A 72,089-nucleotide genomic window follows, 5' to 3' on the forward strand; every position below is an offset into this window, starting at 1 on the left:
CGTGTAATCATAGATTGTCTGTGAGTTTGTCTGATAAAAGTAAAGAAGTTCAGGTTGCTACATTATTACACCTGGCAGGTGATGATACAATTAATTTGCTTAATGCTTTAAATCTAACTAAAGAGCTGCAGTCAGGCTGAAACATATCCAAGCTCAAATGTATGCAGTACAGTAAGCCTGACAGGAACTTACTCTTTATTACATAATTGCTTTTTTACTAGAAATCTAAGTTCCCAAATCTTTTGGCACATATGTGATTTAAAACATGCATCTAGAAACAGTAAGGTTGGTGATTTGCATGGCTCATTGCCAAGAGACAGAATTACATGTGGTATTAGAAAAGACAGAGTGAGAGGTAAATACTGTTTAAATAGATTGGTGATTGGAAAAAAATGAGAATTAGTGAAGAGCAAAAGAGTTAACAACGATCAAATTTAGAGCATTTGCTGAAGATTTAGATGTGAGTAAAACTAAAGACAACTAAAACTCTGTTGGTAATATGTCAAATGGTATTGTGTACTGAAGGCATAATTTAAGAGTTTCAGTAACATAAAACACTGATGATGATGATGATGGTGATGATGATGAGGATGAGGATGATGATGATGATGAGGATGATGATGATGGTGATGATGATGAGGATGAAGATGATGCAGTTAGAAATGAAATGTTTTCAGTTCAACAACAACCCTATTGTTCAGGATGTGACAATCAGCAGAAATGTATGTTTAGCTATTAGCAATTTTTCAAATGTGAGCAGTCTAATCACTTTTCTCAAGTATGAATGTGTAGTAGAAATGGCCAAAATCTGTTTTATAAGCTGCTGGAGTCAATACATTTAGTGGAATTGCAAACAGAAAGGTGATCATTATCCTGAAATGATAAGTGTAATACAAACATCTGTCTATGAGGGTATTTATTATGTTTGCTCAGATTGACTATGATATTTCTAAGCTGAGCATTGAAATGCAGACAAGTCCATGTAAGAACACTTTGACTGTAAAGCTGCATAGAAATGATACATTTATTGTATTTAAATATTATGCGCAAAGGTGTTTTTTACAGTTCTCTTTTTTAGTGATTTTGCACTTGTCTGGTAGAGTGGTCTTTCTGATTCTAGAATATATAGCTTTACTTCAGTTTTTCCACTGGAACTATATTTATTAAGTTTAATAAACTTTTGTCTGAATTTCCTGTATTGTTAGCAGCTACCAGGTACTTCCTTATTCTGAGTCGTGGTCCTGCATTTTGATAACAAAATAAAGGGAGACAACTGATGGGCTTGTGTTCTGTAGTCTGCAGCAGATATGAACATGTGAAGTGACACAGACAACAGCACACTTAATTAGGCAAACAGGCAATAAATCAGCAAATAACAAAATGCATTTCTGTACAAAAAACAGTAAAGACAGAAAAAGAGTACAGGATAAGACTCCTAGTAAACTGTATAATACCTGGCATACTGTGTAGTAACACAGATATAGCACTGCAATAAAGACTTGCCTACTATGGGATAATCACTTCTTGGAGAAAACTAAGGGTATGTAAATCATTCACTGATGACGTACAGTAAAGTAAGTTTGTATGTATAGGTTCATAGGTTCATAGGTCCATAGGTGGGTACTAGGCTATCTGCCTGAAGGCATTTATAAGCGTAGCCAGAATGTGTTGGCTTTCGCCATGCCTTAGATTAGTTCCCTGTGCCTCTGTCCAGCAGAGCCACTGAAGAGATCCCCCGGGGTAAACTTTCTGTTTCCCATCCACTCATCAAGGTTTCTTTTGAAGAGTGTTAGCAAGGAGCTCTGCTTAATGTAGATTGAAATTGTGTTCCAAAGCATGGGAAGTCTCTGTGACAGGAATCTATCCCTCCAGCACGTCCTATTTATTCTTGTGGTGAGGTTTAGATCCCTAGAGCGTGTGGCTCGAGGGGATAAGATTTTCTTTAGGTGGAGCATGTCCATCAATTCTGGGTTGGACATGGCCTTGTATGTCAGGCAGAGATCACCTCTAAGTAGGCTGTATGCAACCAAGTACAGCTGGAGTTTCTTTAGTCGAGCTGCATAGGGCATCTGTTTGAGGCCAGTGATCCTCTTGGTGAGGTACTTCTGTGGTCTTTCCAGCTGTTGCAGGTGTCTTGTAAGGTACATCCCAAATTGGGCATTATACTCTATGATGGGTCTGATGAGTGATGAGTAGAGGGGGCACAATGACCTCTTTTGATCTGGATGCGAACCCTTTTGTGATTAGGTGGGCCACGTAGAAGTATTTTCAAACCACTTTGGCAATGTGATTATCAAACGTGAGATTACTATCTACTTGGGTCCCCAGATCCCTTATTACATCTTCTGTATTTAGGGGACTACCACCTATGTGGTCATTGGTGGGTACTTTGTTTTTTCCAAAGGGAATGACTACGCACTTTTTGGCATTTAGCTTGAGGCCATGATTTTGACACCAGGTATCTGTCTCAGTGAAACCCTTTTGGAGGATGTCTGTGTCAGCCGGAGAGTCAATTATAGCCCCTAGTTTGAAGTTGTCTGTGAACTTGGTCAGCCATAGTCCTCCTGTGCTTGCATGTGCCTCTGAGAAGTATATGCCAAAGAGGAGGGGTCCTAGGACAGAGCACTGGGGAATGCCACTTGTAATCAGTTTAGAGTCGGACCTAGCTCCCCCAACTCTCACCATGTGGGTTCTGTCTGTGAGCCAGTTGGCAACCCATCTTGTGATGTAGGGGTTTATGTTCAGGCTGGTGAGCTTGTCTATAATACCAGAATGGAGAATGGTGTCAAAGGCCTTAGTGAAGTGTAGGTAGGCTGTGTGTACCACCTTTCCCTCATCTATAGCCTTGGTAACTGTCTCAAAGAAGTCCACCAGGTTTAGGAGGCATGATCTGCCCTTAGCAAAGCTGAACTGGGTAGGGTCCAGTGTTTGGAGGTTCCCAATGTCTCTGTTAATGAGTTCCATGATGATGCGCTCCATAGCCTTGCAGACCAAGCTAGTCAGGCTTATAGGGCGATAGTTCACAAGGTCTGCTGTGGCTCCACCTTTGTGGAGCGAAATAACCATTGCTGTGCGCCACTCTATGGGTACATAGCCTGTGGAGAGGCTGAGTTTGAACAGTGTGTTTAGGTGAGGGGTTAGTTTGTCTTTGAGTTCATGTAGGACACAGCCTGGGGCACTGTCTGGTCCCATTGATGCTGTGTTTTTGGCTTTGGAGAGGGCTGATTTAACCTGAGTGTCTGTGATCTCAGGGTCTCTACATTCTTCTGTTATGGTTATTGGCCCTTTTGGAGGTGAGAGGGGGGTGAAATTTGCACTGAACCTATCTGCCAGGATGTTGGCAATATCGGTCGGTTCAGTGTATTTTGTGCCATTCTGCACTAACTTTGAGCAGATCTGAGCATTGCATCTTAGATTCTTGACATAGCTAAATAATGCCTTGGGGTTATCTTTGGAGTCCTTGGCAATTTTTTTTTCAAAGCTCACCTTGGATGATTTTATGAGGGATAGTAGTTTCTTGCTGATACTGATCAGGGTTATCTTCCTTTCTTGGTATTTTACTCTTTTCTGTACTAGTTTCCTCCTTCTGTTGTATAGCTTGTTTATGGCAGGAGTCCACCTGACTGGTTTCCTTTTCTTGGAGGAGTAAGTCTTGGTTTTGCTTGGGATGGCATGATCCAAGCATTCTTGTAGGTGCCCGTAGAATGCATTAGTAAAGGATTTTGCAGCTTGGAAAGCATTATCCTTCAGCATGGGGGCTTTGATACTTTCCAACTTGGTCTTAAGTAACATGAAGTTTGCTTTTGAAAAGTTTTTCATGGTGGTTTCCTTGTCTGGGGGTGGGGGACGAAATGTGGATATCCAAAGTGATTTGTTTATGGTCAGATCTAACCAGTGAGGGGTTGACCTGCGGTGTGGAACACCGGTTGCCCATGTTGGTGATGACCAGGTCCAATATGTTGTCACCTCTGGTGGGAGTGTTGACCAGTTGAACCAAGGCATTTGAGTTTATAAATTCTAGAAAATGTTGGGCAAGGGAGTTAGTACTTGAGTAGTTCTCCCATTTAATGTTTGGGTAATTGATATCACCCAATATTAGGGTGTTTGGTGGGACCTTTATGTTTCCCAGTGTTTCAAGAAAGGCAGAATGGGGGTTCTGGGACCTGGTGGGTGATCTGTAGCAAGCTAGAATTTGAATTGCAGTTTTATCATTGTTAGTTGCACGTGGATGATCTCTGAAGCATCGTGCTGTGCCACTAACCTGGAGGTGTGGTTATCCCTGATGAATATGGATATGCCCCCACCTTTTGTATTTCGGTTTGGGTTCTGTGGCCAAAATGTATGGTATGAGTTGTAGTCTGGTAGTGCTGGGGTGCTCTCTGGAGCCTTAAACCAGGTTACTGTTACTGCACATATATTGACTTTCTCCATACTGAGGAGTGCCTCGAGTGCATGCATTTTGAGGTTTAGACTTCTGCCATTGAGTAGCATTACTGTCAGTTCTTTGTTACTTGTGCTATTTATGGTGGTGGGTTTGTCTTTTGAGCCTTGCCTAAAAAAGGCACTATGGGGTGGCAAGAGCCTTGGCCTGTATTCAAACGTCTAAGGGTGACAGGTGCAGACCATCTCTAGCGAAGCAGCGTGGCTTGTTGAGCATGTCATCCCAGGGGGACAGACACTGGATCCCCTTTGAATGACACCAGAAACTTAGTCAATTGTTGAAATCGAGAATTTTTTCTTTATACCATGGTATCATTCTTGGTGATGGCAGGATGCTACTCAGGGTCAAGGTCATACCGGCCTGGGCTATGTGATCAGAGAGCTCTTCCATGTCTCTTTTCATGTAGTCCAGGGAGGTATGGCTCAGGTCATTCACACAAACATGGACAATGACAGAGTCATATTTGTATTTGTTCTGGTGTGACCTGAGTGCTTGTGTTATGTGGCAGATCCTGGCACCCGACAGGCAGCTAACAGTAACCTTCTCCTTATTCAGCCTAGTACGTGGGATGTCAGTGGGCCTGACTATAGAGTCACCTATTACTAGTACGTTGGGTATGTTATTTTGCCTTAAAGGCTGTGATTGCATGGCACACTAGTTTTGTGAAGTATGTGTTTCATGGTTTGTGTTGGTGGGGTGGAGGTTACTTGGTTGTTTGCTTTGGAGGTCTCTGTTGGTTTTGCAGATTTTTATTTTGAGCCTCAGAGTATGTTTTCATGTATTTATGTGTGTTTTTTGCCAGTGCTGGTTTAATGGGTCTATGACTGGTGGTGTGATGCAAGTATTTCCCATCTCCTCTTGATCTAGTCTTGGGTTGAGAGAGCTTAGCCTCCAGTTTGGCTGTATAATTGCATCTCTCACATGTATTAGTGTTTGGTGGTAGGAGGAGAGGGTTGTCTGTGTACATGAGGCAGTTGTAACATTGCCACAAAATGTCCAGATTCACCAGTTGGACTGGAGAGTACACCTGAAACTGCCCTTTTGACATGCCTAGATAGGTACAGTGAACTGTTTTACTGGATGGCTGGTAAGGTCGAATAGAGAGCCTTGTCCTTCTGTACAGTACAGGAGGGTCTAGTGCTAGGGTTTATAAGTGCTTGCTATAAGTTTTGAGCAAGTGCCGGGCTGAGAAATGAATGGCTTGAGTGCTTAAGTTGAAAGTTTGTCTAGTTCCAAGGGAAAAAATTGAAGAGGAGACTTTGTGGAGCCAGGAATAGTTTTACCCTAGCTAACCGGCGCTGCCCGGTGCTCAAAACTGAGCCAATGCGGTATCTATAGCAGGGAAATGAAAGAGATATAAATTAGCCCAAAATGGCAAATAAACTACTAATTTCTGGGCTGAAACATGCACATGATTTTTCTTGGAATGAAAAAAAATTAATCAAACTGACTGGGCTTCTCAGAAAAGTAAGAACTCCACCTATATATGAAAATAAGTACTACAGGTAGTACTTTGTAAAAATCCAGACTGCATGTGGTACCAAGTTCCATATACAGGTGCAGCTGTGTACAGCTTGGTGCAGTAAGAGTAGTTTGGTATAGTGTGAGACATTCCCCAAACATCTGGTGGATGGCTGTTGGTGTTCTTTTTCATAAAATGGTGTCAATTCCCTGGTGAGCAAGTGGTTGTGCAAGCCTGATCCTTGTCTTGAATGGGGAGAAAGTAGGTTTGATGGTTATAACACCCTACAGGTGGAGCTCCTGCACTGCATATTCTCAGGCATTGCTATGCTCTGTTAAGTCCTCTTATAAAAATGCCTATGGCCTGGTTGAAGTTTTATTCTGCCTTGATACCAAATATGCTATGACTGTATGTAACCAGCCAAAGATGGATCTACCTCAAGGTGACCTAGTCCTAGACCTGGTACTGGCTGGGGAGACTGGCCTGGCTTTAAAAAATGTGCTGCTTTTGCTTTAAAAAAATGTCTCAGCTAGAAACATACAACAACATTTCAGCATCAGCATGCGTGTCTCAGGAGAGATTTCACAGAAGGAAGACAACAGTATATATGGGAGATTTGACTTGCAGGGACAGCATTTAAGCATCAGTACATAACAGGAGAGATTTCCTCCAGTGCAGGAGATTTGGTAGTGCAGAAAGCATGCAGTACTTTGTTTTTTGACAGCAAAGAAACTTCATTTATGTGACAGATTCAGATCAACCAGGGAAGGGAGAGCATGGAAGATATGTAGTAAGTATGTGTGTGTGAGTAAAATGTCCCAGTTTAGGGGCAGTGACTTACTCAGATACAAACCATGAATCTTACCTATAGGAGAAAGGAATCTTAACTTAGCAGACACACACACACACACACACACACACACACACACACACACACACACACACACACACACACACAAAATATGTTGCATGTAGTGATAGTTCTGATTTTTTGTTTGACTTGTGAGTTATTGAACAAAACCTGCTGTGGCATCTTGTCTTTAAATGTTTTGCTTTATTCATTGCACTAAGGAATGACTTAATTCATTAATAGGCCTGGATTGCGCAAGTTAGTCCAGACATGATGCATTTTTAGTTGTCTAAACATGTTGTAGTTTAGTAATATACTTTGCAATACCTTCTTTGCAGCTTCCAGCAACTGCAAAGGGGGTTGATGTTTTTTAGGTCTTATGAATGGTTTTAACTGGAATGATCTTAAATAGATCAGATTTTAAAGGAACTCAACATTTAGTTAAATACTGTTAATCCTGCAGTTAGTGCGGATGACTAAACCTATACATCGTTAATGCATTATTTCCTGTAACAAAGGTGCAGGGATTGAATCTTTCCACCTTCACTTATCTACTGTGTGACACTAAGTCACTTAACCAGACACTGCTTTGAAGCAACTGAGAATTTGGGCCGGGCTTCTAAATGATCTCCAGGACTGCATGTCTTGCAACCATGATCCTGTTGTGGTTCTTTGCTAGCCATTCAATACTATCTAGCTGATATGGTTCAGGAAATATTATGGCAATATCATCAGCATACCAATTTTTAATTTAACGTAGTCAATTTTTTTTCCCAAATCTCTTTATTTCAATTTTCTTTTTTTCCAAATAATAACAACAATACAATAACTCAAAAACACAAATAAACAATACAAATACATATCTAAAGAAAACAGGCAACAATCTCGTTTCGAGAAAATTATATTTATATATATATATATATATATATATATATATATATATATATATATATATATATGTATATATATATATATATATATATATATATATATATACACAATATATACACTAGAAGTCACTACATCGTCAAGTAGAGTATGAGAATTCTTATGTTCATTTGGTCTCATAAGGGATAGTGGAATGGGGATAGTCTATATAGAAAGTAAAGATAGAAATTCAACCATTTATTATATATTTAGGGAAAATATCTAGATACACATATACTAAGAGAAAGGGGAAGATGCAAGAAAACTGGTTATCCTACATTCATTTCTTATTAAAAGGTTAGCTTTTCATGTCAATTTGTGGGCAAATTTTATTTGTCAAGAATTATATCTAGTAAGTAACCCCAATATTTTTGGTAATAGTGTTTGTTTTTTGTTTTTGAATACACTAATTTGTGAGATGAGATATATTTGTTAGCAAGATTGCTAAAATTTTCCCATGTAATTGGTGACATGACATTCCAGTTCTTTGTAATAAAGAATTTAATAAGGGCACACATCGTAATAAAGACATATTTTAATATTTTTGTAAGTTGATTGATATTAATGTGCAGTGTAGCTGTCTCCCATGTAAGGGTTGATTTTTCATATCCCATCTTCTCTAATATTACTCTCAAGGAACACCATAAGTTGTGTATCTTAGTACAGTTCCACATGACATGTAAAATATCAGCTGTTTGATCCGGACAGTGGGGACATAGAGGCAAAAAGTTAGGATTGAATTTATTTAATTTAAATACGGTATAATATAGATTGTTATTTACCATAATTTGTGTATATAACAGCTTCTTGAAAAGAATGAATTTGATTGTATTTTCAATGGCTAGTTTATTATTTTCTTCAGTCAGTGATTGATTTTTCATTTGCCAATAGTTTGAAAATAATAAAGAATTTTTGCGCTCATTACAATTTTATAAGTCCTAGAAATTATTTTCCCTTTAATCGCAAGATTTTCAAGTATTAATTTAACTAAATTTATGTTCTGTAAGTCAGTGTGTATTTGTGAGAATTTAGCATTTCTAAGATGGTAAAGTTGGTTGGATAATACTATATTTCTTAGGAAGTATGAGTTCAAGTCTCATTTGCACCGTGTTAGAGTCTTTCCATTGGTATATATGCCATATTGTGTAGTCTTTTATCAAGGGGTAGTTTGTTAGATTTACTGGTTTATTATTTATTAGTAGATTAGGGTTTAGGTATAATAGTTGTATAAGGGCAAGAGTGTCAGCTAATTGCAATGATTAAATAGTCTCTGTGTTGTAAGAATCATGTTTTTAATTAGTGGGTGTAGATTCTTCGTGTATATGCTAGCCTGGTTTAAATTCAAGAATGGCAGGGATTTGATATTATAGCCAAGGGATTTCAACTGTTCATACCAGATTTTGGTCCACTGGAGGGTCCAAGTATTTATATATGAGTCACAGTTTATTATTTGTAGTAGTCTGTAGACAGTAATTATACTATAGTAAAGCTTCAAATCAGGTGACCCAATCCCCTCTTATCTTTGGTGAGTACAAGTTTTCCATATTTAATTCTGGTAGATTTGGGATACCATAAGAATCTTGATATAGCTTTTTCCATGGCAAGGAAGAAGTTTTGGTGAATATTTGAAAAAGTAGCATTTAATTGAAAGAGTATTCTTGGTAGAAAATTCATCTTGACAACACTAGCTTTTGACAGTAGAGACATATTGATGTTCTTCTATCAATACTGAACAAGAAAAGACCAGCACCCGGAAGGCAAGAGCAAAAAGTTTAATGAGAACCAGACCGGTTTCAGCAAAATGCTTTCATCAGTGGTTGAACAATAATGGCAATTCAAATACTGTAATTTATAAAGAATCCAACGGAGCAGTCTTGACATCACTTCCTGTGGGAAAAAATGTGAATAAAAAATTAAAGAGTATTTGAAATTTAAGTAATCATATATTAAAAAGCAAACATGTACTGAATATGGGTCGTAATTATGACAATGTGTTATCCACTAAGAGAAAAGAAATGTTGTAATTTATCATTTAAACCCGGTGGGAAAAGACTACCTAATTTAACAATCCATCTCTTTTCTTTGTTGTTTAATAAATTATGCCATCCAGTTTTAAAAGATCTGTTTCCTGAAATGTTATCAAAAACCGTGAAGGAAAATGTGGCTGTTTTATGGATCAAACAATGTCTATATAAGACATTAACGGGTCTGGCATTCCTAATGTCCCCTAGATGTTTGGACATATGGATTCTGAATTGTCTGGAGGTTTGTCCTATATAAAAAGCTTGACATGAGCATGTGGCCAGATATATAACCCAATCTGTACCACAATTGACAAAACAATTGATATTGTACAGTTGTCCCGTATTTCTACTAGTGAAGTTTTTGGTCTTAAAAACATATTTACAAAAAGAACAATGACCACAGGGGTAACATCCAACCAGTTTTTCCTCAGATAATGTAGTTTGTTGTAATGCAGTATCCTGGTGTGTGATTTTCTTATAATGGGAGAAATGAGACCCAAGAGTTTTTCCTTTATGATAGGAAAAAAGACATCTATCCCCTAACCAGTCATCCAAACGTGTATTGGTTTTAAGTATGTTCCAGTGTTTGTCAATAACATCCATCAATTGACCCGCATTTCTACCGAAGGTGGTAACCAGCCTGAACTTATCCTGGTTTGAACTACTAACTTTATGTTTGTATGTCAAAAGGTTATCCCTGGATAAATTTTTGGTCCATTGTAAAGCTGAGTTGACATTATGTTTGTCATAACCCCTCTGCAGAAATCTATTGGAGAGGTCAATCTGGCAATGAGCAAGGTCCTGCTGTGATGAGCATATTCTCTTAATTCTCATGAACTGTGATTTGGGAATATTTTTAATAATGTGCTTGGGGTGAAGACTGGAGGCATGTAATAAGCTATTGTATTGGGGATATTTCCTGTGAACCGTGGTACGCAAAGTATTATCCGGTTCCCTTTGTAGATGGACATCCAAGAAATCAATCTCTTGCAGGCTGTGGTTTACAGTAAACTCAACCCCCCACTTGTTGCCATTGAGGTATTCAATAAATTCCATGAGATACTCACTACCCCCTCTCCACACAAGCCAACAGTCATCTAGGTAAAGTCTCCATATATCTACCTCAGGCAAATACAGATTGTGTAGTTCATTGTAAATAATATGTTCTTCAACATACCCCATGAATAGATCAGCATATATTGGTGAACATGATGCTCCCATGGCAGTGCCTTGAATCTGCCAATAGCATTGATTTTGAAAGTAAAAAATATTCTTGTTAAGAACATACTCTGCCATACATATTAGCAAGGCGTTGAAGCCTGGATCATGGATGTTAGTTCTGTTAAGCCAATATTCCAATGTCAAACCTGCCCAATGTGGGATGCACGTGTATAATGATTTGACATCTAAAGTACGCATCAACCAGTGTGATTCCAATTGGCATTCCGAGACAATTTGTAAAAACTCAGTAGTGTTTTGCAATCTAGCCCTGACATAAGGTAGTAAAGGTTTCAGATATTGCGTCAAAAAGACAGAAAGGGGCTCAGTGAGTGAGCCCATGCCTGAAACTATAGGTCTGCCTGGTGGTGTATTGTAAGACTTATGGATCTTGGACAATAAATATAAATATTGTTTGACAGGATCATTGACTGTCGACTGAAATCTGGTTTTATCACTGATGATACCTTCTTCTACTGCTAATTGTAAAAAAGCGTCAATTTCCTTTTTGAAATTAGGAGTGGGGTCAGTAGGCATGTTCAAATAATGCTGAGTGTTAGAAACCTGTCTAATTCCCTCTGCTCAGTAATAACTGGAATCCATGACTACTATTGCCCCACCTTTGTCTGCAGGAAGAATGGTGATATCAGTATTTCCCCTAAGATCCATAAGGGCCTGTTGCTTGATTCTATTCAAATTATGTCTAAGGGTATGCCAAGATCCAAATCGGTGATGTAAGTCCTTGATGACAGCGTGTTGAAATATGGCAACATGTTTATCCATGGGTGGACTGAAATTAGATTTGAGAAATCTGAATTTAGTAGATCTTTGAGTTTGTTCCTGTTGGTCAAAAAATAGTTTAAGATTAATTTTTCTACAAAAGGCCAGTATGTCTGAAACAAAAGTACTCTCATCCATAAAAAAACCCAGGATAAAACCCAGACCTTTATTTAACAAAGTTTCCTGAGTGGATGTTAAAACATGACTAGATATATTGTGCACATTGGAACAATCAGAATTTATTTGACAATGGATTGAAAAAGCTCCTCTGTAGTTCTGACTTCTATGTTTTCATCCCCCCCCATGTCTCTTGTTCTTAAGAGTGCCCTGAACTACAGCCTCTCTTGGAGACAGGGGAATTACTGATGTTGGTGGATTCAGTGTCTGTGGTGGAGGATTCCTCTCCCGAGCTTATACTCAGAGATGTGCCCTTTTTTAAAATAGATCTGGGCCTCTTTTTTCGTGTATGGGTAGGATTTTTAGTACCCTCCGCAAACCTGACACTTCTCCGTTATTCAAACGGTTTCCCCCTCTCATAATCCTCCATGTCCCTGGAAAATTTGTGTAGTTTTTTATCTTTTAAACCATTTTCAAAGATGGTCAGTTCCCTAGATAGTCTGCTTAAGAGCTCCTTAAAGTTGGATGAATCTTCATATTTCTTTAATTCTTCACAAACCCGTTGTACATCACAGATATTGACCTGTATAGTTCTGTCATAATAGGAAGATAATATATTGACGAACGACATTGAAGCATTTTGTTGAGCCAAATTCCAATCTCTTAATAGTATTGCATCTGGTTTACTGACTAATGGTTGAAACCGGTCTGGTTCTCATTAAACTTTTTGCTCTTGCCTTCCGAGTGTTGGTCTTTTCTTGTTCAGTATCAAGGTTGTTTGGTCCGTGCATCTACTGTACTTGCTAGCCTGGTCTTTCTGAATCTTCTGTCAGTATTGTTTTGAATACTAGTCCAAGTACTTAGTAGGTTATTGTTTATAATATCTTTGAAGTCCAAAGTAAATAGTATTCCAAGATATTTTATCTGATAGTTTATTTTGATCTCATTCATGGGAAAGTACAATTCTTTATGGCCTGTAGGATTGAGAGGAAATATGTGTGACTTGTTTAAATTTAAGTTATAATTTGAACTACTGAGAACTCATCAATAGCTTTAAGTATTTTTGGGAAGTCAGTAGTGGGGAGTTGGAAGTATATATTTAAGTCATCGGCAAAGGCCGAGTATATAAGATTTGTATTGTGGATTCTGGGAATATGATGAAAGATTTTTTGTGAAATAAACAGAAGAAAGGGTTCTAAATAAAGATTAAATAGGTATGGCAAAAGGGGACATCCTTGTCTTGTACCATTGGATAAGAGTATAGGGTTAGTTATAAGTTTATTTACCTATATAGTGGTAGAAGCTTTCTGATACAGAACCTGAATCATTTTAATGAATTCTTGAGGAAAACCATATAAAGACAGTATATTAAAGAGAAAGTGTAAGTTTACTCTATCAAAAGCTTTGGTTGCATCTACTGTAAGGGCATATCTGGGGCATTTATCACTATTAAGTAGTCTTACAATGGTATCTAAGAGGAGGGTGTTGCCACTTGTTTGTCTGTTTGTCATAAAGCCCATTTGTTGTTGGGAAATAATAGAGGGGAGTCTATCCTTAAGTCTATTTGCTATAATATGGGCTAATATCTTAAGAGCAGTGTTTATAAGGGCTATTGGTCTATAATTTGCTGGATCTGTTGGGTCAGAATGCGGTTTAGGAATCAACACTGTCTTGGAGTTATTTAAGTATTTGTCTGTTACACCATATTGTATTATATAGTTGAAAACTTTCAATAACACTTTGGAGATAGGTTCTATGAATAACTTATAAAAATCAGATGTGTATCCATTAGGCCCAGGGGATTTACCTAGTTTTAATTTGTTTATTGCAGCTTTTATCTCTTTTAATTTAACGGTGATTTTAAGAGTTTCCTTTGATCTTCTGTAATTTGTGGAAAGTGTATATTATGTATAAAATCCTCAAATCTGTCTGTAGATTGTGATAAGGGTATATTGTATAATTTCTTATAAATATCTTCAAAATCGTCCAATATATCTTGGTCTTTATATTTCACCTGTCCTTCATATTTTATTTCTTTGATCCTAGGAGGTCCAATTTTTATGTTAATTAGTCTAGCTAGGAATTTTGATGGTGTTTGAGCCCATTCTGAATATTGATATATTGACCTTAATTCTAAGAAGGAGATATTTTCTAAGTAGTGTTTGTGTAATTGTTTTTGCCAATCAATTATTTTTTCTTCAAGTTCTTTAGAATATTTTTTTCTGAAGTTCTAGTTCAGCAGTGTTTATTTGATACTCTAGTTCATTCTTAAGAATGTTATATATGTTTTTGAGCTATGCAGATTTTTGAATAATAATACCCCTGATGACTGCCTTGGTAGCTACCCATTGAATGTCATATGGAATTTGAGTGGATATAAGATCATTTTGGAGTTCAGCTAGGACATTCTGAATTTCTTGTGTTGTTTCTTGGTTTTGTATAATTTTAGGATTTAACGTCCAGGTATTGAGATAGGAAATATTTTGTTTATGGGCTTGAAAGTTTATTAAAAGTCTAATTTTGGAATGATCTGAAATAGTTCTAGGTGATACAGCATAATTTAATTTGTTAGAAAGGAAAGCAAGGGAAATTAGAAAAGCATCTATCCTGGACCAAGTTTTATGAGTGGCTGAAAAGAAAGTGAATCTTGATATTGTTTTATCATATTGAAATGTAACATAAAGGTCAACTAGTTCAAATGTACTTTGTAATTCTTAAAGTGCTGTAGTGGTAGATTGTGACTGTCTGTTTTTATTATGTGATCTATCCTGATCTAGATTTAGTAAAGCATTCCAGTCCCCACCTACAATAAATAGATGATTTGGGTATTTGGCTAATATATTAAAGATTTCATAAATGAAGAGCTTGTGGGCTATATATATATATATTAAGAAAGAGTAATGGTTTGTTCAAAGTATGATATTCAGTAGTAAATAATACACATCTTCCCTTTAAGTCAGCTTCATAGGAAGTAACCTCTCCTTAGAAGGATTTATTTACTATAATGGCCACTCCCCTGGGCAAAGAACTATAATTTGTAGCAACTATTGTTTTTACCCATTTTCTTTTCCTTTTCCTAACCCAAAGTTGGTCATCTAAGTGAGTTTCTTGCAAGAAAGTTATATCAGCCTTAGTTTGGTATGTCAGGTGCATGATTACATTTCTTTTCTTTTTATCTACCATCCCTTTAACATTCCAAGAGTCTATGGTCATCATTTTTTATTAATATTGTTGAAGTTTCTCATTAGTTGATACTCAAAAATGCAGTTATAAACTTTGTCTGTTAGTGTATTTATCTTAAGAATAAATGTTGTGACTTCTATACTCCTAAACTCTAAATAGGTGCCTAACCACCCATCCCTCTGTATTAGTAAATGTGCATGAGTTAAGAAACTAAAAGAGACTATTATTTTTTAGAAACAAGGAGTAAATATTTATCAGAGGGATGTCAATAATACCCATACTGTTCCAAATGCGAACAGTCATCAGCTAACAGACTGTGCCCAACCCGCTCCTTTTGTTATTTATGTACTGCATATTCATTTTCAGGCTTCTTAAAATATTATGTTAATTGTACCCTTAGATATTATATAGAGAGAAAGAGAAAAGTAGCTTTTATAAAAGGTTTTGTAGTAACATCAACATATTATAATTCTTAATATTTCAAGAGTTATTAAAGAGTTTACAAAACAGTATTTTCAAAAAACAAGTACAATATATGAACATTTAAAGAAGGCAACACTTTAAAATTCAACAACATTTGCATTATACTTGACAAACAGAGAGAAAAAAAAGAGAAATGTTTTTGTACCTTGCTCATAGACACATTTAAAAGAAACTCAATGGTTATGCCAGTAAAATAATGATTATACATTTTAAACATTTAAAGAAGGCAGCACTTTAAAATTCAACAACATTTGCATTGTTTTTGCTAACAACAACTAATTGTGGTTCTTTAAAATGTATTGGAAACTTCATTTAACACTGCACTGGCAAAAGCCATACAAGCACATCATTGAGAACTCATATATTAATAATTAACCAATGCCATCTACTTAACAAGCAGAGAGAAAAAAAGAAAAATGTTTTTGTACATTGCTCATAGACACATTTAAAAATAACTCAATAGCTATGCCAGTAGAATAATGATTATACATTTTAAACATTTAAGACAGCAACACTTTAAAATTCAACAACATTTGCACTATTTTTGCTAACAACAACTAACTGTGGTTCTTTAAAATGTATTGGAAACTTCATTTAACACTGCACTGGCAAAAACCATACAAGCACATCATTGTGAACTCATATATTAATAATTAACCAGTGCCATCTACTTGACAAACAGAGAGAAAAAAAAGATACATTTTTTTGTACCTTGCTCATAGACATACATAAAAGCAACTCAATGATTATGCCAGTAGAATAACGATTATACATTTTAACTGAAACTACTAATGTCTAGTATTTACACTACTTAAACTATTATATCAAAGGTTATATCCCATTATTTAAATGTAGTTTAACAGTCCTTTTTTGTAAGCTGTAAATGCACTTTAAAGTCATTTCTCTATGCAGTCAGTGTTAGGTAGCTTTCCAGCTTTTAAATATAGAAGGCAGTTATTAAAAGACAGTACCTTAAGTATTACAGTGTAGCAAAAACGTTTTCTTTACAGGCAGGTAAGCAGAGTTATTTAGAACACATTCCACACCCATTTGCTTGATGTTTCCCATAAGAATGGTATATTCTTCCATCCTGTAGTTCTTTGGAGCTGTAGCACTTGTTTAGCCTTCCAAATGTTGTTTTTGGATCAAAAGATATGAAAATAGTTGTCTCAGACAGGATTTACTTTGGAAAGACACAGAAAGGTGGATTTTGCCTGGTCAAGTGTTTCCAGGGATATTTTTTCTTCTTTGTAATAAAATGTTAAAGTTGCAGGATATTTCATTTGGAAACAAATCTTATTTTCAATGAGGTAAGTGCAGTATTTATTGAGTTTCTGTCGATTTTGTTTAATTTCTAAAGGAAGATCTTGAGTAATCGTAATTTTATGTGCTCTCCATGTAACATCTGTTTTAACTTTATAAGCTGACAGTATCTGTTGAACATGTGCTGAATTAAGCAGTCTGATGTAGATTTGTCTTGGAATATCACTTGTTTGTGTACGCTTAATAGCTCTATGGGCTCTTTCAATCACTATCTCATCCAGGAGATATTTATTAGTCAGAAGAGAGCTTAGTATTTCTTTTATTATTGGAATAAGTTGTGGATTATCAAAGCTCTCTGGAATACCTCTTATGATAAAATTATTTCTCCGGCTTCAAGCTTTCAAGTCTAGCATTTTTTGCTGCAATTCTTTAATTATGGTGTCATTGGTTTGTGCTTTTTGTTGCAGTTCATTTATTATTAGCTCATTGTCCATAACTTTAGCTTCATTTTGTTCTAGCCTAAGCACAATTTGGTCCAGAGCAGAGCCAAATGTAGTTAGCTTATGAGAGAAACTCTGCACTTCTGTTTACAAACATTGTAAAGCAGTTTTCAGATCCTCCAGTGTTAAAGGTTGTTCCTGTTTTAATCTTTGACACATTTTACCAGCTTCTTGTTGTTGCTTGTTAATTTTTTTGCCTTTTAGAAGTGGCTTCTTTCTCAGGAGTAGTAATTGCAGACAGTTTGTTTTTTGTGATTACAGTTTCCATCAGATCTGGCTGATTATCCATTAATCTTGTATAGTTAGATTCCTAGTAGTAGTGCAAAATTTTAAATGATAAGTCTTGTTATGGAAGTTGTTTTTCTTCCTACTTTTCTCGTAGTAGGCCTGTTGGTCTTGTAGAATCCACACCATGTGGTTTAGGGCTCTGTTTCCAACAAGTAATTATTTTTCCTTCAGAATGAGAGACTTTTTGAAAAATAAAGATGAAACAAGTAAGTATTTGTATTTCTGCTTTAATCCATTGATGTTTGGTATACTTTTCCCAAGCGATGTGCTGCTTTGAAGTCAGATTATAGTATAGGAATGCAGGAGCTGCACTGTCAGTGTGCGTCCACCATTTTGGAATCCCAGGTCTATATTATATCATCAAATGGACATTTTTAGACCACATGAATGATATAGAATTTAATAACCAGGACATTTTGGTAACTATAGATGTATGTGACCTCTACACAGTGATTCCCCAAAATTTAGGCCTTGAATGAATAGGTGAAATTTTATTTCAATACTCCATTAAACAAGACCTAATTAATTTAATAATTGAGCTTTTAGAATTAATTTTAAATAATAATTATATTAGTTTTGATAATAAATATTACATTCAGAGAAAAGCGATAGCCATGGGGTCACCATGTGGAGGCACATACGCAAATTTATCATGGCACATTGGGAGAAAAGTATATTTTTAATAGTAAATATTATGCATTTATTAAATCTTATCACCGCTTTCAAGAAGATATCAGCCTTATTTGGAATAGTAACTTAGATATTTTAAATTAATTTTTAGCTTATATTAATGAAACTACCTAATTTTTTAAGTTTACATGGAATATAAATAATAATAATATTAATTATTTAGATGTTAAATTAATTAAAGATTATGAAAACAAAACTTATATGTCATTAATCCATAGAAAAGAATCATATTCCAATGGCTTTCTTCATTATAGTAGTGCACACCCAGAACATCAGAAAAAATCTGTTATAAAAGGGCAACTTGTAAGAGCTGCCAGAATGATTACTAATTTTGCAGAATTTCAAATAGAGTGCAATTTTTTAAGAAGCATGTTTATTAATAAAAATTATCCACCAGTTTTAATAGATAAATTGATTACCGAAGTAACACAAAAAAGAATAAATGGTCATTTGTATCCAATATTAAAGGGGTCTAATAAGATTGTTAATACTCTTGATAATGGAGATTTAAATACAACAACTAATTTTAAAGGAGATATTATAGAAAATCCTTTAGTCATTAATAGTTTAGGGTTGAAAAATGAAAACGATAACGAATTTACAAAAGCATTGGTTATCACTTTCACGCAGGAATACCAAATTATGAAGGAAATATTTATTAATAATTGGGGGATCCTAATGGATGACCCCCATTGTAAAAAATATATAAATGAGGTCCCTAAAATTGTATATAGAAAAGGGAAAAGTTTTAAAGACTTACTTAGATCAAATACTCAAAATACTAATAATAAAAAGGTAACGAAGGGAATGCATAAGTGTGGTACCTGTAATTGGTGCTATAAAATTTATTTAGGGCAGAGTTTTCATATAAGAAATAAAAAATACTTTTTAAATAATAAATACAATTGTAAGTCAAAAGCCGTAGTTTATTTAGCCATATGTGATTCATGTGCCTCATTTTATGTAGGCAAAATGGAGAGAGCTTTATCTCAGAGAATCTATTAACATGAATATGCAATTAAGAAAAATAAAATGAACAATGCCTTAGTGAAGCATATTGATGAATATAATAATCATCAGTTTTATTTTATTGTGATAGATCAAGTAGAGATAAAAGACAAGACTCCTTGGAATTTAATACTCGAACAAAGAGAATTACAATGGCAAATTAAACTACAGGCAGATACATGGCCTGGTATAAACGAAAGAAGCACCATAGCACCAATACTAAAATTAAAAGCATTGAATAGGAAAAAAATTAAAGATTATGTAGTGATTTTTGAGCATTAATAAGATAAGTAGTTAATGATAATAATTTCTAATATTAATTTTATTATAATATTTATAATTTTGATGAATAAAATATTATAAATCTTCATAACAAAGGGTATCATACATTTTTAGTTTGTTAGTTAATAGTACTAATAATATTATTAATATATATTTATTAATTAAAACAGGTAGATTTTTAATATAATGAATGAAAATTAATGAAAATGATTGGGATACATTTAATATATAATTTAAACATATGTGTATAGATTTAATATTATTTAATATGTTTTATAGACTTTTAGAATGGTGAAAAATTTCTTAATAAAGACTTTATAAAATTATTTATTTATAATTCTTTAAGTATTATACAATTTTCTTCCAAGTAGGCTGATATCATATGTCATATTCACAGCGATCTTATATTAATAGTTTTATATTCATATTTTAATACTGTTTTTATATTATTTGAATAAAAATTTAAAATAATTTATTTAATGGTAAATATTGATAGTTTTAGTTACTTTAAATGTGCATAATTGCTAATGGCAAAATTATATATAAGAACTCAAAATAATACATATGCGAGACAAGTTATAATATTTTCAAACACCCATTTTTTTATTACTGGGCATGCTCGAGTTGTATTAGTCATGTGAGCTGGATTTTTTGAAAAAAGTGAAGGTTATATAAGGAAGTGATGTAATTCAACAGATTGTCTGATGAAGTTTAAAACTTTTTAAATAAAAGCGCTTATTATTTATTGTTTGTATAGGTGAAGTTATTCGATTGTTTGTTTTAAGTTTTGTTTAAGTTACAGGTTTGTTGCTTTATATAAAATAAAATAATTTATACGTTAAATCCAGCTGTTGGCTTTTCGCTTTTGCTATTTAGTAGTTTGTCGTTTCTCATCTGTAACAACTCATTGTCTTATATTAGCCAGGCTTGTCAAAAGACATTGAACTTGTAATCAGAAACTGCTGGAACTGCTTGTTTCTTACTCAGCCAAAATCTTCAGAAATACCTTGAATCTGAACTAGAGGTATCATGATCAGTACAATAGTTCAGGGGAACACTTATTTTGGGATTGCTCAGTACTTTTAGATTCTAGAAAAAAAATAGATTATAATTGCAGACAAATGTTGAGTGGGCAAATTTTGTTTACTTCAGATTTTATATTCCACAGGGTCCTTGATAAATGCTAGTTTAAGGCGATTATCTACTTTCTGTTAATCATTCTTACACCAGCTAAGAAAATCATTATGAGACATTGGAAATCTCCTCACCACCACCTATTATCAATTATTGACTCATATTAAAACAGTGTTTTCAAGCGGAGCTGGACATTGCAGAATAAAATGGTGGTGAAGCTAAAGTGTATATTTAGTTATTTATTATTTATTTTACATTTGTTTACTGGGATGGTCCGACTGGGACAGTGCCCATTTTCAGCAGCGGCCTGGGGAGAAAAGCTCCATTCTAAGCTTACATACAAATTATCACAATAAGTAATAGAAATTATAAACAAAATTGACAAAAAAAAATTAGTGTTAACAGATTTACAGGATAAAAAAGTAAAAGCAAAAATATATACATAGTATCAAATAGACTTGAATATAGACAACTATATGGCTGAACCTACATATGTGGGGGAGCATAACATTATAGTTAGGAAATTAAGTAGGGAGAATCACTTAGACAAAGTAGTGCATAGTTAGTAATACTTACATGGTAGGAGTTGCAGCTAGGAATGTAACTACTTATAGAGAAGTAGCGCTGTTAGAAGGGATATGTTAACAGAGTTAGTACATGCAGCCATATTGTATAAGTAATGCTTAGTTAATAATTAACCTGTAGTGTTACATGTGCAAAGCCAGGATTCGAATAAGTGTCTTTTGAGAGATATTTTGAAATGATTAAGATTGCTTATGCATCTAATACTATGTTCATAGGTCCATAGGTTTGTACTAGGCTAATGGCCCTGGGGTCTGTACAAGCCTACCCCATAGAATTGCCCTGGCATTGTGCTGCCCAATGTTAGTTCCCAGTGCCCCTGTCGAGTAAAGCCACTGGCGTGATCCCTGGGGTAAACTGTCTATTTCCCATCCACTCATCAGGATTTCTCTGGAAGAGGGTCAGTGAGGTGTTCTGCTTGACATGTATGGGAAGTCTATTCCAGAGCATGGGCAGTCCCTGGGTTATGAACCTGTCCCTCCAGCTTGTTATATTGATTGTGGTAATGAGGTTGAGGTCTCTGGAGCATGTGGTGCAGACAGACTGGGATTTCTTTAGATGTAGCATTTCTAACAGAGCTGGGTCAGATGTGGCTTTGTAAGTCAAGCAGAAATCGCCTTGTAGCAGACAATATGAGACAGAGAAAAGCTGGAGTTTTTTGATTCTGTCCATGTAGAACATGTGTTTAAGGCCTAGGATCTTCTTTGTGAGGCACTTTTGTGGCCTCTCCAGCTGTTGTAGGTGTCTAGTGAGGTACATGCCAAATGGGGCATTGCACTCGATGAGTGGTCTAATGAGGGAAGAGTAGAGAGAGATGATAACCTCTTTCTTCCTGAATGCAAAACCCTTGGTAATGAGATGTGCCACATAGAAGGACTTTCCGACCACAGTGGCAATGTGGTGGTCGAAGGAGAGGTTACTGTCAACCTGTGTCATCAGATCTCTTATAACACCTTCAGTGTTCAGTGGACTATAATTGATATGTTAATCTGTGGGAACTGAGTTTTGCCCAAAGGGGATGACGATGCATTTTTTGGCATTGAGCTTAAAGCCATGGTTTCAACACCAGTCATTTGTCTCAGTGAGGCCTTTATGTATAATGTCTGCATCACTTGGGAAGTTAATAATGGCTCTCAGTTTGCAACCGTCTGTGAACTTGGTCAGCCAGAGTCCCTCTGAGTTGACCTGGACTTCTGAAAAGTAGATGCCAAACAGGAGAGGACCCCAGGACCAATCCTTTTGGGACTCCTCTCATGACTGGTCAGCAGTCTGACTTGGAGTCTTCTACTTTCACACTGTGGGATCTATTTGTGAGCCAATTTGCAACCCATCTAGTGATATATGGGTTGATGCCTAGTTTGGTGAGTCTATTTATAATTCCTGAGTGGGGAATGGTATCAAAGGTCTTGGCCAGATTAAGGTAGGCTGTATGAACTACCTTGCCATTATCCACAGCTCTGGTGACTGACTCAAAGAAGTCCACTAGGTTAAGCAGGCATAATCTAGCCTTCACAAAACCAAACTGCGTTTGGTCCAGAGTTTGGAGATTCCCTCTATCCTTATTAATTAGGTCCATGATGATCCGCTCCATAGCCTTACATATCAGATTCATCAGGCTGATGGGGCGATAGTTCCCAGGGTCTGTAGACACTCCCTCTTTATGGAGAGGGATGACTGTAGCAGTGTGTCATTTGGAAGTGACAAAGCCTGAGGTGAGGCTGTGATTAAACAGGGCACACAGGTGTGGTACCAGTTCACTTTGTAGTTCATGTAGAACACAGCCAGGGATATTGTCAGGTTCCATGGACACTGTATTATTAGCCTTGGACAATGCAGCTTTAACCTGTGCAGCAGTAATAGTGGGTGCCTGGCATTCATCCAGTATTGTGACTGGTCCTTTGGGGGTGGAGGGGTAAAGTTGGCATTGAATCTGTCGGCCAGTATGTTGGCAATATCTTTTGGCTCAGTATAGGAGGTACCATTGTGCAGTAACTCAGAGCTAATCTGGGTATTGCTGTGGATATTCTTGACATAGCTATAGAAGGCCTTATGGTTGTCTTTAGTATCTTCTGCAATTCTGCCATCATAGCTAGCTTTAGAGGACTTGATGAGGGATCTCAACTTTTGTTGAGGCTGATAAGGGAGTTTTTCCAGTCTTGGGACTTCAGTTTTTTCTGCAACAGTTTATTCCTTCTGTTGTATAGTTTGTTGATGGCAGGGGACCACCAGATTGGCTTCCTTTTTTTGGAGGAGAGCATCTTGGTTCTGTTGGGTATGGCTAGTTTCATCCATTTATGTATGTGTTCATACAGTACATTGGTGTATGATTCAGCAGTCATGCAACTATTCTCCAGTTGCATGGGTGCTGTGAAGTTAGCCAACTCTGTTTTTAGGAGCCCATAGTTAGCTTTGGAGGAGTTTTTCATGGTGGTTACTTTTGCAGGGAGGGGTGGGGGTGGGATGTGGATTTCCATGGTGATTAGTTTGTGGCTGGATCTAACCAGGGAGTTATTGACTACTGGTGTAGAACAATGATCCCCCATGTTGGTAATAACCAGGTCAAGGATGTTGCACCCTCTAGTGGGGGTAAGAATTAGCTGGTCCAGGGCACTCATATTAATAAATTCCAGGAAATGTTGGGCAAGTGTATTGGTGTATGAATAGTTTTCCCAGTTAATGGAGGGATAGTTGAAGTCACCCAGTATGAGGGTATTGGGTTGGACCCTAATATTTTCCAGGGTTATTAGGAACGTGGAGTGGGTGGGTATTCCAATTTTTAGCAACAAAGTTAGATTAAAGAGAGTTGCCTGCTGTATTGGATACTTTGGTTACTTGGAGTAAGTCTTAGATGATCGAAGAGTACAAATGCTAGAGTAGGGTTGTAGAAGATTTTTTAGGGAAGGTATGTGTCAGGATTGTGCATTATTTTGTGAGCCACTATTAACTGGTTATAGTTCATAATATGAGGTAGTTCCAACCAAGAAAGATTTTTTAGGCATTGACAGTGATATGTTGAATGTGTGGAATCTGTTGCATATTGCCAGTATTATTATAACATGATTCTAATTTACTTAGATCAATTTATTTATATATACCAGGCACCTCTTACAGAGGTTTTTCTTTTTGGTCTATTACACTTGAACTAACTAGCTTTGCATTTTTGTCTATGGTGGACTAATATGAGGTGGTATAGAGGGGTTCAGGATTTGATGACTTGTAAGCACTGAAGAAATCTGACTAAATGCTCCTACCTGTTCTGCTCCCTCCCTCTGTCTTATTATTTTTCACTATTCTTTAACCCTCTGTGTCTACATCCCATCTGTATCCTTTTTTTCTTCTTTCTTCTTTTTATAATTAATTTCTCTTGTGTTGGAGCTGAATTCTTTAACAAAGTTATCCATATGTCATTTGCAGTTGATTTTATTAAATTACTATAGGACAACTTTGAGGTATACACTTTCATAGCTATTGAAATTGGATATTGGACTTCGTTGTTTAGTCTGCATTTTTTTATGGTGTATAAGCTTGTTGCTTGAAACTGTATATTAATGAAACTGTATATTAATCGTTGTGTTATTTAGTATTTAAATATGCTGTTTCATTATAGCATTTCATTGACTTTTAAAAAAATCTGACACATTTTTAATTTATATCACAAAAACAATACCAAAAATGTCATGCTCCCTCATGAGATATTAAATCTTCCATTAAGTAAAGTTTCTTTAGATCTGTTCCATTTTGGAGACAGTCAGTTTCCTGCTTTTGTTGACTACTTTTCCAGGTATCCTCAGGTGATTAAACTTAAAGACATGTCATCTGAAATTGTAACATTGCTACAGTCATTTTTATGACACCGTGTAGCTCATCTACTTGCCATACATAATGTGCTGCAGTATGCCAGCCAACACTTCAAAAATTATTCACAACAGTGGAAGTTCAAACACATTACCTCATTGTCAGGGCATCCACACTCAAATGGTTTAATAGAAACGCTTGCCTAAACGCAAAAAATATCATGAGAAAATGTGCCTCCAGCTGAAAGCAGGACTGTTATCCTGAACTTCTCCTCTAGTACAGAAAAGCATCTCTTCACCCTATAGGGCATTTGCCTTCTTAGCTATTGATGGCGGTAAGGATAAAAACAAAGTGACCAGCCTGAACAGCTTTACTTCAGTCCAAGGAAATGTCCACATTTCAAGCAACATGCCAAACTATGCAGAAAAAAATTAAGATTTGCCATGACTGATTAGTAAAATTCTTGCCAGAGCCGAATCATGGAGAAATAATCCATATCAAGACTCCAGGGGGTGAAACATTTATTGCAACAAGAAATAGTTACTTGAAGGTCCAATACACAAAAGTCTCATGTTGTCCATACTAGTGATGGCCTCTTACATATTACAAAATACCTGTATAAAACAAGATTTTCTCATCACAAAATACTGAGCTTAGAGAAAGTACCATTTATTGGCAGTGGGAGGAAAGGAATGTCACATAATCTAAGGCACTGTGTTCTAATTGTTACTTCAACTGCAAGTCCATTTGATGACCAACTATGTGCTTATGACCAGTTAATGGATATTTCTGAAGAATTGGCCATGACTACTACATTATTTTGCATTAACTGTAACCTGTCTAGATATGGTAGAATGACTAAAAAAGACAGATGGCATGCTTATAGCATATTATGGCATCTAAGGCTGAGCTTTATAAATATTGTATATTCTTTATGTAGAACTATATGTATAGTTGTGAAATGACATAGATAGTAGCTTCATGCCTACTTTTCAAGATTTACTATTATTAAAAGTCTAGTTTGTCTATAGCTGAAGTCGTTTGTGCACCCTGCAGGGCACATACTTCATCATCACTGTTAAAATGCCATACTTTTAGTTTGTAAAAACATTACTAGAGCATAGATACCCCCCCCCCCCAATATAGATTCATTTTCTACTACATAAAGATAGTCCATTGCTGTTCTAATATTTATTGTGGTATCCAGAGCAATCCCTGTCCATTTTGGTAAGGTTTTCCTGAAAAATATGTATTGAAGTCTATATTATTTTCGTGAGTATAATGTTTACTACTATTATTATTATTATTATTATTATTATTATTATTATTATTATTATTATATGCCTAGCTTCTCTTCAACAGCGATAGTATGTGCACCTTGAATGGTCGCTGCTACTATATCACCTCTTCATGCAGCCTATGATTCCATTTTTGGAGTGCAGACATTCTTTTTTCTTTCCTAGATATATGGCACTTTTATATTGCACAGCAGTAGTCCAGTGTTATTCTAATACTTCATAATATTAGTAGCACTTTGCCATTGAAAAGAACTCATGGTCTCTTTTTATTTTCTTTATTTTCTGTTCATCTGCATCTTAGCCAGTAAAGAAAAAACAGAGTTCCTTACAGATCCTGTTACAAGGGGCATCCAGTGTCTATTTTGGAAAAAGTACAGTTGTGCAAGTAGACTCACAGTAACAACAACTGTTTGATCACTGTGCCCCAGAAGCTACAGCTATATTGGTCATATCCTGCTAAGGATATAATAGCCTGCCAGCTACAAAAACTTCAGGGCACCTTCCATGTGCCCAGTCCATTAATCATCTTGAGATGAGCTGGCTAAAAAGCCAGGTTTGGTTACCAAGCCCATCCAAACGTTCATACTATGAGAAAGAGGGAGGTTAAAACCTTGATAAGAAAAATAGTAGGAAAATAAGAAATAAGGGTCCTCACCCTGGCAACGAAAGCATGCAAAACTAAGTAGGAAAGGAACTACAGAAGTGATCATTTGAACATCTACTGTTATGGTAAGTTTATTTACACAACACAGTTGTACTTTTGTCATCATTAGGATCACTGCTATAGTACCTTAGCTACTTTGGAATATTACCTCAACTTAGATTGCCTGGAAGGAGGAAAGATGAGGGTCCAAGAACCCCTGGTGAAACATCCTATCAAAGTCTGTCTAAGACCTGAAGAAGGATTCTAGTTTCTAATGATTTGTAAAAGTATGCACAGAGGATCTCATTGATATTTCTAGAATACTACTAGAATCCAACCATTTCCAAAAAGCCATAGGTGAAGCCAAAGCCCTAGAAGAATGAGCCTTGACACCACCTGGAATTGCCATGTAGTGGTGGGTATAAACAATGTAATAGTATGAGACCACTTGGAAATAGTTGGTTTTGACACAGGTTGCCCTTTGTCTTAACTTCACAAGAAATTAACAAATGATCAGAGTTCCAGAAAGATTTTGTCTGTCAGGACAGTACAAGAGATGTCTGTGGACATCCATGGTCTGGAGTATTCATTATAACTCATGTTTATGTTCTGCAAAGGAGACAGGGGGATGGATAACTTTACTCAAAGTAAACCTGGATATCACTTTAGGCATAAAGGAAGGATTATTTCTCAAGGAAACCCTATATTTGTGGAAAATGAAATAAGGTTGACCCACCATAAGAGCTTGCAACTCTGATACTCTTCTTGTAGAGGTCAGAGCAATGACTAACACTGTTTTCCATGTAAAGAACCGCAAGGCAGCTTGATGAGCTGGTTCAAAGGTAGTCTTCCAAGAAGGTGGAGGAGCCACCTGTTTTCTAGGAAGCTTGGTATGCAGCAACCATTTCAAAAACATCTCCATATGAGATTGCATTGAAAGACAGGGATCCATGGGCAGACATGCTGAAGTGGAACACAAATCCTGAAGGAGGAGTGAGACAGACCAGAGGACAACAACTCACAAATACTGTAGAACCAGGGAAATACCAGACCTAAATGGGTAATGGTTCTTTGCTTGGCACTAACTAAAAAGCCTTTTCCATTTACTAATAATTTTCTAGTAGTAGGTATTCTTGGCTCCTTTAATATCTGATGCATATCCCCAAAAATAGATTCCTAAAAGGTATTAAAATTCTATCATCCAGGCAGCCAGTTGCAGTTATTTTGGATCAGGATATGTCAGACTCCCGTTGTCTTGTGTGAGTAGACCCAGTCTGTGAAGCAGCCTGAGTAAATGCCCCAGCCATTTCTAAAAAAAAAAATGGAGGACCACAGTTGCTTGGGCCAGAAAGAGTTAACACAATGATCTTTGTAGAGTCCATCTGAATCTTCGAATTGAATTTGAATATTAGTAGAAAGGGTGGAAAAGCATAAAGGAACATTTCTATCCATGGAAAAGAAAATGCATCTGTCTTCTGAGTCTTCTTGCATGGAGTCCTGGGGCAGAGTTTTTCCAATTGATTGGTGTGAGTGGAGGCAAACAATCTGTTTGAGATGTTCCCAACAGCTGTATCTATTTCTGGAAGACCCCAGATTCAGTTCCATCTATGAAGGCCATCCTGGTTTTGATCTGATGGCTTGTAAGATGCCTGTAGAATGAGACTGTGTTGAAAAGCTATATCTCAAGGTCCCCTAGCTAATCTGCATGGAGGATACGATCTGGTTCCCCCTTATTTGCATATGTATCACATCACTGGTGTTTCCTATAAACAGTTGTTGTGATCCTCGGTATCATAGATGATTGAGAGAGTTGAGAACATTTAGTAGTGCCAATATCTATTTTACTTTTATGTGTTTAGGTCAGTTATTTTTTTTTTTTTTGTTCTAAAGACCCTTCACTTTTTTTCCCCAGAAACAGTGTCCCTCCAAGCAAAGTCTGAGACATCAATTGTTACAGACTGTGTTGGAGCTGGAAGGTGGAAAGGGAGACCTGGATTTTGATAATTTTAATTACTCCACCAAAAAATCTTCCTTTTCACCTGCAAAACTAAGATCTGGAATGTCGGGATATTAATTTTGGGACTAGACAGATTTCAGGTACTACAGAAGTTTTTTTTTTTGTTTTTAATGTGGAATTTTGAAAGTAGTATTATGAAAATTATAGAAACCATGAGACCCAGAATCTTGACAAATTCCCTGGCTGAGACAATAGTTTGCGTGGGTAAAGAAACTCATGAATAGATCTAGATACAGATCCAATCTTTTTTTTTTAATGTGAAAGAAAATCTCTTTGAATTAATTTATGTAAAAGACACCACAATAAAACAATCCTATGAGGAGTTAAACAAGACTTTTGTATGTTCTCCTGAAACCCTAGTCTGTGTAGAGATACCTTACCCAGGTGAGAAATTCCTGAGATGTTGAATAAGGAAGTCATTGAACAAAGGATAAACATGAATACCTCACATTCTGTAATAGGCTATCACAGGAGCTAGGCACTTTGTGAATATCCTTGGACCAGTGTATAGATCAACAGGTAATGCAGAGAACTAATTGAGTGATTCAGACTCAGCAAAACCTTAAGAAACATCTGACATCTGGATCAATAGAAATTTGATAAAATGCATCTTTTAAAAATAAGGTCACCAGAAAACTCAAATGGGGAATAAATGGTAACAAGTTGTGAAGGGATAACATTTTGAACTTTGACACTGGCCCAAACTGGTTTAGAAAGGAAAGATCTAGCGCTGGTCTCCATGAATTTTCTTTCATTCTTTCCAGAAACATTCTTGAATGAAACCCCTCTCTTAACTGAGGAGGAGGGGCTGCTTCTATCACACACACCCCAAAACAGAAGATACTGAATGGCAGGAAATAAAAGAGTTTGGTCTAGCAGATGAGGAGCAATTCCTATAAAAAGAGGAGGAGACTCCAATTGCCAGCTGTAACCTTGATATTTTGCTTTAAGATCTCATTTTTTGGAAACTATATATTGCCGAAGAGAGAACAGGAGGATTAGGGGTTTACCAGAGTGAGAATGGGGAGAAGAGGGGAGTCTTGTCCATCGCCTTTCAGACTTATTACACTGTTCTCTGCTTTGGGGAGTTCTTTATCTCTTATTGAAACACCCTTGTTGTTGCTTTTAAATGTTTGCTTACAAGTAGTTTTTTATGTTTGTTTATTTTAACTTTTAACAAATGTAGTAGGAGCAGCATTAGATCTCTTGGCAAATTTGAAAAAGGAAAGCTGGTAAGTCTCAGAAATTACTTGAGACAGATTAACTCTCTTATCATGCTTTTTAAGGAACTCTGCAGCAGATATCCTGTCAACTAATTCTCTGTCCAAGGGAGAATTCAAAATGTCAGTTTTGACATATTCTGGAAGGTTCTGAGTTGGCATCCAAGCAAACCCCTTCATAATAGTTTTAGTGGCAGCAGTCCTGAAAGTGGCATCAGTGAAATCATAAGCACATTTCAGACAGATGGTATCCATTTAAGACACAGAAGCAACCAGGTTACACACACACACACACACACACACACACACACACACACACACACACACACACACACACACACAAATTGTAAAAATAAAGGCTGCACAAGAATTCACCCCCAAAATCTCTCAAATGCTTTCCCATCCTTGTCTAACGGAGGGGAGTTGTATTTACTAGATGTTTGGCAGCAAGTGGGTTCACTAAAGCAATAACTGATGGGTCTGATCTGGGATGAATGTATAAAAACATGTAAGACTGAGAAATATTATACAATCTGCTTTCTTTGAGGCAGCAGGCTGGCTGTCAGGTGAGTTAAAGTCTGTGACCAAACTTCCTGCAATTTTGAAAGAACAAAAGGAATTGGAGTAGGTTCTGAAAAATCCAGTTGTAATAAAGTGTAATACTGCTTCAGGGACAGTGGAATGTCATTATGTTCCCAATGAAGCAACAGAATAATTCTGGAAATTGTTTCAGAAAAAGAGAATGGGGCTGTTAAAAGCCACACTCTTCTCAGAATCTGAATCAGAAACCTGAGGAAACAAGTATAATATGTCACTTCACAATGATTTGCGGTTCAAAAACTTGAACCTCTTCAGAAAATGAAAAAAGGCTATTTTCTTTTACCAGAAATGCTAAACTGGCAGACTCAAGAGCCTTAACTAAACCCTGAGGTAAGACCAATAAATCACTTCTGTTCAAAGTGACAAAGACAGGAGAATAAATATGTCTACGTTTTTGCTACTTTTTGTCAGGAATTTCTAAAGAGGCAGACCCATTTTTGATAGGAAAAAAAACATCTTAGGGATAGGCATAGGCTTCTGGCTAGACAGAGAGGTATTCCTTACACCTTAGGGATGGGCATAGACTTCTGGCTAGACAGAGAGGTATTCCTTACACCTTAGGGATAGGCGTAGCCTTCTGGTTAGACAGAAAGGTATTCCTTACACCTTAGGGATAGGCATAGCCTTCTGGTGAGACAGAGAGGTATTCCTTACACCTTAGGGATAGGCATAGCCTTTTGGCTAGACAGAGAGGTATTCCTTATACCTTAGGGGATATCAGCTTCCTCTGGCTAGACAGAGAGGTATTCCTTACACCTTAGGGATAGGCATAGCCTTCTGGCTAGACAGAGAGGTATTCCTTACACCTTAGGGATAGGCATAGCCTTCTGGCTAGACAGAGAGGTATTCCTTGACCATTTCCTACAACCAGCTAGAGTGTCTCTCCCTTGCTTACCAATTGTACTCCAACAGCCACAGAGAATGTGCCTTACCCTTAGTCCATAGTGGCTGTAGAGACTATGCCCACATGAGCCAAGGAAAAAGATAAATGGTCTCAGGAACAAAAAATGCCATGGCAGAGTTACCCATCTGTGGCTGAGGTACATTAGCAGCCTGCTGTGTTGGCAAAGGCCAATTATTAGTTTTCTTTTTTTTGGTTGGAAGAAGGAAGAACCAAGGAACTGGTAGGTTGTTCCATGGTTAAAGTTGAAAACGATTCTTGAGAAAGCCTGGCAGTAGTAGTTGGTAAAACAGGTAAGTAGTAAAAAAAGTAACTTATTCCACTAAAATACACAGTAAAAGGCAGCTTAAATACCCCAGCCTTCAAAAGTAAAGTAATACAACTTTTACCAAAGAATAAGTAATTTTAAAGTAGTTTAAACAATTGTTTTCTACAAAAGAAAAAGTAACGCTTCTATTTAAAAGTTACTAAAAGTCACATGGCAGTCCATAAAAACACTATTTCCTAGCCTAAAACTAATATTTTTACTGTGAAATATTCAGTTTATTTCTTAAAAAATAAACATGGAAGGTAGTTCCCCCACAGGGAACTCATCTGCTCAGCAATGGAAAGCATTAGCCAATTGATCCTGGAATACATGTAGGAAGCGAGCTCTTCAGCAGCAGGAGCACTCTGAAGTAGGTGATGCACAAACATGTCTTTTTGGTCAACTCAGCTCAAGCTGACCTATGGTTTGGGTGAATGGAAGGTGCCCTGAAGCTTTGGAAGATGACTAGCTGTTGCATCTTTAGTAGGGTATAGCCTATATAGCTAAAGCTACCTCAGCAGTCATCCTAGTGATAAGCATCATTGTTTCTCTGACAGGCTTACCTTAAGGTAATGTATTAGCTTTCTGTACAGACTGCACACCACTTATAGAATGCTGCACCTGCAGAAGACAACCTCTCAGGGGTGGCTCTTGCTATAGGACTGCAGCCCTCCCACCTAAAAAACAATAGAGCAGAGAAACACAGTGTACACATGCGCACACACTCTCAGCAGTCTAGATAGGGGGAAAGGCATCTCAGCCCCAAGTGGAGCAGTTATTTAGCTCATTGGTGGGACTGTTCGGATATCAGCAACAAGGTGCGTGTGTGTGAAATGCCCCAGTCGCTATATACTGGTGGCTAGAGCAGACTCATGGTGGTGTGGTAGCTAGAGCATACTCATGGTGGTGTGGTAGGAAATACCTCAGGCTTGAACCCTGTACCTTGTATGCAGGTGTTAAGGGCCTGAATTCCCTACCCACCACCATTTGCAAAGAATTTGCAGATGTTTGCCTCATATTTGATCTGTTCTGTTCCTCATAATATCTGTGGTTTCTAAATGTTTAAATGCTTGATATTTGATGGTGCAGTGGTAGCATTGTTGCCTCACAGCTGGAGGTTCTTAGATTTGTTTCTTGGCTGGGGTAGGGTCTGCATCTTCTCCCTGTGTTTGTGTGGGGTTTGCTTTTGTGTCCTCCCATGTTATAAAGACATGTCTGCATTATTTCTTCCTGGGCTTCTGCCGAAAATTGTTTCTTTGTTCCAAGTCAGACTGTCCTTGTTAACAAATGTTAAATAAAATTGATAGGCATTTGAATTTCAGACTTCAGGTTTCTGAATGTTTAATGCCTTATATATGTGATGGTGCAGTGGTAGCATTATTGCCTCACAGCTATAGGGTTTCTGGTTTGACTCTTGGCTGGGGTGCCTTATGTGTGGAGTCTGCATCTCCTCCCTGTGTTTGTGTGGATTTGCTCTGGTGTCCTGCTGTTTTACAAAGACATGTGTCTGCAGTATTTCTCCCTGGGCCTCTGGTGAAAATTGTTTATGTTCCGTCAGAAGTAAAATTGACAGGCATTTGAATTTCAGACTTCATATTCTTCAGAAAATACATAGTAACACAACCTTTTATTCTAGCAATTTTCTAAGTTTATAAGATGAATATTTGAAATGTGTCCCTATTTTTGGGACTGTATTCCCCCATTATTGGCTTCGTCCAGGTTTTTTGTGCTAAGGTTGACAGCTATGGCAAGAACTGAATTCACTGAATAAGTTTGAGGGTTGTATTCCCTCATTACTGGGTTTGTCCAGGTGTTTTGTACTAAGAGGTTGACAGCTATGGTGAGAACTGAATTCACTAAATGATAGCCATTTAAGTTTCAGTCTTCCTCTCTTTCACAAAGCAGCTGATTTGGCATAGTGGTATGTTGCTCTGACTGTTTTGCACAGGGACCTTGGCAGTAAAATGTATGGTGGTAACACAGCATTTCTCTTTCACAAAGCAGCTGATATGGCATAGTGGTATGTTGCTCTGACTGTTTTGCACAGGGACCTTGGCAGTAAAATGTATGGTGGTAACACAGCATTTTATTCTAGCAACTTTCCAAGATTATACAAGCAATGTTTAATGTGTTCCTGGTTTTTGGGCTTTTGACCCCCCCCCCCAATAAATGTTGGCTTTTTCCATATTTCTTGTGTTGCGAAGTTGAGATGCAGTTGAGTATTGAGTAGATTTTACAAGGAGCTGAGAGCTGCAGGGGAAGAGAAGTTTAGTGCTGCTTATGCTGAGTCAGTTTGCATTGTTAATAGCACAACAGGTTGTGTACTTACATTTGATGCAGAAGGATGTGGGTTCTACTCCCACAAGGAGTGGATGCTGCCATACTGAGAATGTCCTCCTTGGTGAAGATACTAATTATGAGCCTATCAGTTTGCCATCCATTTCCTCTTGCAATATTACTAGCTTATCATTTTTTAATGTAATATAGGCAATTTATTCCTCAGGGGCAACAGACACTTTATTTTTCGATGAAACCATGAAATATAAAGGTGTTTGTTAGTAGCAACCTCTTCATTGGTTACAGATTTCTTTAATGTGGAATTATTTAGATGACTTTTACTTCTTCAGAGATTGTGCATATTTACTGATAATGGACTGTAGAATTGTGCATATTTACTGATAATGGACTGTAAAATTGTGCATATTTACTGATAATGGTGGACTGTAGAATTGTGCATATTTACTGATAATGGTGGACTGTATAATTGTGCATATTTACTGATAATGGTGGGCTGTAGAATTGTGCATATTTACTTATAATGGTGGACTGTAGAAGTTTGAGTAGACTTTTATAACGGAAATGTTCTGAACTGGGCAGTTTTGTCATTATGGGTGCATGCATTTTGTTTCATTGCTTACTGGAAAAATGTTCAAAACAAATTTAAAACACCCTCTAACAACTGTACTGTATTGTACAAGGAATATAATTTATTACAATCAGGAAGGTGTATCAAAGAGCACATGTATGTTTCATATGCAAGGGGCCTATGATTTGAAAACGGCCCAAAATTAATCTTTATCTGCCACTGGCAAAATGTATTTTCTTTGAATGTGGGTTTCAATGCTGTTTCAATGAATGTGAGTTTCAAGGGCAGATAAGTTTTAATGCTAAGTCTGTTTTCATTGTGAGAATGCATTGCTTTGTTTAACAGATGTCTTAGCGTTTGTGCTGTAAAATGCAAAATAAAACTTTCAAATGAAGTCCAAATCATCATAGATGTAAAGCAGTATGCACATTAGTGTTTATAGTAAATGGAGTGAAATAGCCAAGTAATGGATAATTGGAATGGCTGCAGAGGCTCCATTCAACCATGATTTTGTGAGGGGGAAGGGCGGCAAACTCAGACAGGCCCAGCTGAACTATACCTCCCAACTGTCCAGATTTTCAAAGAATGAATAGATTTTTGCTTCTTAATTTTGGTTTGTTCCTCATAAAATTTGTGGTTTTCTGGCAAATCATTTAGGAATTAAGTCACTAGTAAATAATGATACACTGAGTTTCAGACTTCAGAACCAAAAAAATGCATGCTAAAGTAAGACCTGTTATTCTATCAACTGTCTGTTTATACAAGAGCAATTTTTAGTACCGTTTATATTTTCCCCCAATATATTTGGCCTTGTCTAGATTTATTGCATTAACAGGTTGAGAGGTACATGCAAATAAATTGCTTTATAGAATTAGGCATAGCCAACCTCTCAACTGTCCCCGATTTTGGCTCAAAATGTTGCTCTTCCCCCTAATAATCCCTCCGCAAAATAGCAATTTTGGAAGAAAACATGGAGGGTTTACAATTAAGAAATAACTGTAATAATCAAAGTTATAGATTACTTTTATTTCAGAAATGCATGTAGATTATTTTATTTTGTCAGCTGCTCAAGTTAGCACTACTAATATTAAAGTGTCCCTTCTTTGACAGGTTCCCAGCTGTATTGTGTGGCTATTTTATATTTTTGCATCACATTTTTGGTCCATTTTTCATAAAATTATGATTTTATTTGGCAAATTAGTGACAAATCATTAAAGACTGAAGTTAAAAAATAATGACAGACATTTGAGTTTCAGATTTCATACCCTTCAGACAATTCATACTAATGCAAGACCTATTCTATTATCTTTCTAAGTTTATAAGAGCAATATTTAAAAATTGTCCTTATTTTTGGGCCTTTGTCCCACTTCTATGTATGGCTTTGTCCAGATTTCTTGCTCTGAGGTTGAGAGGTTTGACAAATGTGTCAGTGCCATCACAGTCAGCCAGAGACATTTCAAATTGTAACATACTTGTTGCACCCCACTCCCCCATGTAGTGACTCTGGATGTGTCCAAGCAAGGCAAGGAGTAGTTATGCAGTGTAAATGTGCAGAGTGCCCCCCCCCATCCAAGGTAGACACAAATACTACAGTGGCTTTTCATCTGTCCTTGATTTTGCAGAATGGTCTGGTTTCTGTCATATTTTTGTACTGTTGATTTATGCTTATTACTCAGAAAGTGCCTGTTGCTCTGTGTTTAAGTAGCAATGCTTTAATGACCATAAGGTAAGCTTGTCTGAGATCGTAAGATGCAAGTAAGCTTTAATAAGCATACTGTTAAAGAACTGCCAACATTGAAAGCCTTTCTGTTGTTGCCATGCAGAGAATACTTAACTAGATAATGTATAAGCCTTGGGTACTGAAGGACAGGATTACATTATTTTAAAAAGCACATTACACTTGTTGGAGACTTCCAGTCATCTCTACAGGCTTTACCCGTAAACTAAACAGAATGCCAGTCATGTGTGGTCCATAACCTGTACAATAATCCTTTAAGCAATGTATCTTGAGCTTGTTTCTTGTTTGCTTTTCATTTTTTACTTTGATCATGTTTTCCCCATGAAACAAGTAGATAGTTGTCAGGCAGCAGGTCTTTTTTGGATAAGAAACATTTACAAGTGGGGGCATCACAGAGATTTCTACTTTCAGCATGTTACTTGGTACTTTAATAAAGCTGAATATAAATTATAATTAGAACTGCAGTGCAAGGAGAAGTGGTTTGAGTTGAGTGCTGCTTGTTTTTCTTATACTTGATTTTGACTGGCATTCCAGTAATGTATTTAAAAAGTAAATTATTTTTTCATGCCTCACAACCTTTTGTTTCCATCTAGATATTAAGTAAGCTGTCATGCAGCCAATGCATTGAAATATTTTTATTCTTCTACACTTATTTTTGTCTTGATTGGACTCTCATAATGATGGTTTGGCACCCAGGGCAGCATATTTAATTAAAGTTAGTTTTTGTGGTTTTGAGCATAGCTCTTCCCCTTTCTAGTTGTCTGCACCCCTTCCCATTGACCCCACCCATTCAGCTGTCTCCTGCAGCCCCCCCTTTGATTTGAAGTCACCAGCCGCCACTGCAACCTCTTTGTATTTCTGTTTATTGTTTAGCCTTATGCTTCTAGTCATGTTTCCATTTCCTGCTATAATGTGACTAAGCATATTCTCTGCTTACTTTTGTTGACCTAAGTGAATTACAAGACAATGCAAGACGTCACAGAGAAATCCCTGCTGCCCCATGTCTAACATTTATCTCCCAGATATTCTTTTTACTTGTTCCTCATACCTTCCAATCAAAGACTCACTGAATACCTCAGTCTTCTTCTTTAGCTTGCCTGGCCATCAGTATGGATACATCTTTACAGAAGGTAAGTAATACTAATCTTACACTTTTATCCAACACAAACTTCTAGGTTTCTTCAGCTATGGTCTCTTTGACAAGACCACTAGGGCTTATGTGTACTGCCACAAACTGGTACCCTTTAATTTGGTTGCATCTAATAAAATTTGCATAGTACTGTCTAGTACAAGGTCTGCTTTAGTATTTTTTACATGTTCATCATATCCAATTTATTTTCCTTCTTGTCACTCGCCTTGTGTAGCTAGTTAAGATGAAGAGGCTCAGGTGTTTGTTTCTATACTTTAATACATACAGACACATCAAGATTGATAGCAACAATGTAAAATATAAACAAACTAACTAACTGACTGACTCCTGCACCTACATATATGCTTATACCTCTGCAGCTCACTACAACATGGCAGTCTTTCTTGCACTTGCTCAGTATTTACATACACATGCTAGCTCATGGGAAAACTTCATAAAGGTACATACACACGCTGATCTACATCCTCCCTCTTTACTGAGCTGTCTTGCAATGATAATAACATTTGAATAGGCATGCAAATTATATAGACAATAATGAATAAAACAACATTCATGTCCAAGCTGCAGTGTGTTGGAAACAAGGTCTGGAAATGTGACCTGATCTTGTAATGTAGCAGTTAAGACTGGGTTTATCAACAGGAACAATCACTGGTGAACAATCTGCTTTGGGACTCTCTGTGATATTCTCAGGAAGAGGGATATTTCCTGGAATGTCCTCTGGAACAGAAACATTGGATAAGTCACTCTGAGAACTAGAGTCTTTTTCACAGGCAAAATGCTGCAATACCGACTCGGACACTGGTACTAAATGTTTCTGGTTCTGTCTAAATTTTACAATTCTTCTTGCAATTCCACAATGTATTATCTCGGCGCTGGACATAAACTTTTCATGACTCCACTCCGATCAAAACCTTTTGCTGTCTGCATCCTCACCAACTCCCCTTCTTGTAATGGATTGAGAGGTTTGCTGTTCTTATCATAATAGGACTTCTGAGACAAATGCTTTTTCAGGAGTTGAGCTTTCACTGCTTTGTTGTTCTTAGCACATGGAACCAACAAATTGCTACTGATTGGTAGTGTGGTTCTGGTATGTCTCGATATATGTCTCTGGGCAGGCAAACCAAGATGATTATCACAAGGAATGTTTCTGAGATTCAGGAGATTCAGAAAAACATCGGCATTGTCTCGAGTTGACTTCTCTAACAATTGTTTTGCACTTTAAACTGCACATTCTGCCAAACCATTTGACTGTGGATACTCAGGACTACTCATAACATGAATAAAGTCCCACTCTTCAGCAAATCTCTTAAACTGCTGGTTTGTAAACTGTGCACCATTGTCAGAAATAACTTTGTGTGTACTACCTTGAACAGAAAATATCTCCCAACTTAGTAATAATAGTACTGGATGTGAGATTAGGAAGTAGTTCAATCTTGAACCAATTTGAATAAGAGTCTACTAACTCCAAGTAATGTTGACCATTCCATTCAAAAATGTATGTGGTTACTATCGACCAAGGTAGTTCAGGAATCTGGTTTAGCTGAAGTGGTTCTTTCTGCTGATGCAGTTTAGTACTATTACAAACATAACAGGATGAAACTACTCTCTCAATATCACTTGACATAGAAGCCAAAATACTAGTCCTTTCACCTTTCTTTGGTAGAATCAGCTCCTGGGTATCCACAATGCAAGATGTTAATATACTCTAGTTGTAAGGATTTTGAAACAATCAGTTTTATACCTTCATGATGATACCATTGTCAGACAAAATCTCATCTCTGTAGAGAAAATATGGTTGCACTTCTAGAGGTAAACAAGATTGCTTTGATGGCCATCCTCGAATGATAAAGTGGTTAAGCTTCTGGAGAATTGTATCTAAAGCTGTATGAGTCATATCTCATCAAGATTTGTGGAAGAAAAATTTCTCACTTCCATGATTTCATCATCAGGTTTCTCATTTTCATGCTGTTCAGTGTTTTTTCTGGACAATCTGGATAAAGTGTCAGCAAGATAGAGAAGTTTGCCTTTTTTGTAGACAAGATTGAAACTATACTTTTGCAATTTCAACATCATGCATTGCAATCTTGCAGGAGCTGTGTGCATAGGCTTTCCAAAATAGTGACTAGAAGTTGATGGCCAGTCTCAATTTGAATAGGTCGTCCATAAATATAGTCATGGAACTTCAAAGATGCAAACATAATTGCCAACAGTTCTTTCTCTTTCTTAGCATACTGCATCTCAGTTTGGGTAAGAGTTCTTGATGAATACGCTACAGGTCTACAATCTTAAAAAATGACTGCACCAAGACCAAGCTTAGAGGCATCACAATAAAGAGTTACTTGTTTGTGAACACCATAATATCTTAAAGAAGATGGACTGGCAAGTCTCTGTTTCAGGACATCAAATGCTCTTTGGTGTTGTCCTAACCAGGACCAGGTTACATCTTTGCATGTCAGCTGTCTTAGCAGTTCTAAAAGCTAGCTCAAATCTGGAATGAACTTTGCCTAGATAGTTAATCATGTCAAGAAAACATTGTAGGGCTTGAACACTGTCTGGTGCTGGTATCTCACAAATTGTTGTTTACTTGGAAGGATCTGGTCGCAAGCCTGAACTGATAAACAAATGACCAACATAAGTAAATTCTCATAGCCTGAATTTGCATTTCTGAGGATTCAGCTTAAAATTCACTTCACAAGCATGTTCTGGAACTTTCCTGAGGTTTCTATCATGTTCAACTTTACCATTCCCCCCTACCAGAATATCATCTACTAGTATAGCACATGGATATCAAGAAAAAAATTGTTCCCTTGCACGCTGAATGACTTCACTGGCAGAATGTATCCCAAATGGCATTCTCAAAAAGCTGTACCTGCCAAAAGGGGTATTGAAAGTGGTTAGCAATGAAGATTTACGGTCAAACAAAATTTGCCAAAATGAAGTATTTGCATCTGGAACAGAAAAAACAGTGGCATTTGGCAACTTCTTCAACTGCATGCATTGGATGATGAGGTAATTTTAGTGCTTTGTTTAAGTCTTGTGGATCAATACATATTCTGATATCATCTGAGCTTTTCTTATGAGCTACTACAATGGAGAATACCCATTCAGTTGGTTCTTCTACTGGACAAATCATTCCTTGTTGCACTATTCTGTCTGGCTTGGTTTTGACTCTACCCTGTATAGCTATGGAAACTTTCCTTGCTGGTCTGATGACTGGGCTGACTTCAGGGTCTAACTTCATGGGGTACACAACTTGGAGTTTGCCTAGTTTGTCTTAGAAAAGATCAGCATAGGTAGAAAAAACAGGCTGGTTGAAATTAGAACAGTTGTCTTTCAAGCTTATGTGGTGGACTTTCTCATAAAATGAAAACAGTCCCATTTTCAAACTGTCTGTGATGCCTAATAATGACTGTACATACCTTTTGACTATGCAAAATTGCAAGTCATAGCTGTTTTCAGCAGAGTAACATGAAACTACTACTGAGCCTTCTGTTTGAATTTATTCATCACCATAAGCAACAAGCTTTGCACACTTTGTGAAATCAAGCTTCTTACCAGCTCTTACTCTAGCAAATATTTCTGCTGATATAACATTGCACTTTGAACCAGTATCAACTTTGAGCTCCATGGGTCTCCCATTAATCTGAACAGTAAAAAATACTTCATTCTTTGCCCACAAATCTACGGTATTGACTGTTTCAGCAAGCACAGATGCACCATCAGCATAAAATGTAGGGTCACAGCTTTCTAATTGTTCAACTTGTCTCTTTGAATGTTCTCTTTCAATAAAAGAATGGACCTCTTTTGATTTACAAAACCTTTGAAAATGATTCTACGTTTTACATATGTGGCACTGCTGACCAAAAGCTAATCACTTTTCTCTTTTAGATTCATGATTGCCACCACAATTCCGACAGTTGTCTATGAGGCTAGGTGAGGGCAGATGCTTTAAGTTTTCTGACTGACCCTTGTGCTTCACTGAGCATGTCCACTTTACAGAGCACACTTTGGAATTTGCTCGAAAGCTTCTGGGTTTCACTGAAATTGCCCCTCCTTTGGGCCTGTATCTTTTAATCATGTGCTGCGTACTATCTACATTAGCTTTGTTGCAGCTCCTTCCATAGCTATTCTCATTTGAAAGCATGTTTGTGTGCTTTTCTGTGAGTTTGTATATTTGACAAATCTCTATTTCCTTATTCAATGTTAAATCACTGTCTTGACACAAAATCTTTCTCACTGCATCACTTTTAGTACCACACACAAGCCTGTTTTTTATCGGCTCATTCCTTAATTCACCAAATCTGCACATTTTAGCCTTATTTTTCAAGCTGCATATGTTTCACCAGGCTTTTGATCTCTTGTGTAAAATAAGTGCCTTTCCATTGTAATAGTAATTTGGGGGTTACACATTTCTCTAAATTTATGTTTAAGCATTCTGTGTCTTCCCTTGTTTCAGCTGATACCACTGTATAGCGGTTTTCCCCCTCAACTGCATACACACCAGGTGCATACACAAATGAACGTTCTCTTTCAATGGCTTCTGACCCAGCTAAATTAAGCAGAATAAATGCCTTTTTACATGCATCTTTGTTAGGTAATGCTGCCTGTATGAAAATATCGTACTCTTGCTCAAACACTCTCTGATTTTCTGCAATATTACTACTAAATACAAGTGAATCAGGTCTGCAAAATCCTTCTGCCATGCCAACAAATTATGCTTAAACACAATGCAAAATATGGCTCTAGTAATTATGTATGAACATGCACACACATCGGGAACTTGTAACAACATTCAAATGCACAATTAACTCTTTGAAATATTGTACTTTGTGAAATATTCTTTGAAATGGCTGTATTTTGCAAAATAATGGTACTGTATTACTAGACAAACTTGCAAACATTTTGTACACTTCAGATATTTTGAATAGCTTTAGTTAGTATGAAAAAGTAGCACATAGCAAAAAAAGGCCATTTTCCTTGTTTTATACATTTTATGGAATTTGGATATTGTTTTAAACACTTTCTAACTGTTTTGAATATTTTTATCAATATGTTGCAGTTCTGGACATTTCATTTAACTAGAAATTAATTTTGAGCAATCTGAGTACTTCATTTTATATTCATTGAGTAAAAAATTATTTAAGTGAGTTTTAGTACCTGGAATTCATTTCTAACCTGTTTTGTGAGTCATTTGAGAAGCAGGGATGATCCACTTATGTATATTCCTCCGACTTTAACTATATGCCTCTTGCTCTTGACTCTGGATTCCATTCTGACACCATGTCACTTGTCTTGGGTAGCTAGTTAAGACAAAGAGGCTTGAGTGTTCATTTATATACTTTATTACATACAAACACATCAGGATTAATAGCAGCAACATAAAATATCAAGGAAGTAACTAACTGACTGACTATTATACATACATACATGCTTACACCTCTGTAGGACACTACAAAATTGTAGTCTTGCTTGCACATGCTCAGTATTTATACACATGTGCTAGCTCACTGGAAAGGTTTCTAAAGGTACATACACAGTCTGATCTACACTTCTGATCCCCCATAATTAGTTTTGCACCTCCTCTAATACCCCGTATTGATTATATATCCAATTAATTTCTTCTATGTTTGCCAGCATGCTGACTTGCTTTGTCTTCATTCCATTCTTGCTTACATTATTACCTTACCATCTGGGGCTTCCCCTCACATTGAGAATGGTCACAAAATACTATTGTTTCTCCTAGTTTTATGCTGGTCTGTCTTTCTTCTTGTTGTCATTTGTCTTCCCTCCTCTATTTTAAATAATCATTACCAAATTATCACTTATAATATAGGAATTGTACATTTATATAACTAAAAACAAACTATATTGAGATATTCTCAGTTAAAAACATTGTACATCACATATAATCTTCTGTAAAGCCAGTCCAGCATTAAATTGCTCACTCAGTTTCTGCCTTCCTTTAATACTCTTTCCTCCTCCAAAGTATTATTCTGAGTGTGTTGTTCCCACAATTCATATTTTTTCCTATGTAATTTGTTCCTACCCTTTTCTAAAGATCCCACTTCCAATTATTTTATCTCTGTTACAATATTCACTACTTCAAATATGGTTGGTTGAAACTTTGATTTCCATTTTCTAACAATTGCTTTTTTGGTAGCCACTAGAATTAAACTTAGCAAGGCCTTACTATGTCAAGGCAATTTGCATCCTGTATCCCAGCTAAAAAAAAAATCATTTCCTTAGTTAAACCAATTTGCTTATCCAATATTTCTAACAGAGAGTCTGCAGGAAATTTTTAAAGCCTGCCAACTTATTACACTCCCTAAATATATATTCCCAGTTACCTATTTCTTCCCTATCAACTTTCTTTCCCTTGTTTTGTCTTTTGTGATTTCTGATTCCTCTTTCCTCTATGTATGCTGCTTTTCTTGCATTAAAACTCCATGCTTTCTCTCTCTTCTCTTTCTTTACATCAGCTAGCATCCATTCTCTTCATTTCCCATATTTTTGCACATCAGTGCACCACTCAGCATTGTTTCTCATCTTGCCTTACCATTCCCTCGAGTCCATTTAGTTTTCTGATCTCATCCTCAGATGCTCTCATTCTTCTCCATACCTCACAGGATAAACTACCCACAACCCTTTGAGTCACACCATGGCTCCATACTTTGTCCATCTTATTTGCAGCTTATGACCCCAAGTAGTTATGGCCTTCATGCTACTGTAGCCCCTTGAATTCTGTCCCTATGCCTTCACATGCTGTTACCCCCACTAACTACTGTATCTCACCTGCATCAATGGTATACCATGTCCTTCCACTTTAGGTACATTTCCCACATATCTTGTCATTCATTGGATGTTTACAGCATTTGCATATGCCTAATTCATTTTCCTAATAGCTATGCAGTCATACATTCACCTGGTAATGATATAATAAAAAGTTCTGAGCATATATTCACTCTTTTTCATCCAGGGCATATGAACACTTTGCATCATTTTTTCTTTGCTTCCAATAACAATCATCTCATGTTTGTCATAATAATGCAAAACAATTGTTCTTTTCTTAAGCTACTGCCTTACTCTGACATTAGATCTCTTTATTATTGCTTTTTCCAAATCCACAGTCTGTGGTTGCAGCAAAAACATAAAGCCTCAAAGTGCAGGAAGATCATGTCACCTGCATCCTGCTGCATAATGCACTACTTGATGTGACTTCAGCACAGATATTCCAGCTAGGTAAAGCCAAATATACATAGGTTTACAACATTCAAACACACACTTCATGCTAAAAGGCCAATACATTTGCTGACCTTGCAGGACATTCTTTTTATAAGGACTTAAGTTCAGGTGACTTACTGTGCCAAATGTTCCTGATTGTGGTTTGCTTTCTTCAGTATTTTCAGTGACTGTTTAGCCCAAGGGAAAGATGATTCAAAGTGACCAGTGGCTTATTTAGACTCACATTCACAGTCCATGTTACTTCCTGCTGTAGTGGAATATTTGTCAGTACCTAAACAATTGGAGGGAGTTGCTAATATGATAAATGCCTTTTAGGTCCTGAAAAGTCACTTGGACCTTACAGGCTATCCATGGCAATTGGCTCAGGAGATGTTTGCATTCCTGTGCCATTTATCTAAATACATGGACGAAGTGGGGTGAAAAGGGATATTTTCAGAGTCTCTGTTACATTATTAATGCCTGAATCAAGAAAAGACACCATAGACATTGCTTCCCAATGAATGGAGAACTGAAAAGATTATTTAGTACTTGCTTCTATATTGGATATGTTCTGGCTTCCCTTTTTGAGTAACAGTGGACTGGTTTCCTTAAAGATGAGCAGGCATCTTTACATCCTTGGGTGCACTAATAGGGCCTCCACTTCCAGACTGCTGAAAATAAAAGATTCTGATAGAATTATAGAGGACTAACTGCCTTACACACCATTAATTTCTTTTAAGATGTATGGTGCAGGTTAAGCAAACAAATTTATCTCGTGCTGTCTATAAAAATGTTATGTAAAAATAGCTGCCAATATAAACCCCAGAACCAGAACACAACAGTGAGGTTCTGAAGAAGTCCCTTATCATTAAAGGGAACAATGTATTTCCAATAAAGCTGCTTGTTTCTATCTGCTCGCTTCCTCACTGTTGTGTTCTGGATAAAGATTTTATGTAATCGGGTGCTGTCACTGTCTTTTGATGTACATAAAGGGATGGAGCATTATCGAGGAGCTGGGTCTTAGTGATTGATTGATTGATTGATTGATTGATTGATTGATTGATTAATTGATTGATTGATTTTCTTCAATAGGTGTTGATTAATTGATTTATTTTCCTGAATAGGTGCCAAGAGGCTTCAGATGTCTCAGCTTATAAATCTGTAGGACACATGAGATAGTTGATGTAAACCTGAACAAGACAAAAAATAAATGACAGCTAATTTTGTGAAGTGACATCTGTTAGTCTTTTATTTTTGGGATGGGTCAGCACTGTAAAGATGAATGTACTTGCCAGGCTTTTATCAGTATTGGACTGTTATTAGTTCTGAGTGATGAAAATGGCAATTGCAGATTATATGCAGGGTGGGAAGTCTCTGACAAGCTGAATGATATCCAGATGGTTCCACATTGGAGGAAAGGCAGTATGAAGCTACTAGCTATATGAGTGTACTGCATAAATGATGAGATTCAGGCATCTTCAGTTGTAGTGCTGTGTGACTTGCTGTTCTCTGCCTAAGTATTGCTGATCTCTATCTGCATTTGATTTTGGATTGGAGTTACACATTTAAGGTTTGGTTACTTCCATTTTTTTATCTTTACTCCTATACTGCATTTTGTTTTTTGTTTTAGTTTTTTGTTCTTTTTGGAGTTTTAAGAGGTCCTAGCTAGGGTCAGTTGGAAAAGAATTCTTTTGCAGACAGTGAATAAAATTCAGCTAATTAGTAGAAGGAGATGAGAAATAGCATTATTCAGTTAACTGCAATCATTTAGTGGCATCTATAACTAGTGCTGTGTGACTTGCTGTTTTCTGCCTGAGTATTGCTGATCTCTGTCTGCATTTCATTTTTTCTACCCACCCACCCATCCTACTCCTGTTGGACATTTAAACATTCATATTTGTATGTCAAACAGTACCCAAAATACAAGGTCAAAGGACCTACATTTTGTCAAAACAAGCTGGATAGACAGACGTGTGTCCCAGAGACTGCCCCTCCTATGGAACAAGCTTCCCATCCATATGAAGCTGAATTTGTCTATTACCCAATTTAAGCACAACCTAGATCAGTGGGTGGAGAATAGGAAATTAATACCAGGCCTGTCACCCATGTCTCTTATGGACAGAGGTAGTTTATAAACACTTGGCTGTCAATGTCCTATTTGGTATTCTTTCTGGAAAACCTGACTAGGCTTAAAAACCCTCCCTGGGACATTAGCCTAGTAACAATTGAGGAATCTATGAATCTATGAAATTGCTTCCCATTTGGTGCTTGAGGTTTGAGCATTGTGAGGCCAGGTATACTCCCCCATTAATCAGCAGTGGGCATGTGTGACTATTGAACATGGATATTGCAATCTAGGCACTTCCTTTCTTGAATGCTAGCCACTTCTCATGCTCCGTTTGGTTGTGTCTACTAGGTTTGTCATTTTGCAATGGCTCAAGAAAAGCACATGAGAGGAGGTAGTAGTAATGTTGATTGGCTAGTTCTAATTAACTCCACCCTAAATATTTGGAGGGGAAATTTTTGACAAAAATAGAACAGCCTCATCTAGATGCTTGGTAAAAGACCTCATAGAATGTGATGCAGTGCACTTGTCTATGGACTTTCAGTGAGTGTTTTTATCAAGTGCAGGTGAGTTTGCTAAGATGGAATCAGTTAGCAGTCACCCCATGGCTTCACTAACTCCTCGCCCATTCTGTAATGCAATTAAGACACCATGATTAGATATTTTGATGGCTGCGCTGAGGCCAAATGCAGAGAACTGTGTCTTACAATATTGGGGTAAAAAAAATGCAAAAATCCATTTAATTAGGAATGGTACATAAAAGGCAGTCACTGAACCCAATTTGTTTTATTAGGAACAAGTGTTTATGTGAGCCAAAAAATGTATTTTGTGCTGAAGAATTTGCTGTTGAGGGAATACCCATAGTCACACATAAAATCATGTATGCTCAGACTTTGGTATGATGCGTATTCTGCACCTTTATGGATTAGCCATTTTTTACAGGACCTGTATTTTTAAATCAAGCGAAGTCAGAAATGTGGATCTGTTTCACATGTTGTGGGAGTGTGAGAAATGTATTCTTCTTTTGGTGTTTTGATATGTACATGATATATGTGTGGCTGTGTATTAGCATGCCATGAGTACAGAACTGAATGGTTTGGGGTTGGTACAATGGCAAAGGTATTTACTTCAGATACAAAGGGTACAGGTTTGATTCTCACTTTTGAAAAGGAAAATGGCTAGGATTAGAATTGCCCATGGGGCAGCTAGCCTAGCTCTTTTCGATTAATATTATGAATGTTTTATCTTCTGTCTGGGTAAGGAAGTACAAGTGTTATTTTTCAGTCACATGTGAATCCTCCCAGGTATTAAAATAGTGAAAACAGGAGAACACTTCAATAGCAGTGGCCTGGAAGAAAAAGGTATGATGTCATCTACCTATAATTTCTGCTCACCGGCCTGTACCAGAAAAAGCCTTGGGTGGCCAGAAATTTGGAGCTAATACCTGGTATTGTTCATCCCAGCACATCCTGATTAGTTATTGTACTGTCCTTAAGGAACATACCATTCCTTAGGGAACATAATATTCTTTCCCATTGGCTTGATTTTTGATATCCTGTTAAGTGTTTCATTTAGTGCAGATTAGGCCTTCTCTCTATCTTGAAGTCATGGTAGATGTCAGGATCTATTACATACTTAGGTATGGTATTTCATTTTTATTTGTAGTTTTATTACTGATAATACCCTTGCCATCTCAAGTAGCTATGGTAAAGTCTAATGTTTGGTTTCTCACCTCCAGTCTTGGGATGAATATAATGTTAATCACTTTACTGTCAAAAATTAGTATATTGCTTAATTTGCTGTGGTTCTAACCATTGGCTGGCTGAGTAATTTTCTTTTAAACTGCTTGGATTATAATGTTGATATGTTTGTGGTGCCCTTATGCATCAATTATTTTGCTCCTGAATATGTTGTTTGCATTAAAATTAGGTCTAAGACTTTTGAATAAAAAATATTGTTAAGAAAATTTAGAACAAAATTTCCTTAACATTGTTATGTTACTTCAGACTTGATAGGGTATTGTGTTGACTACCATGTAAATATTGAGCAGCCTTTACAAACTTCTTATTGCTGCTCTGCTAATTTGGTCTCCACTCACCCCCAGTAATTAATGCAGGCTACCATATGCGGTGATGTCTCAGCAAACAACCTCGTACAAGTCCCATAATTATATATTAAATGAGGTGAATGGGTCAAGCCCCACCTCTAGCAGATAACAAGACTGACATCATCTCCCAATATTTCTATGCAGCTTTGTGCATGGTTTAGCAGTCTGTGACACAGTAATATTATCTGATCCTATCTTCATAGGTTCATAGGTACTTATTAGACTAATGAACTGTGAGCATAATATGAAGTCTAGATTTATATTCCCATGGTAGTTTTACATTTGTTTTCTGGGATAGCCCAGCTGGGCCAGTGGCCCATTTTCAGCGGAGGCCCTGGGAGAAAAGCTCCAAAAACAAAACTATTGCAGTAATAGACTTAATAATCCAAATAGTAATTACAATATACAGATATTACAATATACAGTTAAACAGTATTTACGAAAAGAAATACAGTAGAATCATATAGCAGCAAGTCATCGAATACTAGTGCAAACAGCAAGCAAAATAAGATAGTTTGATAATTGATGCAGAAACAGGGTATACAGATTTTACAGTAACTGCTAGTTATAGAGAAAGAAAACTACAGTACTTCAGCAGAGCAAGTTTAGATGCAAAAGTGGTCACGGGAACAGGAGGTTTAGTAGGAGGTTTGAGTTAAGTAAAACATGTGAAGAGTGAGGGGAGAGAAAGTTATCCAGGGGTGATACAGGAACAAAGCCATTTATTGTTTAGATTTTCTTTAAGAAGGAATTTGGTTTTGGAGGTAGTAGGTGTATCTAGTATATGATGGGGAATGAAATTCCATATTTTTGCAATTTGATTTCCGAATAAGGAGTCACCAAAAGAGTTGCTGGATTTCGTAACTTTTCAAGTAGTTTGTTGGATGAGCTGAGGGGACGGATGGCTTTATAAGGTAGAACTAGGTTCATTACAGCTGGACAGCTTCGGGTTGATGTAAGATGTTATGAGCAATTGAGAGATGGTTAAGTATTGGTAGCTCATCCCAGTGTAGCTGTTTCAGGGCTGTACAGTGATGCATTCTATTTTGGTAGCCATCAGCAAAACAAGCTGTTTTATGGTAGCTTATCTCTGGTTTGGACAGTTCAGATTTGTTAAGATTAATGAAGATCGGGGAGGCATATGTTAGTGTGGATATAAGGTATGTTCTGGCAATGGCATGTCTAGTGGAAGGGGTAAGGAATGTTTTTGACCTATACAGGCAGCCGAGCTTAATATATACATTTTTTATGGTAAGGGCTATGTGCTTGTCATATTTTAGGGAGCAATCTATTGTGACTACGAGTAACTTTGTGCTATCTACCAGTTCAATTTTAGTGGTGTTGGAGGAGATTATTTGAAATGGAGTAATGGTTTCTTTGGACTTATTATTATGACTATCATTAGCTTTGTCTTGTTGGGATTTAATATGACTTGTCTTCCTTTGAGGAATCACTCTATGTCTGTGAAAGCACTCTGGGTTTTAGTTAGGACTTCAGGGAGGGAGGGGGCTGTGCAGATGACAGTGGAATAATCTGCATACTGTATAATAGTAGCTTGTGTGGATGCAGACCAGAAATTGGGGTCTATATTAGAACATCAACTTTTTAAAATGTCGAATGTCCTAATATCGACCCCTATTCAGCGAACGCTGACAATATCAAACATGCAGAACAGCAAATTTTTCCCAGGGAAAAAATTCACTGTTCTGGCACACATACACACAACACAAGCACACCAAACAAACAGCAATCCACACACATACACCTAAAATCCTACATCTAACCCTACACTAAACTGTACATACCCCAATAGCTATCCACTTACCTTAACCCAAAGCCTAACCCTCCATCACTATTGCACACTCACCTCACCCATGCCCTAACTCTAACTCACCTACCTCACCTACCCTGCCCTAACCCTCACGTCCACACAATCGCACACTTACCTGATCCGCTCCCTAACCCTAACTCACCTACCCCATGCCCTAACCCTCACATCCACACAATCGCACACTTACCTGATCCTGACCCGTAACTTTCCACCACAGTGCTGAAAATAGCAAAGCCACAGGAAGGCCAACTGAATTCCTTCCCTAGGAAGAAATTCGGTGTTCTGCAGCATTGCTATTTTCAGCGTTCGCTGAATAGGGGTCGATATTAGGACATTCAAAGTTGTGAAACTTTGATGTTCTAATATAGACCCAAAAGATTGTTTGTAAAGATGGGGAAGCATAGAGGTCCAAGAATAGAGCCTTGTGAGACTCCTACAGTAACAGAAAGAAGGGTAGAGATTTCATCTTTCCATATAATGGCTTGTTGGTGGCTGGATAGATAACTGTGGAACTAAGTGATGATGAAAGTGAGAGATGGATAGATGATAATTATTGAAGTAGGTTTTGATGTGATACAGTCTCAAATGCTTTTCACATATGCAGGAAAATGGAAGAGACCAGGTTGTTACTATTTCTATGGTGGTTGATGGAGTCTGTGAAACTTTATAGGGCTGTTGTGGTGCTATGTCGTGGCCTGAAACCATGTTGGGATTTGGAGAGAAGATTATTTTGTAGTAGATAGGCCAGTAGCTGAGAATGTATGCATTTTTCAAGCATTTTGTTAAGGGGGAAAGTATGGCAATGGGTGTATAGTTGGATAATTATGTGGATGGGGCACCCTTATGCAGATGAATGATGTGAGAGAGTTTCCAGTGTACTGGTACATATTGTTCAGTACTGGAGCAATTAATAAGTAAGGAGATTGGGTATGAGATAGAATCAGCTGCTAGTTTCAGAAATTCACTTGGGAGTTGATTTACTGAAAGTCTGGTGGGGTTTAGTTGGAGTTTTTTTATGTGTGTGGTTTGAACGGATTGAAATGAGAAGTTAGCAGATGGATGGATAGGAGTTGTGGGAATGCTTATAGGGGTACAGTTAGTTGTTTACTTAGGCCTGAATGGAGTTTATAAAATGTGAGTTGAATCAGGCTGCTATGCTTATGTTCCAATTAAGGATGGTTAATGAGGGGGTAGTGGTTTTTCCACAATTTAAGAGTTGTTTAATGGAGTGCCAACATTTCTGAGGGTAGTTTTTATGTTTTTGTTGGCTCAGAGTGTAGTAGAAATTTTTATATGATCAAATTGTTTTTTGGCTATGTTTTGTAGATGGAGATAGCTGTGGAGGGAAGCTTGAGTTTTAGATGATCGATAGTTTAGCCTTGCTCTGTCTCTTTGTTGCATTATGTTTACGGTGCCTTTAGTTAGCCAATAAGTTGGTGTGGATTTGCAATGTAGTTTTTTAATAGGGGCTAGAGAACTAAGGATTCTTAAGAATGAGATGCTAAAGTAGATGACTGCCTCATCAAGGGAAGTTGTCTTAATGGGGACCTGCTGTGTGTATTAAGAGTGAACTAAAGGTTTCTATGGAGAAGTGTTTTGGTACGGATATGCTTATAGATGCTGGTTTTGGTTGAGTGTACTTTGTGCCTAATTAGGTAGGTGGGGAAATGATCACTAAGGGAGTCTGGGATGCATCCAAACTGTGAAGATAGGTTTGAGCAGCTGGAGAGAGTCCAGAATAACCCAGATGTAGCCAGAAGGATACGTTGGGATATGTACTTGTTCCTCGTATCCATTAGGGACATGGGTGATAAACCAGGAATAAATTGCAGTTTCCCTTCTATCCATCCAAATTATGTTTGAATAGATAGGAAGAAGTACTTTACTTTATGTGATGTGAAAGATGGTTCTATAGAAAAGGTATTCTGTCTGATAAATATCCATCCCTCCAACGCTTTCCCTTGAGCAGGTGTTAACTCAACCATTGGAATTGTGAATGTGTAATGCATCTAACAGGATAAGGTTTGCCAAGGATCTAATACATGAGGCAGACATTACCTCTAAATAGAATGTATAATGCTGAGAAGAGGGATAAGGTTTTGAGATGGTCAGTATAGTTTTTGTGATTCGGGCTCTTGATTTTTCTTATTGAGAAAATGTTGTGATCACTCCAGTTGTGACATGTGTTTGGAGAGGTACATACCAAGTGGCACATTATATTCAATGACAGACCTGATGAGAGATGAGTACAGTGGAGTGATTACATCCCTGGACCTGCATTCCATACCTTTAGATATAATCTGTGCAATGAAGAAGGATTTCCTTACAATAGTGGATACATCATGATCAAAGGACAGTTCAAAGAATAGCTCATTAGTCTAAAGGGGGGGTCCTGCTACGCTAGTAAGTGGTCTGACATTCTGATATTTTACGTGGCTGACAGAATTTAGGCAAACAAATAAGAAACACCTCAGTCCCACAGGCTAATCACTGTAACAGCTCCCAACACATCTGAGCAGCAGTATTCCAAACCCCAATACTGTTTAGTTATTCATTCTCCCACAATTCCTCAGTCTTGTGCACAGAACAGCATCCCAGTATTGTGTCCTTCCTCATATTGTGCTTTGTGCAAAAGCAAAGGAGTGGTCTGGATTTAAAATATACAGAACACGTAGCAGGATGCAAACTGCAGCCCCACTGGCAGGAAACATGGTGGACATACAAAATGTGACACAGAATAGATGTGCCACTAAATTCTAATATATAAAGTCCTAGAGAGTGATATGGGTGGACAATGTCACACAATGCACAGAACAGGACATGGCAATAATACCAATTTCTTAACTAGGTAGGCACACTTGGTACATGATCCCTTTTCCAGGGCAACCTGGGAGCAATGTCCGGTTAAGTGACTTGCTCAAGGTCACACACTAGTCAAATGAAGGCAGAAGGAGTCTGAGCATGTACCACAAGAGCTACAGCTCACAGACGGATCCCTCTGAGCCAGCTACTACACTCCTCATAAGAATGATGCAAGTGCAGACATACATTCCCTGACACATCGCTTCTCTACTGCTCCTGTCTCGGCTGTTGCATACACTCTAGCCATTCCACTTTCCACTGCTCTCTGCCATACACACATTTCATGGATTCAGAAGTCTGATTACTATGCAGGCTAACTGTAAGATTTTGAAAACCTCATTTATTATCAGTTATGTCCACTTTTGTTTTTTTACAGTTATTGCCACATATGTGACCCCATGGTACTGCAGCTGTTTGTATTACCCTTATGCATTCCAGTGGCATTGTCGGGCATATCTTCTCATTGTTAGATGTCATAAGTCTCCATATCATCCCTGCTAAAGCCAAGTATTCTGCTGTCAGCACAACCCTTCCTGATAGGTTCCAGGTGGGCACAGCATTAATTCCTTGTGCCTGATAACCACTACATTAATTCCTTGTGTGCTTACATGCCAAGCTTTGTAAAATATTATTATTCCTTACAACCTTGGTTTTCTTTCACAGGACACATTCTTTGTACACATGCCTCTTTCAAATGCATTTGTGTCGTATACGCTAAATAAGCACCTTGCTGTATCACAGATCTGTTCTTTTACTTTTTTACCCAAGGCCATCTGTTTGACTGCATACACTTCATTAACTTGGCAAATGTGTGGTATCCATTTTGTAAACAGACATTTAAATAACTTTATTAATTTGCAAAACTAAATACATTTTCTTTTAGAAGTTCAGGTATTAGTCATAAGACAGAATTTTAAGGCTATTTAAGGAATTGCTAAGCTATATTTTGTCAGTCATGTAAAAATCCACATTGACATACATGCATTAAAATAGTGACAAATAAACATCAGTCATTTATGAAATGAATTGGGCATAAGATGCCTGGAATAAAATATATAACAAATAGAATAATACAACAACTTGGTAATAATATCTTATCAAGAAAATTCACAACTAACAGAAAACGGTGAGACAGAAATTTACTGCAAACAAAACAAAGGAAAATAATTTTTTATTAAATTGGGTAATTGCTGGTTGTAAGTATTTAACTAGTATGTAAAAAGCAATGTCAGAATGATATATAGAGGGTGACAGTGAATTAATGGCATAAAGAGACAGAAAGACAAGTGTATGCCTTAGATACAAAGAGTGAGAAAAAAATGACAGAAAAATGGAGAGACTGACAGACGACCAAACAGACAAAGGCAGTACATATACTACTGTTTATCTCATGTAAGAACATCAGAAACACAGTAGTCAATAGACCCCTCAGCGAATAGACTAAGAATTCAGAAAAGCATGTCAATTTATTTTCTTCTGGAACTAGTCAGTTTTTGACAGATTTCTGACTGAAATTTATTTTTGGGAACAGTTTTTCCATGACGCAGATGAGTAATTTGCATCCCTAACACCTTGAGACACTTTTGTTAAACATGTGCATACAAAGGAAGTGGTTTCCAGGACAACAAGATCTGAATGAAATTACCTGCTGCCATATGTTGTCTCACAACTGCAGATGTGGACAACAATTTGGAATATAAGCCTTCAAAATTCAAATTTCTGAAAGAAATAGTGCAGTGAATTCCTATAAAGCTTTGTTTTACCAAAGCTATTTACAAGTTTAAAGAAACTAAGTCCTTTAATAAGTGTGATATGATGCAGTAAGCTACAATTAAATATATGAACACTAAGGAATGCTAAATTCATATTTAACATTCTCAGGCATCTCAGCATTCCAGTAATCTATCAAACTGCCAATCTGCAATTAAGAACATTCAGGTTATCTATCTACCCATATGTACACATTTAAAGCATGCAGAAGTATACAGAACACAATGTGTGTGTGTGTACATATACATATGTATCTCTCTCTATATATATTCTCTCTCTCTATAAATTTATATATAAATATATATATATATATATATATATGTCAAACCCACAAACGTACACTTATAGGTTCATAGTTTGGTACTAGGCTATCGGCCCTAGGGTCTATACAAGCCAAACCATAACAATTCCCTGGCTATTTCTTCCTACAATATTTACTTCACTGGAAGTATATATTTACATATACAAGAATATATATACATATATATATGTATATATATATATATATATATATATAGGAGTCTTACATTTTCTTGCATTTATGTGTGTATTTGTACATATGCATCTATGTGAGTATATTATCCTTGCATGCACGTGCGCACATGCATAAATGTATATACAATGCAGTGTGTCATTTTGTTTAGCTATATTTAATTATGCAATGAAACAATTTGCTCTGATAATTACTTACATATATGATTCATTCAAGTGCAGAAAATTTTTTTGTTGTCAGTTTAAAGAAACATACTTTATTGCCAAATGCATAAGATTTCAGGTAAAAAAAAACATTTTCCTAAAGTTCATCTTATTGGTGTTTTTTCTTCTTGCGTATAATGTGACTGTGACCACACCCACATATAGCGTATCTCTGTTGGGATAGGCTGCCAGTTATTTCTGCTGTGCTTCAGCTGTTGTATTCAGCAATTTCATCAGCACAGCATTGGCAGCTGTAGCTGAAGTATGAAGTCAACACTGAGTTCATACTTGGAAAAGAAATAAAATACTCAGTACCTTGTGGGAGAATGTCTGCTTTTTTTCCCCTTTAGTTCATGCAATGATCCATAGACTGTTCATCTAAGTTTGACTCCACCAATTTCCATTCTATCTACTTTTTACGTTGCATCACCAGACCAAGTTTCACAGGCCATCACTAAAGAGAAGTACATGTGTCCACACCTTTCAGCTGTCCAGATTTTGTACGGATGCTCCTAATTTGTTTTAAAACTTTTGCTCTATCTGTCCTAAAATTTGAAATTATTTTTGAGAAGATCTAAGTTAAAAGAATTGTCATTTAAAAAGTTTCACCAATTTGAAATCTTTAGTCTAAATACTTTTTACTTTGTCCATAACTCTGGAGTTAAAATTAAGAGGTATGCTTGTGTCTAATAAGTTTTATTTAGTTAATGATGAAATAAAAGTAAACTTCATATTTGAACATATGTGTATTGGATATTAAAATGGGAAGAATCTATGATAAATAATGAAATACAAAAATGCTAAGTTAATAGATTTTTCAGAAGACTACTGATCTTGATTTCCATGAAAACTGTTATTATTTTAATTTCACTATTTAATTTCCTTATCACCTACACAATATGTGTTATTGTGCATAATTAATTTTTACTCAGAACCAGGAAACATTTTTTGTTTATGAGTGACTCCTTATTTGCGTATAAAAGTAGCTAAAATGAGATCCTGCAAAACACATTGTGAATGTAATACATAACTGAGACAGATGATTCCTTTTTAAACTTTTCAGCTGTCTGAAAGCCAGATGTGCAGCAGCAAAGGCAGGGTGTACCAATTTATTCTACAAATAGATATTTATTAGCAGTTATAATTGCTGCCAAATATTGTAAACTAACAGAGAGTGTGCATTTGATAAACTTTTACCACCTTTTCAAGAAAGAAAGCCAAATACAGTTCTGCAAACTTCATATTTATAAATAGCTTTACTTTAATAAAGATATGAATAATGCAATATCTGTGAAACTCACGTTTTTCAAATTCTTTAAATGAAGTAATGCTGACATGAGATGTGAAGATATAAACCAAAAAAAAATTATCAAGAAACCATATAGAATGAAGGTGAGAAAAGACCAGCACACATTAAATAAAGCAACAGAGTACACCATCCCAAAAAGTACGAGGGAAAGCATTTAAGTAGTAATTGAAGTGCTTTATTAAACATCATTTTTATTATTTCATTGGGTTTCTGTATTGTGCTTTACATATTTTTCTCTTAAATAACTTGATAATTAAATGTCATAGTTGCACTGATAAGCTTCATTCTGTTGTTTGTTATGAAGTCATGCCAAATAACAAAACAAACAATGAATAATAAATGAAGTAGTGCCAATGTGTATATTATGTGCAAGTATATTGCATAAGTCTGTTATCTAAAGCAGAATGGTAACCAAAGCTGGTGCTCTTTATTTGCATTTCATTTACATTAAACTCATGCTCCTCCCCACACTTACCTACTATCCACTAATCAAGGACTACTATACCTCATTCCCCCCATTCCTCTCAACCTCTGTTCTACATCCCATAAAGTGACATGTCTCTTACAACTCAAACTATACTCTTACCTTCTCTACTCCTTATACTCTATCACCTCACCTGTTATCACTCACAAATACCTACTCCCTATTTCCATCCCTCAGACACCACTCTTAACTCAAGTACTACACCACAACCCTACCTACTAATTTGTCCCTCCATCCTTCCCCCACCACTCCCATTCCTAAAATAAAATATCTCCCCCCTCCCCTTGAAAACAAACAAAAAAAAAAACAAAGTCTACTTACTCAAATTAAAACCCCATTACAAACCTCTACTTCTATCTGTTGACATTCATCCTAACCCTGGCCCTACAGACACTACCCTGAACAATAACCCCCATGTATCTAAACCTGCCAACCCCTCCAACCCACAAAAATAAGTACAATTCTGCTCTATCAATGTCAGGAGCCTTGTAAATAAAGTTCAAGAACTCCATGCTTGGATAGCTAACTATACTCCTGAAATAGTTTCCCTAACAGAAACATGGTTAAAACCACACCATCTGGACAGTGAAATCATTCCTCCTGTTTTTAATATCCTTAGATTAGACTGACCTAAAAGAATAGGAGGAGGAGTCTCCATACTCTGCTCCAATTGTCTCTCCCAAATCACTTCCACACTAGACTTACTCTCCTTCTTACCAGCTGAACTCCTACTGACCAACTTCAAACTTAACTGTTTCAACACAATAACCATTGCAGCAATCAATATTCCCCCTGGTGATAATATTAACATACTTGAGAACATCCTATCTCACCTCTCACATACCATCCACAATGAAATAATTATACTGGGAGATGTAAATATTGATTGGCTTACAATACAAGCTCCCAACACTAGTTCCTGTATAAACCTACATGGGTTTGAGCAGCTAATCACAACTCCAACCTACATTAATAGATCTCACCTACTGGATATTGGTCTCCCACCCTCAAAACTATCATAACTCCCAAACCCTTCCAAATGCTCTCAGTGACCACTGCCCTATAACAGTTACCAGACATACTCCCCACCTTACCAAACCTAACACATTTATTACCACCCGCTCACTTTGTCATTTCTGTCCTAACTCCTTTATTCACCAACTCTCCAAAATTAACTGGTCTTACCTCACCACTCTTCCTTTAGAAGAAGCTGTCCACTCCTTCAACACTACATTCCTAAACATTCTTAACTCCCTTGTTCCTCTTTGCACAATTAGAATCAAATCTAATACTGCTCCCTGGCTCACTAAATCTACCAGAACCCTCATGAAAGACCGGGATAGGATTTGGAAAATGTGGACTAAAACTAGGACCCCTTCTCTTCTTCAGAAATATAAAGAACTCAAAAATAAAATAAAAAAAAAATCATCCATTATGACAAAATAAACTTCTATGCCAATCCTCCCTCTACTCTTAAATCAGACCCAAAGAAATTCTGGAGCTCTATTAAACAGACTCTTCATCCAGGAAACCCTTCCTCTCCTAACCCATGTCCCAATGCAACACCTGAAAACATAGCCAACAAATTTAACAATCATTTTATAAACTCAATAACCTCCATAATAAATCCCCCCCAGAAACAACACTAGCACCCCCACAAACTCTATACCTCTTCCAAACCCTCCTAACTCCTTCTCTCTAAAATCAGTATCAAATAACTATGTAAAGTCATTACTCTCTAAACTTAAACCTTGCACCCCATCTGTTGACAAGCTACCCTCTTACTTCCTGCAGATTGTCTCTGAACCTCTTGCCTATCCTGTATCCATCTTAATCAACCAATCCATTTCTGAATCCTATGTCTCCACTGTATGGAAGAATTTCTTTACTCTACCCATTCACAAAGTGGGCAACTCCTCAGACATATCCAAATTCAGACCGATTGCCATACTCTCTCAAAAATCCTAGAGAAATGCATTCACAAGCAGGTAATGCATTACCTTCACCAGGAAAACCTTCTCACGCCCACACAGCATGGTTTCCATCCCAAGCATAGTAAAACTACTGCACTCATATCATTCATCAACATAGTCTCCCTAGCTCGTGATAACAATAAACTTGTCTCATGCCTATTCCTTGACCTTGCTAAAGCCTTTGACACTGTCTCTCACCCACTCCTTCTAGATAAACTCACTATCTTACATTTCTCTCCCCCTACTATTTCCTGGTTCCCCAACTATCTCTCTACTTGACAACAATCAGTTAAATGACTCTCTGCACTATCCTCCCCTCTCACTGTACAGATGGGAGTCCCCCAAGAGTCCATACTTGGACCACTACTCTTTAATATTTTCACCAACTTTCTCTACTCCTCTTGTCCCCAGTCATCTCTTGTGCAATATGCTGATAACTCAACTGTTATGACCATTGCTGACAACCCAACTGACCTCCACTCAACTACCCAGGCATCCTTTCACACCATTGTGACTTGAATTACTGATAACAAACTAATACTAAAATAAGCTCCTACTCTTCCTCCCAGAAAAAATCACCACACTCCAAAGTACATTTACCATCTTATCCTGCAACAACACTATCATTTCAACTGAATCTAGTACTAAATTGCTAGGTCTTACAATAGATGATCAGCTTACGTTTGATCTCTATATTACTAACTCGGTAAAAAGAACTCATCAGAAACTTGGACACCTTTTCTGTAGCAAGAAATACTTAACTAACATGGCTCAAATAACTCTCTCCCAGGCTTTATTACTCCCAACACTGCTGTACAGCTGCCACATATTCACAAACCTAAATTCTACACTTATTTCCAAGCTTGAAACTACCTATAATAAGCGTTTATATCATGTTATTGAACGATGAAAATAGCAAATGCTATTTCATTGGCCCCAAAACATCTAAACATGAAAATATCGAACATTCAGAACAGCAAATTTTTTCCCATGGAAAAAATTTGCTGCTCCGAAACACATACACACAACACAAGCACATCAAACAAACAGCAACCACACACATACACTTAAATTCCTACATTTATCGCTGCACTAAACTAAACATACACTACTATCTACCCACTTACCTTAACCCAAACCCTAACCCTAAGGTCCGTCACTATCGCACACTCACCTAACCCGCGCCCTAACCCTAACTCACTTAAACCGTCCCTAACCCTAAAGTCTGTCACTCTCGCGCACACGCCTAACCTGCCCCCTAACCCTAACTCACTTAACTTGCCCCTAACTCTAACGTACAAACAATCGCACACTTACCTGAACCCAACCCGTAACTTTCCACCACAACACTAAGAATAGCGAAGCCACAGAAACGGCCAACCAAATTCTTTCCCAAGGAAAGAATTCGCTGTTCTGCAGCTTCGCTATTCTTAGCATTTGCTGAATAGTGTTCTCTATCAACATTTAAAGTTTTAATACTTCGATGTTCTGATATAGACCCTATAATAAGATTGCCAGATTTGCAGCTAACCAAGCCTACAATTCACACCACTGCTTAGCACTACAGCAACTAGACTGGCTAGAATTACCTCAGCTGCTCCAACTATACCAACTACAAATCATCCACTCTATCCTCTATCTACCCTCCTTCTGCCCCAGCCTCTCCACTATCATATCCAAATATTCCCCTGCTAGGATGCTAAGCAGCTCAAATCAAGAATTATTAGACATCTACAAACCCAAAACCAAAATAGCCTGCCTTCTCTATAACTATAACCCAGCTACATTCTGGAACCAGCTCCCCTTGGAAATAAAATCCCTCCAGCATAGCAAAAGTTTCAAATTAGCCACAAGGAAATACCTAAAAAAAAAAGTGGTCTTGCCACTGTAGCCAACCACCCTGAAACCACCATCCTTTCACCTATTTCACCACCTCACTCTTAATGTATCTCTAACACTATTCCCCTGCCTCTTCTACCTCTTCCCTTCCTCTATCTCCAACCACTCTTAATTCTTAATCTCAAAACAACCTACCTGTCTAGTCTGTCTCCTATACTCTACCTCCCCTACATCTCCTACTAGCCATTCTTACTTTCCTTTCTTGTTTCCAAACTCCTATACAACTAGATCCTACCCACTTTAAATAAGCATCTGCCTAACTATTAACTCATTTTGCTCTAGGCATCTTAAATAATATTGTAACTAGTCACATTTTCTTCTGCTAATTGTTTAAAACCTTGTTTGTAACAACTCACATACCTGTCTGCCAATTGTTAATACTCTGTATAATTTAATTCCTTGAGGGGCTTTTTTTCTCTCCAGGTCTCTGCTTGTAAGATCGTATAGCTGATTGTTACTACTGTGTTACTAAAATTTAATAAATTGCTTTCTAGTCCTGAGGAGCTTTTCTCCCCGGGTCTCTGCTGAAAATGAACCAAAAGCTCAGCCACACTAACCCGGTTAACAAATGTAAAATAAATAAAATAAATAAATAAATTAATTCAGTTGGTTCAATGATGATAATTTCAGTGGGCACATCAGTGTTATTCCTATATCCATAGCACAGCACTGCCATCAGTGTCACTGCCTTCCAGTCAGCTTCATAAATAGCAGCATGCATTGCAAACCAGGGTGTACTGACTATGACTATGTGTTGGTGTGCATGTATTACCACTTGCCATTCACATGCAATAATGTGCATTAGGTAACAAGTCTAAGTATAATTATGGCTCACCTAATCCGTAAAACTGCCCAAATGGCACTTAGACAACCACAGTGCACAAGGAAAAAAAAAAACAAACAGCCACACAGCATCATAAAGTCATACTAAATCAATGTCCACAGTAACAGACCGTGAGTACTATAGTACTTTTCATGCATATTGCTTCAAAAGAAAACAAACTGATTTGAAAAAAAAAAATGTAGTCAATAGTTGACACCTTTATCCCGTGCTGCAACAGTCATACACATAAATTAATACATTGTGCATGTGTCCACACGTATCACACAATTAAATCCATTACATATTGCATCTAACTATCCACAAAAAAAATGAGGATGTACAATAAGAATTATGCAAATATATATGCCATCAAATATATTGTACCTTGTATATGCAGCATTACACTGAATGAGTAACCTTTATTATGATTTATGAATCATATCCATATATTCACATGTAATAATTTGGTATCACAATTTTGGTGCCACATTGAAGAAAGCACAGCATACACACTCAGAAGCAGCCAGAATGTATGTACATAAATACTGGCTGACATATATGTGTTATAAAATTAAATACAAATATAGTCTCAGATATTCCATCTAGTGACAGGAGGTGACTGCCTGGTGTATCTGAGTTGGAAAACATAGATTTTACTATATAAAACTAGTACTTGGACTGTAATCTGCAATTTAGTGACATATTGCATAAAAAGTTAACCTCAGAGCAGCTTACTGGTGTCAAGCAAGAATGGAAATCAAACCAGAAGTAGATAAAAATCAGGCAGGAACTGACTGTGCCAAAAAATAAAAGAAAGAATATAAGGTGAAGGATCAGATGAGAAGGCAAGAATGTGGAAAAAGCATAAATATAGTTGCAGGTATAGAAAACTTCTGGAAGAACCTCATGTTGATCAGGAATGAACACAGGAATGGTTAAGGAGAGGCAAATTCAAACCAAGAGATGAAAGATTAATATTGGTGGCCCAAGATAGTGGGCTACGTACATGTTGGTTTATAAAGTCCATTGAACATGTGGGAGAAACAGACCAATGTAGGCTTTGTAAAACTGAATTGGAAACAGTTGCACACCTCATTGCTGATTGTGACATATTAATGGTAGAAGGACTTTATACTGAAAGGCATAATAATGCAGTAAGACTGTTGCAATGGGGATTATGCAAACATTATGGTATTGATGTGGCCGAAAAACACTGGAAGCATGAGCCACAAAGCATCATAGAAAATATAGAAGTCTTCATCACGTGGGATCATCCATTGCCAACAGTTATAGTGGTCCAAGAAAAGAAGACTAGAGTAGCATGGATCATTGAAATTGCCACACCCAGTGACTACAGTGTCTTGAGTACAGAGAGACACAAAATTATAAAATATCAGGATCTGCAGGCAGAAATGAGAGCAATGTGGAAGAAAGATACACAGACACTTCCAACAGTAATAGTAGGAGCAACCTGTCTTATAAAAAAGAATTTACAATCGTATTTAGATATGTTACCAATACATGTAACTCCATACGAACTGCAGAAGGAGTCATTACTGGGCACATTGTGAGTGCTGCAAAGAGCACTACTGGCTGACATCAAAGATTGAAACAATACTAATTTCATGAACTTTAATTGTACTTTGACTTAGGAATGGGGTTCATTTCCACCATGGTATTAGAAACCCAAAAGACTTGGAGAAATTAAAAAAAAGAAGTGGTTAAACAGTATGATATCCTGGGGTTCATCTACATGTAAATCACCTTATATAGGGTCCATTACCATACCTTAGCAAGCTGTAGGTCACCATCTATGTCTCAAGAATCCCACAACTCTTATTAACACTTACTGGAGGCACTCTCAATCCAAACAAACACTTTAGTCTTCTGTAGACAGGGAAAAATATACTGCCACCAACTTGCAAGCAACATTTATTGGAATTTATTGACACAAATGACCTTTATCAATTAGTGTGCACTTCAACCAGAGGTTCAGATACTGGACCTTGTTCACATCACTATGACAGAACACTGTACCTTCTCTTGTGTACGTCCTCACTGGCTAGGTTGGATCACAAAGCTGTCTCATTCAAAATAAAAAATCAAGCTAATCTAAAGAAAACTGCAGACCATTAAGTGACAGCAGGACTGGCCTTAAGTCAGCTGATACCCTAGGCAAACAATCAGTAGGAAAACTAACATTAGGAGAAAGAAGGTATGAGTTATGCCTGTGTTGCCTATTCACACAGAATGGTATACAATTAGTGTACAGTTACTGTAAGCATTATTAAAACCCGGGGTTGGTCTTCAACTTTTGTTTTCCCCTGAATCCTTTCAAGACACCCAAACTGACCAAGCCTGCACTGGAATAACTGCAGTGAAAACAATTGCATTGAGATGGGGGTCTGGAGATGCAAGGCCCATAGAAGACATGAGGGGGTGGTCCAGATGTGCTGAGGTGAATTTTGCAGTTTTTTAAGCATATGTTTCATTCAGTGATGACCTGAACAAATATGATTAAGGGAAGAAGTTCACAGTCTTGGTCTTTAACTCATTCCCTCCAGTACAGCTCTTTTAACTGTGCACCTTTAACTCCTAGTGGGTGTGGCTTCAGCCTTTAAAAAATAAAGTTATCACCTTACAGTTCTAATAAATACTCATTGACAGAGGTCAAATATAATTTTAATTGTTTTTGCCATCATGTATGTTACAAGGCAAAATATTCCGGTGCATTGTATGTAGCATGGTTTTGGAATTATTCATGCAAATACAAACAAGAAATATTTGACGCCTAGAGGCGCAGTAGGAGTTAACTGCAGAAACGCCTAGAGGCGTCACTCGGCTTGTTTTTTTTCTGAATCCTTTCAGCACACTATAACTGGCCAAGGCTACAGTGTAATAAAATCCATTCAACACAATCTAACTGGCCAAGGCTACGGCGTAATCAAATCTGTTCAGCACAATCTTACTGGCCAAGGCTACAGCATAATAAAACCCATTCAGCACAATCTAACTGTCCAAGGCTACAGTGTAATCAAATCCATTCAGCACAATCTAACTGGCCAAGGCTACAGTGCAATAAAATCTATTTGGCAAAATCTAACTGGCCAAGGCTACAGCATAATAAATTCCATTTGGCACAATCTAACTGTCCAAGGCTACAGTGTAATAAAATCCATTCAGCCCAGTCTAACTGGCCAAGGCTACAGCATAATAAAATCCATTCAGCATACTCTCCCTGACGAAGACTATAGCTTAATAAAATCCATTCAGCACACTCTCAGTGACCAAGGCTACAGTTTAATAAAATCCATTCAGCATGCCCTAACTGACCAAGACTACAGTGTAATAAAATCCTTTCAGCACAATCTAACTGACTAAGACTGCAGTATAATGAAATACTTTCAGCACATTCTAACTGGCCAAGTCTACTAAAATATACTGGAGATCGAACCAGAAGCCATGGGGTTATAAAAGCTCTGAAGTGAACTTGTTTCCAACCTTTTGATTCAATGATGTCCTCAACAGAAATCATGCATAAGGTAAGAAATTCAACCATGCTTTTTTTTTATTTCAAGGAGAACATGCATTTTATTCAAGGCTTAATGCTCAAAGTTAGCCACATAAAAAATGCACAATAAACATATAAGACAAATGAATATGGTGATACATACATCTGTAAAAAAGTATCTGCCTCCCCATGCCATCTTAAAAAGTTAGTCACTTTCTGTGTATCCTTGTCTGGTCTTAAATTGGGATAACAGTTGAGGAACAGATTACCACAATCGTATTTCAAATCACTGCTGTCATATATATGTATATACAGCATGCCTCCTATCCTTTACACACAAAAGATGGGCATCTTATGTGTTCCTTTCTGGTGTCACACTTGGACAATTCTAAAAAAAAATAGAACATACTTGCTGTCAGACATTAATAAACAGAATACTTATTTACCCACCCATAAAACATAGCCACCTGTATATTATCTGATGTTTAATTGTGAGGGAAATAAAAAAGTAAAGCAATTTTTCCAACTTACTTTTAGATGGCACACTGCTCCTGAACACGTTTAATGACCCCATGTGCACCCCTCTGAAATTTGTGAAGAAAGTTAAAGAAATAATGACTACACTGTCCCCAGCCCAACACAAGATAGTGGCTTCTGTGGTTTGGGAGGAAAGTTAAAGAAATAATGACATAATCTCCAGGTTTCCAAACAAGGTACAACAACCTTCTATGTACACCTCTGAGCAGGGCTACATTTAGACTGGGGGGGGTTCAGAACAGAGGCCATTACAAAGCCAGTGACAAAATCCACTTAGACAGCCTTGGTGTGTAGGGGCCACTAGCCCCCCAGAAGCTTCGAAGGGTTGGGCATTCTGTGGTGCATTTTATACCCTTTGAGTAGTTACTTTAAACAGAACAAGTGATGAGGATCAGTTACTTTAATACAGACAGCCCCCAACATGCAATTATAGACATGGCCCCCAGCATGCAATTATAGCCATGTCTACGTACAATTCAGATGTCAGACTGTGATAAAAGAGGAAAAACATCTTGTAGTTGGAATATATTTCACCTTTATTTCAAACAGTTGCAACACATTAAAAAAATACAAGTTGCTTGATATAAATGACACTATTCTTGTAAAAACAGAATAATAAGCAAACAGCAGACAGGTAATCATTTTCCTCCAGAGACAGCCCCAGCAATTGCACCTGCCCTGTGTGCATATCAAGTGCCAGTGAAGTAGTCTGATTCTAATGACTGCTTAAACCTGAGCAAATGACAAGAATGTCAACTTACTTTCATCCAGACAACTGCAGCCCCATATTTCTCAACCTCTTACTTTCAAAATCAGGAACAAATTTGAAAATAATCAGGGACACTTTTTTAAAATATTAGTACTATTAACGTAAGGAGTTGTGGTTTTATTGGTGATTAAAGGGTTAACGTTTTACTGAATTCATTAGTTTCAATTGATAGGCTGGCTGTTCATAGGTTCATAGGTTCATAGGTTCATACTAGGCTATCTGCCCAAGGGCATTTATAAGCCTAGCCCAGAGTTTTTTACTTTGAAGGATACTATGCCCGTTATTTTGCTGTGCCTCTGTCAAGCAGTGACACTGAGATAATATCCATTGGTTGCTCTGCCTCACATGAGTCTCTGGGTGATGAATCTATCCCTCCAACACGTAACCGTGTCAAGGTTTAAGTCTCCCGCCCTTGTAGTTCTGAGGGCTGTGATTTTAAATTGTTATATAAATGGTGAACTGATGTTGTAAACTGTTGCATTGAGAAATAGTCTTATACTTGAAAGCTTTGCAGTGTTGTAGTTTATCTAATAAACAAATTACTTTGTGAGACAGTTGGTCTTTTTGGTTTATTGTTTTTCTGAGTTGTGAAAATAGGAGAATTAAAATAAGATGATTTAATGAAGCAAAACAAGTGTGTAGCATTAATTATTAATATTATTTATTACATGTAATCCACCACCTCTTCTCCTAACATTCAGGGACAGTTGAAAGGTATGTCCACCTCCCACCCAACAGTTACATCCCTAGGGTCTAAAGTTTCACCTTTGCCAGCCCAGTCCACATAGACAAGTTTCCACACATTGCAGCATTGAAAGTTGCTACACAAAAATCAAAAATCCATAAATATTGCCATAATTCCACAAAGTTGAACATTTATAATCTTAAACAATAATTGTATGAAATTGGCCTATAACTCTGCCAAAACTAAGCAGTCTGATCTTATATTTTCATTATGTAGTGTGTGAATCATCAACATTTCAATGGCAATACTGAAGTGTGTAACTCATATCCAAACCATTATTTACAAAAATGACTGTGAGATGCCACTTTCAAATGGAATTAGGTAACAGTGCACAGCAATTTGACAGACTAGTCAATAAAATGGCTGCTTTGAAAATTTCATACAAAAATATATGTTTGAAATGTTATAACTCTCAACAAGAATCAGTTAGTTAAAATGGGTAGAACAGCTCTACTCCAGTACTGCGTGCCTTACTCACAAATCAGGATTAGTGACTGGTCCATGTGTCCATGACTTCACTGCCCAAGCTTAAGTCAGTTATGAAAATGCATACATTTCATTACATTTGTATATATTATGCAAGAGATATATATTAAATAATAATATATATATATGTTAAATTATTCAATAATACTGACTAGATATAAGAGGTATATTTATAAGAGATCTGTGGATATTATGGTTTGCTATCATCTCCTCCTTAACCCCCTGGCTACTTCATCAAATAGTGAAGTTTTATATTAGTATAGTGAAGCAGTAAAGAAGGTTAATGGAGGTAGACCCCTATAAATTCTCTAGCATGGCTTGGAGAACTACATAAAACTGCCTGCCTAAAAATCTGCATACAGACCTACCACTGAAGCCATTATGTAAGAGGGGCTACCACCCTGCTGCACCACACCAGCTACTTTGTCAATTAATGACTTTTACAAGATTACTATTCTGTAGTGCTTGGGACTAAGGTGGGATGCCCCCCTCTTACTCTCTATACTATGGCTTGGATAACTGCCTAAAAGTACAAAAGCTCACTATAAACACCACTATATGCAACAGCATGAAAGAGGGACTGTCAAAGAAGATGCAGTGGAAATAGTCATTTGCATTGTTATGAAAACAATGATTAATAGAACCCATATTCTTATACACAGGAAAAAATTACAAGATGCCCTGGTTTAAAGAACTCATCTGAAACACTCTCACTCTGCACACACACACACACACACACACACACACACACACACACACACACACACACACACACACACACACACACACACACACACACACACACATACACAAAACATAAGAGGGAATTCAATAAAGTCTACATGGACTGACTTTCCATGTAGGCATAATGGCATGGCCCCAACATGGAAACCGGCAGCCGAGTGATTCAGTAAACAGAGCAGAGGGGTGTGAACGAGCGTGTGGGCACGTAAGTGTCCATGGACTGCAAATCACCTCATAAGCAGGTAAAATCCATGCAAATGAGGGTGACGTGATCGAATAAGCTGAACGGTACATGTGTAGGAGGCATGTTGGTGTCAGAAATGGACATGGAAAGCAACCGTGTACAGAAATGTAAAACTTAAACAGGGGCTGTAAAAGTCCAAAAATAAAGGTGGGATATAGCAATGTAGAGATGGAAATGGCCAAATGTATGACCAGTGAGTCCAAAAAGCAATGCAAATCATTATAAAATATTTTTTTAATATGCATATTACGTTTGTGTGGTGTACAGCAATGCACAAACATGCCGTTATGCAAAAAAATATTAAAATGTTGAAAAACTGAAAATAAGACATTTGCAAAAATAATGCATTATAGTGCTCTGTATGCAGAGTGTACAATGGCAAGTTTCAGTGGTTGCTAAGGAGGCAGGTTCTGGAGTAGTGAAGTATCCAGGGAATATGAAAGGATCTGTATGCAAATGACCTGGGGTTACTGAATAGCAAAAATGGGCAACTGTGTCTGCAGATAAAACCCATGTAGGGCCAGAATTGTGTTGGTGTTAGTAGATCAGGTAGCTGACATCAAAAGGGGGGAGTATCATGCTGTGTTTAAGTAGATTGGAGCTCAGTGGCACCTGTTTGCACTCAGCTAAGCACAGCTAAGCAGGGGGGGGGTGTCCAGTGATGCTAAGCTTTGTTTAATTGTGGGGTGCATGTTTTAGCTGGTTTAAGCTATGATGACTGTGCCTGTGCATGGGGATGTGTCTAAACTGCTGAGAACTGTTTATATTAGCACCACAGGGTTGCTCGCCATGCCCCAGTGCTTAGTCTTGAAAGAAATTAAAAAAAAAAGTACAAGGAAATAGCTTGGGAAAGCCAATCAAGTATAAATTACTGATTAGCCCTGTTCCACTGACACTGGGCCGTTCAAAACTTTCAGTGCACCCCTGAGGAGAGGGCCAGCAATAACTGTCTCTTCCACCATGTAGCACACTACCCTGCAGTATTGGGTGCCATAGATTGCACTCATGTGCACATCAAAGCACCACCTGGTATGGAGGGTCTACTTCAACCACAATGGGTAACACTCCATCAACTGCCAGGTCATGTGCAATGCCCAGGGCATTGTCATTAATGTGTGTGCTGACATCCCTTACAGGTATCATGACATTTGGAAAGCAGCACAGCTGTACCAGACATTTGCTGGGGGGGGGGGGCATCCCATATGGCCATCTACTGGGGGATGCTGACTATGCACTGGAACCTTGGATGATGACACCCATCAGAAATGCACTCACACCTATTGAATAACTCCATAATGAGGCACACATACAAATTAGGAACATGATAGAGGGTGTGTTTGGGTGGTTCAAGTCACGGTTCCGCTGCCTCGATATATCTGATGGAGCCTTGCGGTACTCTCTAGCCACATGTGCACACATGTTCACAATATGTGCCATGCTACACAATATGATCCTGCAGAAGCAGCTGCGGCAGGAACATCACATGGAAGGGGCACACAGTCCCCCACCAGTGCAAAGGTCCCTGCAGCTACAGGGGGACTCAGAAGAGGAACCCCCTGAACCTGTCCCTGTAGGCAGATGTAGGCATGCCCAGTATGCCCTGGCCTTGGCAAAGAGGCAACACATAGCTCATGCACTGACATCCTAGGGAACTAGGGACTGACATCTCACTCTGACTCACATACATAGTAAAAAGGATGCCAGCCACACCACACAACCTGTACCTTACCATGTGCTGTGTACTGCGTGAATCCAGCAGAGTCAGCCCTGAAGCACTGTTATCTCAACTGCTGCAGGCACAAGGTAAATCACTGTTCTTTACAACAAATGTATGGGGTACTAGACTATGGTAGGATATTTATGGACTTGCCGCATGTATACAAGGGAATAGAGTGGGCTACTGGGACACCTGCAGAGAGCTGACAGCTATGTGGGACAACAGGAACTCTCTGCCAAATGCTGTCCACTCCATAATATGCAGTAGGTCCCAAGGCTGCAAAACCCACTGCACTATGCGAGGGAGATGACAAACAGCGGGATCATAGGGCAGATGCATGACTGTCAATGCTACAGTTCCCTACCCCCAACACACCCGTGTTCCCATACAACTACAGTAACATTATGTTTGCACGGTAATAGCAATCCCAGGGCTGTCTCAATCAACCTGGTAACATGTTCCATTTATGCAGGGGTCAATGTGATATGTATGTCTGTGCTTGATAGTCTCAGGAATTAAACTGCACATT

This window comes from Protopterus annectens, chromosome 3.part1, assembly GCF_019279795.1.
Source record: "Protopterus annectens isolate FY-2018-M chromosome 3.part1, PAN1.0, whole genome shotgun sequence".
Lineage (NCBI taxonomy): Eukaryota > Metazoa > Chordata > Ceratodontiformes > Protopteridae > Protopterus > Protopterus annectens.